The 69,064-nt window shown below is 39.3% G+C and overlaps 1 protein-coding gene across 1 annotated transcript; it reads left to right on the top strand.

The window, feature by feature from the left end:
• The first annotated feature begins 30,158 nt into the window (after window positions 1-30,158).
• NEXMIF (neurite extension and migration factor) lies at window positions 30,159-35,986 on the top strand. The gene is made up of 3 exons (XM_008158872.3): window positions 30,159-30,237; window positions 30,919-35,293; window positions 35,893-35,986. The coding sequence occupies exons 1-3, from the start codon at window positions 30,159-30,161 to the stop codon at window positions 35,984-35,986; spliced, it is 4,548 nt and encodes a 1,515-aa protein (XP_008157094.2).
• The last annotated feature ends 33,078 nt before the right edge of the window (window positions 35,987-69,064 follow it).

Consider the following 69,064-nt stretch of genomic DNA (forward strand, 5'->3'; position numbering starts at 1 on the left):
CACCATGGAAAGTTTCAACAGTAGACTAGGAGAAGCAGAGGAACGAATTAGCGAATTAGAAGACAGGGAAGCAAAACGCACCCAAACTGAACTGCAATTGGAGAAAAAAATTAAAAGACAGGAGGAGAGGCTAAGAGAGCTATGGTACAACATGAAACAAAGCAACATACGAATAATAGGGGGTGCCAGAACAACAGGAAGAGAACAAAGGTTAGAAAACCTATTTGAAGAAATAATGTCAGAAAACTTCCCTGATGTGGGGAAGAAAAAAATCACACAAGCACAGAGAGTCCCAAACAAGATGAACCTGAAAAGACCCAGACCAAGACACATCATAATTAGGATGGCAAATGTTCAGGACAAAGAGAGAATTTTAAAGGCTGCAAGAGAGAAAAAGTTGCATACAAGGGAACTCCCATTAGATTATCAAATGATTTCTCAACAGAAACACATCAGGCCAGAAAAGAATGGAAAGAACTTTACAAAGTGATGCAAACCAAGGGACTGAATCCAAGAATACTCTATCCAGCAAGGCTATCATTCAAAACTGAAGGGGAAATAGGAGCTTCACTGACAAAAAAAAAAAAAAGGCTAAGGGAATTTATCATTATAAGCCAGCAATGCAAGAAATGCTAAAGGGGTTGGTGTAAACAGAAGAAATAAAAAGGTAAGAAAGAACACAGGCACAAAAAATAAAAATGGCTACAAACAAATACCTTTCTATAATAACTTTAAACGTAAATGGAATAAATGCTCCAATCAAAAAACATTGAGTGAGTGAATGGATAAAAAAACATGACCCATATATATGCTGTCTAAAAGAGACCCACCTCAGAACAAGGGACTCACACAGACTGAAAGTGAAGGGATGGAAAAATATCTTTCAGGCAAATGGAAATGAAAAAAAAGCTAGGGTAGCAATACTTATATCTGACAAAATAGACCTCAAAGTGAAGACCATAATAAGAGATAAAGAAGGCCACTTCATATACTAAAGGGATTGATACAACAAGAGGATATAACCCTGATAAACATATATGCACCCAATGTAGGAGCACCCAAATACATAAAAAAATCCTGGAATATATCAAGGGAGAGATTGACAACAATACAATATAGTAGGGGACCTTAATACACCACTGACATCACTGGATAAATCCTCTAGACAAAAAAGCAGCAAAGAAACAGCAATCCTGAATGACTCACTAGATCAGATGGAACTAATTGACATCTTCAGATCATTTCACCCCAAAGCCATGGAATATATGTTCTTCTCAAGTGCACATTGGACAATTTCAAAAATAGATCACATATTGGGTCACAAGCAAAGTCTCCCCAAATTCAAGAATATTGAAATCATATCAAGCATTTTCTCAGACCACAATGGCATAATATTAGAAATAAACTACAATAAAAACAGCCCCCAAAATTCAAATACTTGGAAGCTGAATAGCATGCTATTAAACAGTGATTGGGTTACCAAAGAGATCAAAGAATAAATTAAAAACATCCTGGAAACTTATGACAATAAAAACACAACAATCCAAAATCTATGGGACACAATGAAAGCAGTCCTGAGAAGGAAGTTTATAGCTCTACAGGCCTACCTCAAAAAAACAAGAAAAAATGGTAATAAATTATCTAACTCTACAACTTAAAGAATTACAAAAATAGCAACAAGAAAAGCCCAGAGGAAACCAAGATGGCAGCATAAGTTATACACCTGTACATGCTGCCTCTCACAACCACACCAAAACTACAACTAAAAGACAAAATGTCTATCACCTAGAACCATGGGAAAGTTGGTGGATTGAAGTTCTACAACTAGAAGGAAAGAGAAAAGCGCATTGAGACCAGGTAGGACATGCACAGGTGCGGAAAAGCAGAGGTACGGAGGTGCGCGAATCAGGCTGGTGACTGAGTGTGCTGTTTTATTCAATCTGAAGGGAGATAAAAGCTCCCAACTGCTCTGAACTCCAGTTTCTGGCGAGACTCTGGGGACCCAGACTCCTACAGGGAGAAACTGGACTGTTTGCCATCGGGTTGGAAAGTGAGGGTGGCTTTCTTGCAGAGGTGCACGCAGGAATCATTGTTTACTGTGCTGGGGAGCGGGGCACGGAGACACGGAGACACCGAGATGGCTGACTGGCAGCCATCACTGTTTGCTAAGCCCTGGTGATTCCCTGTGACCCCGCTCCACCCAATTTAAAAACCCACCCAAACTGTGCGCAGCAGCTTTTGCATATGAATGGCCTGCCCTTTCCCAGCTTAAACTAACAAATTGCAGCTGGCTCAGACAGCTCCAAAACATCCAAACCCCAAGCAAAGAGGAGAAATCTGCAGATCTCGCTGTAGCTCCTGCTGGGTGGCCTCATACAATAGCTGACCTGCACCTCCTTGGAGATTCAGGAGCCAGTGTACCTGGTGGTCAGTGTGAGATGACACCAGATTTCAACTCCTCACATCCATAAGTGACACACTCAAGAGGCAGACTCAATGAGCACCAAAGCCCCACTGAAGCAAGTCCTGCCCCATAAGGGTGTCTCCAGCACAGCAGTTCTTCCATTATAGACACAGCGGATCCTCACAGCCAATTGGCCTGGAAGTCAATTCCTCCTAGTGTAACAACAACAATCAAGGCTTAACTACAACAAGACTGTGCACTTATCCCACAAAGGGGTGCACCAAGAGTGTCTACCTCAGGTGATTGGGGAGGCTGAACCACTGGGCCCTATAGGTCACCTACCACACACAGCCACTCCATCCACACAGGAAAGCAGGCAAAATGTGGAGACAAAGAATCATGTCATGAATGAAAGAAATGGAGGAAAGGGAACTACTGGATATAGAGTTCAAAACCACAGTTATAAGGCTACTCAAGAATCTTCTACAAACCTCTGAGGAACTTAGTGAGACCTTTAAGGATCTTAATGAAAATGCCAAAAAATGGAAAATGACCAGTCAGAAATTAAGCATACACTGTCTGAAATAACGAATAATATACAGAAATTCAACAGTAGACCAAAGGACCCCAAGAATCAAACCAAAGATTTGAAATATGAGGAAGCAAAAAACACACAATCAGAAAAACAAAAAGAATCCAAAAATATGAAGATAGTGTAAGGAACCTCTGGGACAACTTCAAGCACACCAACATCTGAGTTATGGGGCTGCCAGAAGAAGAGAGAGAGCAAAATATTGAAAACCTAAAATATTGAAAACCTATTAGAAGAAATAATGACAGAAAACTTTCCCTACCTGGTGAAAGAAATAGACTTACAAGTCCAGAAAGCGCAGAGAACCCCAAACAAGAGGAATCCAAAGAAGACCACACCAAGACACATCATAATTAAAATGCCAAGGGCAAAAGACAAAGAGAGAATCTTGAAAGCAGCAAGAGGAAAACAGTTAGTTTCCAACAAGGGAGTACCCATTCAACTGTCAGCTGATTTCTCAACAGAAACTATGCAGGCCAGAAGGGAGTGGCAAGAAATATTCAAAGGAATGAACAGCAAGAACCTACAACCAAGATTACTCTACCCAGAAAAGCTATCATTTAGAATTGAAGGTCAGATAAAGAGTTTCACAGACAAGAAAAAGCTAAAGGAGTTCATCACCACCAAACCAGGATTATATGAAATGCTGGAAGGTATTCTTTAAGAAGAGGAAGAAGAAGAAAAAGGTAAAGATAAAAATTATGAACAACAAAGTGACAACAAATACATATCTATCAACAAGTGAATCTAAAAATCAAGTGAATAAAAAATCTGATGAACAGAATAAACTTGTGAATATAATAGAATCAGGGGCATTGAAAGGGAGTGGACTGACAATTCTCCAGGGGGAAGGGTGTGTGAGGGGTGCGGGAAGAGATTGGACAAAAATCTTACACCTATGGATGAGGACAAGTGGCGGGGAGTAAGGGTATGGGGTGGGGGTGGGGAATCCGGTGGAGGGGAGCTACGGGGGAAAAAAAGAGGAACATCTGTAATAATCTGAACAATAAAGATTTATTTTTTAAGAAAAGAAAAGCTAGTGCCAGCATTTAGAGGCAGAACCCAGCTAGTTATCTCAGTTGAAGGCTTATTAAACCAAGACACAAAATGTAATTTGGGTAGTTTTGTGGAGGCCCTGTACATTTGGGAGATGAGGGGTCCTGCCTGCAAAATACAGTCATGTATAAAAACTAGAGTAAAGAGGACAAATACTTTTGCCCATATAGTTTGCTTTGGTGATGTTCTTACAGACCAATGATAGGTTTATTTGTGCTTCTCTCTGCAGTAATAACATATAGTATATATTAAAATTCCACAGAAAATTTGATGTTCTCTAATAGGAAAATGAGCTATATGTGAAACCTGCATTAAAAATATGCTATATGACATTTACAGATAATACACCTTTTTTAGGAGGAAATAATTTTTTTCTAGTCTCATTTATAGCCAAAACCAACCAAACAAACAAAACTCAGTGCTCTATTGCACCTACAACTCTATACGAAGAGAGCTCTATAAGGTTCAGTCCCTCTTCTCAAAAGATAGTCTAAACAAAGTGCTTTTCTTCTACCAAAATTGAAAACAGCCACCACCTGAATAATGTTATCATCCAAATTGTTTCAGATCAGATATGATTACTACCAGATTATAGAGTCTGAGTTTCCTAACTGTAGAAAACCTCCTGGCAGTGACATCAGGTATAACTATGGCAACCTTTGAGGAAAAGTGGAATCCAAAAGCCAGGTAGAGGGCTGGAAGCTAGAAAGAGAGTGGTGGACAATATTCCTGCCTATTTACTGAAGTGGTTACAGGGTTCTCTTCTGAAGAACAGCTAAGGAAAACTTGTTTGGATGTTTTTGCCTTTTGAGATTCTATGCAGGGAGTAACAACCCCATACTCCCCTCCCTCCCAAAAGTTCACTTGTTCTTTCCAAAGCGGGGTACACACAAAGACTATTTAAGGTGAAGAATAAAATATTACAACTTCTGTTGAAAAGAAAAGAAAAGAAAAGAAAAGAAAAGAAAAGAAAAGAAAAGAAAAGAAAAGAAAAGAAAAACCCCGAGTGAGTAGAAGGAAGGAGATAATAAAGATCAGAGCAGAAATAAATGACATAGAGACCAAAGAAACAATACAAAAGATCAATGAAACAAGGGTTGGTTCTTTGAAAGGATAAACAAGATTGATGAACCTCTAGCGAGGCTCACCAAGAAGCAAAGAGAGGACCTGAATAAACAAAAACAGAAATAAAAGAGGTGAAATAACAACAAACCCCACAGAAATACAAAGGATTGTCAAAAAATACTATGAACAACTCTACTTCAACAAACTAGACAACCTGGAGGAAATAGACACATTCCTAGAAAAACACAACCTTCCAAAACTCAATCAGGAAGAATCTAAACATCTCAATAGGCCAATAACTATGGAAGAAATTGAAGCAGTCATCAAAAATCTTCCAGCAAACGAAAGTCCAGGGCCAGACGGCTTCACACGGGAGTTTTACCAAACATTCGAGGAAGAAGTAAAACCTATCCTCCTCAGACTATTCCAAAAAATTCAAGAGGAAGGAACACTTCCAAGGTCATTCTATGAAGCCAGCATCACCCTAATAACAAAACCAGATCAAGACAACAGAATGAAAGAGAATTACAGGCCAATATCCCTCCTGAACATAGGTGCCAAAATCCTTAGCTAAATTCTATCAAATCGGATCCAGCAGTATATCAGAAAGATCATACACCATGACCAAGTAGGATTTATCCCAGGAATGCAAGGATGGTACAATATCCACAAATCAATAAACATGATACATCACATAAACAAATTGAGAGATAAAAAACACATAGTCATATCAATTGATGCAGAAAAAGCATTTGACAAAATACAACACCCTTTCTTTTTTTTTAATATATTTTATTGATTTTTTACAGAGAGGAAGAGAGAGGGATAGAGAGCTAGAAACATCAATGAGAGAGAAACATCGATCAGCTGCCTCTTGCACACCCCCTACTGAGGATGTGCCTGCAACCAAGGTACATGCCCTTGAACGGAATCGAACCTGGGACCCTTGAGTACGCAGGCCGGCGCTCTATCCACTGAGCCAAACTGGTTTCGGCAACAACACCCTTTCTTAATAAAAACTCTCAGCAAGGTGGGAATAGAAGGATCATACCTCAACACAATAAAAGTCATATATGACAAACCCACAGCCAACATCATACTCAATGTGCAAAAACGAAAAGCATTTCCACTAAGAACAGGAACAAGACAGGGATGCTCATTCTCCCCACTCCTGTTCAACATAGTGCTGGAAGTATTAGCCACAGCAATCTGACAAGAAGAAATAAAAGACATCCAAATTGGAAAAGAAGAAGTAAAACTGTCCTTATTCGCAGATGACATGATAGTGTACATGGAAAACCCTAAAGACTCCATAAAAAAAATTATTAGACTTAATAAATGAATTCGGCAATGCAGAAGAATACAAAATTAACACCAAGAAATCTATGGCATTTCTATACACCAATAATGAACTTACAGAAAGAGAGACTAAAAAAGCAATCCCATTTACCATCGCACCAAAAATATTAAGATACCTAGGAATAAACTTAACTAAGGAGATAAAAGACCTATATGCAGAAAACTACACAACACTGAAAAAAGAGATAGAGGAAGACATAAACAGATGGAATAACATACCGTGTTCATGGATTGGTAGAATAAACATCATTAAAATGTCCATACTACCCAAAGTAATATATAGATTTAATGCACTCCCCATTAAAATACCAACGGCATATTTTGCAGACCTAGAACGAACTTTGCAAAAATTCATGTGGAATAATAATAATAATAAAAGGCTACGAATAGCTGCAGCAATCCTGAGAAAGAACAAAGTAAGTGGGATCTCAATACCAGATATCAAGCTGTATTACAAAGCCACTGTTCTCAAAACAGCCTGGTACTGACATAAGAACAGACATATAGATCAATGGAATAGAATAGAGAACCCAGAAATCGACCCAAGCCACTTTGCTCAATTAATATTTGACAAAGGAGGCATGAACATACAATGGAGTCAAGACAGTCTCTTCAACAAATGGTGTTGGGAAAATTGGACATATACATGCAAAAAAATGAAACTAGACCACCAACTTACACTATACACAAAAATAAACTCAAAATGGATCAAGAACTTAAACATAAGACAGGAAACCATAAAAATATTAGAGGTATCCATAGGCAGCAAAATCTCAGACATATGCTGAAGCAATTTCTTCACTGATACATATACATGCAAAAAAATGAAACTAGACCACCAACTTACACCATACACAAAAATAAACTCAAAATGGATCAAGGACTTAAACATAAGACAGGAAACCATAAAAATACTAGAGGTATCCATAGGCAGCAAAATCTCAGACATATGCTGAAGCAATTTCTTCACTGATACTGCTCCTAGGGCAATGGAAATTAAAGACAAAATAAACAAATGGGACTACATCAAAATAAAAAGATTTTGTACAGCCAAAGAAACCACCAACAAAACAACAAGAAAGCTCACTGCGTGGGAGAACATATTTGCCTATGTTATCACCAATAAGGGCTTAATCTCCAACATTTACAGGGAACTCATACAACTTAACAAAAGGAAGATAAACAACCCAATCAAAAAATGGGCAAGGGCCTAAATAGATACTTTTGAAAGAAGACAGAAGGAAGGCCAAGAGACATATGAAAACATGCTCAAAGTCACTAATCATCCGAGAGATGCACATCAAAACGACAATGAGGTACCACCTCACACCTGTCAGAATGGCTATCATCACCAAATCAACAAAGGACAAGTGCTGGCAAGAATGCAGAGAAAAAGGAACCCTCGTGCACTGCTGGTGTGAATGCAGACTGGTGCAGCCACTGTGGAGAACAGTATGGAGTTTCCTCAAAAAACTAAAAATGGAACTCCCATTTGACCCAGTGATCCCACTTCTAGAAATATATCCCAAGAAACTAGAAACACCAATTAGAAAGGACATATGAGCCCCTATGTTCATAGCAGCACAATTGACCATAGCTAAGATTTGGAAACAGCCTAAGTGCCCAACAGCAGATGAGTGGATTAAAAAACTGTGGTACAAACCAGTGGTCGGCAAACTCATTAGTCAACAGAGCCAAATATCAACAGTACAACGATTGAAATTTCTTTTTGAGAGCCAAATTTTTTTTAAATAAAATCATATATTTAGAACATAGATAGCAAATACTGCTAAAGTAGGGCTCAAAGATGCCTGAGTAAAGTTGGTGCTAGATAGGAGTAGAAACAGCCCATTATTTGTGACAGAAACATTGTTCAGGAAATGCTACCTAGGGGATAAATGCTTAACTCAAGGAACTCCTTTTTCCAAATAAGACTCTTAGGTCTTAGGTCTCACCACCCACCCTCAAATCTTCCCCTTTAATACACACTCATACATCCCTCTACTCCAGCCATACCCAACAACTTTCTATTTCCTCTCCCAAAATAATATCCAGTGACCTTTTTTTGCCCATGATACTTTCTTTACCTGAAATGGCTATCCCTCAAGCCTTGCTTGGCAAAATTAAATTCATTTTTGTGTTCGTCATCTCCTTCCTGACAATTAGTACAAGGCCTTGCTCACAGTTGATGCTCTGAAAGTGACTGTTAACTTGAATTGTTCCACCTTTCCCTTTGTCTAGTTAATGCTTCCCTTCCTCAAACTGCACTACTACTTTTATTTTTTATTATTATTTTTTAATTTCTTTATTGATTAAGGTATCACATATTTGTCCTCATCCCCCCATTCCCTGCCCACAACCCTCCCCACACATGCCCCCACGCACCTGTTCTCCTGAACCGCTGGTTAGGCTCATATGCTTGCACACAAGTCCTTTGGTTGATCTCTCCCCTTTACCCCCACCTTCCCCTACCCTCCCTCTGAGGCCCGACAGTCTGATCCATGCCTCCTTGTTTCTGGGTCTATTCTTGTTTATCAGTCTATGTTGTTCATTATTTCCCCTAGATGAGTGAGATCATGTGCTATTAGAAATACACTTATAAGAACCGAAAATGAGACAAGCAATAATGGTTATGCTGACAGGCAAATGAATCAGTCTGTAGTGAGTTTCTTTCTGGGCCAACAGTTCATTTGAGACCCAATTTCAATGTCACACAGTTCCTTATGTGTACATGTCAGCCATGACATTTCAGTTCTGGATGGTGGACAAATGGTGGTAATGCTGGTCTGACCCTCTCTGGTTTGGTCCTGGGCAACCTGTAGTGACGCACAGCTGTTAACTGCTAGTATGGCAAGGCGACGTCAGCGTCTTCCATCTCTGCACTGCTTCTCTTCTGTCTTCATGGCTGGAATAGTCCTGTCGATTCCTCTCTGGTGCTGGAATCCACATGGTCTCGAAGTTGTTTTCTGAAAATATACAAACATATTCTCGACCAAAAGTTAATAAAAGAATATTTTCTATAAATTTGACTTGGGATCCTATTTCATTTTTTGCCCAAATGATTTTCCTCTGGCTTGTTTTGACACCTTGTGTGTTTTTCATGGGTGTCTTGCTTTTAGCCTTACAATTAATTTTCTAAAGTATTAATTTTCTAGATGTAATTACTTACAGGATATTTTTCCTTACATGATATTCTTCTACTACCCGCCCCCCACTTTTTGATTTAAATATTAGGAGGCTTTTGAAAATTTTATAATGTAGTCTTAATGGCTTTTAAATTTTCATTTTTAGCACTATAATATTACTGTTTTAGGTTCATTACATGGTACACATTTTTATCATGAGATGAACTACCAATAAAAATGTTAGTTAACACTTTAGAAACACCTTTTTGTCCAGTACAATTAATTTTTCTAGAATATTCGCTTGTTTCAACTAGCCAATTTAAATTTGCCTGAAAACTTGACTACTATTTTACTGTCAAATTTATTACTCTGACAACAATCTTATTTTACCCTGTATATATTAGTGGAAAGGATTATTTGCCTTCTTGAGTAGGTCCTGAGCATTCCTGGTGGTAGGCTGGATTTAGATATCATAAACCCACTTCCCCACACCATGGGTACAAGACAACTCAAACAATTCTTGTTGGAGTGAGAGGGCATCTGCTGTCGACCAAGTCTCTGTCGGTCACCTGAGTCCTCATCTGGGCTGGGCATGGGAAGCACGAAGCAGCCAGGGGGGCAGGAGACCTCCCTCAGAAGGGGCTAGGGTTCAGGCCCCTGTAATGTTGGGGGAGTGAGGGTCTGTGCCACACCTCTGTTGATCCCCAAATTCTCTCCTGATGGCCCCTCTGCGACTGTGCCTGTCTTAGGTTGTTCCTTCCTTGAGGAATCTTACCCGTCTCTGGATAACCAGCCATCCTCCGGGGCCAAGCAGGGTGATGTGAGATTCAATTTTGTCTCCTTGGTAACTTATGCCCCCATGGCCTCCATGCCCATCACCTGCCTTGAGATCCCCTCGCCTGCTGGTGGGGCCCCAGCACTGATCACATATCTTGTGGAACCCAGGTTTCTTCTCCAGGGAGGGCTCAGTTCGCCCCACTGGGTGAGAGACAGATCCATGGCACCAGTCATCACGAGACATAGACAGAGAGCTCATGCAACAGCTGTGAGCAATTGAATTGTGAAAAGAGGGTCTCTCTTGGACTAAAGGGTAAGAGGGACCAATATAGAATGTTCAGGTGCCTTCCCAGGGGGCCCTCTACACAATGAAAAGGATTAAATCCTTACATGTCCTTTTTAAATTGCTGCCATTCAAAGAATTAGTTTGTAATTTTGCTTGGGACAATTGTACATTATGCTGTTGTAATTCTAAAATATCAAGAGATGTGTTAAGTTTGTCTCCAAGCACCAAACAGATGATTTTTTTTTTTATCCCCAAGGGTGCGAGGAACTATTATAAGTACTGGGGGTGATCCAAATCCGGGAAAAATTTTAATGACAGTGTAGAATAATATCATGTAAGGATATTCTTTGTTCTAGTCCATGGCAATTCCCTTACAAACTGGCTGTGTAGTCACATAGCTCCCTTAGGCTCTCCTCTTGCTTTCTAAGTCTTCTTTCCAATTGCTGCTGTGTTTGTGTGTTTTTTCCTACCTTGTCTTCTAATTCACTGATGCAGTCCTCAGCCTCTTCTACTCTACTCTTTAGGCCTTCCATTGTGTTCTTTATTGCACCTATGTCATTCTTCATCTCCTCTTGGTTTCTTTTCATGTTGGTGACATTTTCATTCAGCTCCTTATAGTTCTCATTGAGTTGTTTGTATTTGTCATCCATCCGCTTAAACATCCTTATAACGAATACTCTGAATTCTTTCTCTGTTAGGCTGCTAGCCTCAAGTTCATTTAACTCCCTTTCTGGTGATTCTTCTTTTTCTTTCCTTTGGGGATTTCCTTTTTGTCTCCCCATGTTGTCCTGTAATGTTTTAATTGTAGATCCAGTTGCTTTGCTGCCCAGGTTCTTTTGGGGATGGTGCTACTGGATTAATCTCAGTTTTCCTGGGTTTGTTAATCTAGTGTAGCTCCTACTCGAGCTATTTGGGTTCTCTTGATGTAGGCCTGCGAGCTTGAGAGGCACAACTGCGGCGTCTAGATGTCAGCAGCTGTGGGTGGGAGTGTCTCAATTTTTGCTGTCTTGCACCCTTAATTGTAATCACACATGCCCAGCAGGGACTCACAGTGGCCCCCAGGTACCTTCTGTTGGGGTGTTGGGGCTCAGGGGATCTGGTCTTTGACAGGCATTGCTGTGGTGCCCTGAAATCTGCAGTCATGGGGTGAGCAGACCCAGCTTTTTCTGTTGCACAGCTGTGGAAAGCTGTGTCTTTTGAGGTGGAGGTCCCAGGTTCTGCGAGTCTGCAGCTGGGGTAGCAGAATATTGGTTGGAGTGGGTGCTGGGTCGCGGGGCAGTTCCAAGGCCTGTCTTGTTGGTGGTGTTGATGAGTTTCTACCTAAGGCCATTCTCCGCTCAAGATGGCGTGGGCTCCCTCTGTGCTAGGGTCCCGCCGTCCCGGGAGTGCCTGCAGCAGGGGTAGTCTCTCTTTGTCAAGGAGAGGCCCTCTGCCAGCCCCTGCTGCTCCTGCGAGATTTAACACTCACTCTCACACACCCCACGCACAACCACACACTCTCCTTTTATACCCCCACTCACTCACTTCCTCTCTCTCCACTTCGTCTTGCCAGCCGCCATCTTCTTCGATCTAACTTGTTTTGATGGCACAATCCTATTGTCAGCAGATGAGTAGAATAAGAGAGACCTTTCATAGCTTATCAAAAGTCTGTAAATATTTAACAAGAACTTGGCCTCCTGAGTTCTCTTAGAGATTAAGAAGAACAGAGAGTACATTCCTCTTTGTTGACCTCCTATTCAGTATTTGTGTATAAAAGGCATTGCATACTCAATAAAAGTTGCCGCAGTCTCTCAAAGACTCGCCGCCCTCCTGACCCCATTGTCCTGTCTTTCTTTCTTTTCTCAATTCCCACCTCCCTACCTCAGCCCGGTTCAACCGGTCAGGCTGGTCCATGACAGTCTGTGCCCCACCTCTGTTGACCACCAAGTTCTCTCCTGATGGCCCCTTTGCGACTGTGCCTGTCTTAGATTATTCTTTCCCTGAGGAATATGACCAGTCTCTGGCTAATAAGCCATCCTCCGGGGCCAAGCAGGGTGATGTGAGGTTCAGTTCTGTCTCCTTGGTAGCCTATGCCCCCATGGCCTCCATGCCCAGCATCTACCTTGGGATCCCCTTGCCTGCTAACAGGGCCCCAGCACTGATCACATATCTTGTGGAACCCGAGTTTCTTCTCTATGGATGGCCCAGCTCACCCCACTGGGTGAGAGTCAGATTCATGGTGCCAGTCATCACGAGGCTTCCACTTTGGCATGAAAAGAAAGCTAAGGAAACAGCTGTGGGCAATTGGATTGTGAGAAGAGGGTCCCTCTTGGCCAAAAGGTCAAGAGGGACCAATATAGAATGCTCAGGTGCCTTTCCAGGGGGCCCTCTACACAATGGAAGGGATTAAATCCTTTCATGTCCTTTTAAATTGCTGCCAGACATTCAAAGAATTAGTTTGTAAGTTTGTTTGGGATAATTGTATATTATGCTGTTGAAATTCTAAAATATCTAGAGATGTGTTACCTTTGTCTCCAAGCACCAAAAAGATGATTTTTTATTTACCCCAAGGGTGTGAGGAACTATTATAGGTAATGGGGGTAACACAAATCTGGGAAAAATTATAATGACATTGTAGAATAATATCATGTAAGGATATTCTTTGCTCTAGGCCATGGCAATTCCATTTCAAACAATTGGCTGTTGATTTCTTTTTGTATAGACAAGGTCTTAGTTACATTTTCTGCACCTCTCCCAGGGGCAAGCAGTGATAGTCCCTTTCTTTGGTGTCCATATGAGCCAGAAACCTCTATTTAATTTTACACACACAGCAGCAGTGGTTTGATTTGGTGTAATACAAAAGGGAAGCTTGGTGGAGACGCCTGTATAATTATACTTTATTTCCCCACTCATGGTCCTCCTGGATGACCAAAGTGTTTGGTATTATTGGTGACTACATTAGACAGGGGATCAGCCCACGTAAGGGGTCTTACCCATGAAGGATCAAGAGCATAAGTCCAAAATACATCCCCATTTACCCCAGGTAATATTACCGTACACCTGATGATTGCTAGCATGGCTAAAAAGACATTCTCAGGCATTTTTGGGTTTCTGGTTACCTCACAATTTCTTCCCTGAGGTTTGATGTTCTGATTGATGTTTCTCTTTCTCTGGATCTATTTTTTTTCCCATCAGTTTATGTTGTTAATTATATTCCACAGATGAGTGAGATCATGTGATATTTATCTTTCTCTGCCTGGCTTATTTCACTAAGCATAAGGTGCTCCATCTCCATCCATGTTGTTGCAAATGGTAAGAGCTCCTTCTTTTTTACCGCAATGTAGTATTCCATTGTGCAGATGCACCACAGTTGTTTAATCCACTCATCTGCTGATGGGCACTTAGGCTGTTTCCAAATCTTAGCTATGGTCAATTGTGCTGCTATGAACATAGGGGTGCATATATCCTTTCTGGTTGATGTTTATAGTTTCTTGGGATATATTCCTAGAAGTGGGATCACTGGGTCAAATGGGAGTTCCATTTTTAGGTTTTTGAGAAAACTCCATACTGTTCTCCACAGTGGCTGCACCAGTCTGCATTCACACCAGCAGTGCACGAGGGTTCCTTTTTCTCCGCATCCTCGCCAACGCTTGTCATTTGTTGACTTGTTGATAATACCTATTCTGAAAGGTGTGAGATGTTACTGCATTGTGGTTTTGATTTGCATCTCTCTGATGATTAGTGACTTTGATCAGGTTTTCATATGTCTCTTGGCCTTCCTTCTGTCTTCTTTTGAAAAGTGTCTATTTAGATCAGTTGCCCATTTTTTTATTGGGTTGTTTATCTTCTTTTTGTTAAGCTGCATGAGTTCCCTGTAAATGTTGGAGAATAAACCCTTATCGTTGACATCATTGGCAAATAAGTTCTCCAATGCAGTCGGCTTTCTTGTAGTTTTATTGATGGTTACCTTTGATGTACAAAATCTTTTTATTTTCATGTATTCCCATTTGTTTATATTCTCTTTAGTTTCCATTGCCCTAGGAGCAGTATCAGTGAAGAAATTGCTTTGGCATATGTCAGAGATTTTTTTGTCTATGAATTCCTCTAGTATTTTTATGGTTTCCCGTCTTATGTTTAAGTCCTTGATCCATTTTGAGTTTAATTTTGTGTATGGTGTAAGTTCGTGGTCTAGTTTCATTTTTTGCATGTATCTGTCCAATTTTCCCAACACCATTTACTGAAGAGACTGTCTTGACTCCATTGTATGTTCATGCCTCCTTTGTCAAATATTAATTGAGCAAAGTGGCTTCAGTCAATTTCTGGGTTCTCTATTCTATTCCATTGATCTATATGTCTGTTCTTGTACCAATACCAGGCATTTCTGAGAACAGTGGCTTTGTAATATAGCTTGATATCTGGTATTGAAATCCCTCTTACTTTGCTCTTCTTTCTCAGTATTGCTGTAGCTATTCGGGATCTTTTTTTTTATTCCAGATGAATTTTTTGAAAGTTCATTCTAGGTCTGTGAAATATGCTGTTGGTATTTAATGGGAAGTGCATTGAATCTATAGATTGCTCTGGGTAGTATGGATATTTTGATGATGTTGATACTACCAATCCATGAACATGGTATGTTCTTCCATCTGTTTATGTCTTCCTCTATCTCTTTTTTCAGTGTCGTGTACTTTTCCACATATAGGTCTTTTACCTCCTTAGTTAAGTTTATTCCAAGGTATCTTAATTTTTTTGGTGTGATGGTAAATGGAATTGCTTTTTTAATCTCTCTTTCTGTAAGTTCATTATTGGTGTATAGAAATGCCATGGATTTATTGGCATTAATTTTGTATCCTGCTACATTGCTGAATTCATTTATTAAGTCTAATAATTTTTTGATGGAGTCTTTAGGGTTTTCTATGTACAGTATCATGTCATCTGCAAATAAAGACAGCTTTACTTCTTCTTTTCCAATTTGGATGCCTTTTATTTCTTCTTCTTGTCTGATTGCAATAGCTAGTACTTCCAGCACTATGTTGAACAGGAGTGGTGAGAGTGGGCATCCCTGTCTTGTTCCTGTTCTTAGGGGAAATACTTTTAGTTTTGCCCATTGAGTATGATGTTTGCTGTGGGTTTGTCATATATGGCTTTTATTATGTTGAGGTATGATCCTTCTCTTCCCACCTTGCTGAGAGTTTTTATCAAGAAAGGGTGTTGGGGTGGGGAAAAAATGGCGACGGAATAGAGTCGGGTTTGGAGTCTGTTCCTGGGGCGGAGAGTCGGAGCAGCAGAGGCTCGCAGAGGGAGTGTATGTGGGCAAGCCAAGGGACAGCTAAACTCCAGGAGAAGGCGGGGGAGTGCTGGGCAGTGTTCCTCTGACCGCGCAGCACCCACAGGGGCTGGGTCCCCTCCTGGAGCTGCGGGCTCGCCGGGCACCTCGCCATCTTGCAAGGAAAGGAGGATTTTAGTGGAAACCTGACTTTCCGCGACAACTGCAAACACTGAACTGCTGGGAGCACCAGACCACCGGTCCCCTATCAGCGCAAACATTTGGATTCAAAGAAACTCTTCACTGCACCACGGAAAGGTCAGATTTTGTCTGAAATAAGCTGCGGTTTCTAATCCCCGCGGTGGGTGAGGGAAGCGCTGGGTGAGGGAAGTGCGGCAGCCGCAGGACCGGCAGGAGCCCGGAGGTCTGTGCCTAGAAAAATCAGCGGCAGTTGGAACTGCCGTGATCCTTGAATGAGGAGGGGGGTCTTCTGAGCTGCTAACAGAAGTGACCTCTTGAAAGCAACTCATTTTAATCTGACGAGGAGGGTCAGACTAAGAATTTTCAAAGGAGTGCAGGCTCCTTAGTCTGGGGCACAGACCCACGGTCCGCACACCTGGGCTCTTTCCGACTCTGATTGCTAAGCCCAATACATAGAAAAACCCAGGTGGAAACCCTGAAAGACTGCAGGGGGAAGGTGTTTTTTCGGAACCTGGGGACCAGAGCTGCGTGTGACCATCAGAGAGGCAGCTCTGAGGCGCACACCTCCACAAACCGGTAGTGAGTGCCATAGAAGGGGAAAAAAAAAAAGAAAAAAGAGCTAGAGAGGCCCGGAAGTCAATTCAGAAACACTGCCACCCAGGGGCTGAAACGCTAATTGTCTCTGGTGTAATCAAAAATAAATACGAGAAATTAAGACAGGGCTGGCTTAAAAAGCAGGACTGGCTTCCAACACTGAGGAGCCCTGGAATGAAGCTGAACTGAAATACCGCCCAGACTGGGAAAAAGGCGTACCAAACAGAATAATAGAGGAAGTGAATGACAGCCGCTATTGCACATTTTAGTCTTCCTATTTTTTAATTTTCAATTCTTTTTTCAATTTTTAATTCTCATATTTTTTTATTTTCATTTTTTGCATCTTTTACTTAAGAAACTAATATTTTTTTCTTTTTCCTCACTTGATTTTCACCTTTTTAATTATTATATTTTTATTTTCAATCAGCACTATTATTACCATTATTTAACTTTTTTTTTTTAATGTCATTTGATTTTCTCTTTCTTTTATCTTTGGATTAGTGTCCTACATTCGATTTGCATCTTTCCCTTACAATCGCTTTACCCTATCTCAAAGCTAACATTATGCCATCACTCTCCTCCTAACCTTTCCCCTTTTGGTCCCCAGTTTATCTTAACCCTTTCTGGCTTTAGATTTTCCCTACTTTTTCAGTTTACTTCCTGCTAAAACTTCACCCTACTTATATATCTAATTCCCAACCCCCTGCTCCAAATCCACACAAACCTCTCTCTACGCTACCTTTAAAAAATTATTTTTCTCTCGGGCCTTTTGTTGTTGTTTGCTTGAATGTTGATTAGATTGAATTTTTATGCTTTTTTATGAGATTGTTTTGATTATTCTTTTTGTTGGTTTGGTTGGTTCTTTTGTTTGCTTTGTTTTTGTTTGTTTTTTACTTTTGTTTTCCCTTGCCTCACTTGATATTAGCTGCTGTTGCAGTTTGTATTAATCTCCAGGCTCGTGTTGCTGGAATTTGCTGGGAATAGTGGTTGTTCTAGTGGAGTTTACTCCCCATATATATAGTTTGTTCCCCTTTTCTCTCTTAGTATCATTCTTGTCTCTCTTACTTTTTTTTCTTTTCTTTTTCTTTTCTGTTATTTCTTTTCTTTCCTTCTGCTCTTTTCCCAAGTTCAGATTCACACTCTTTGTTGTTGTTTTTTTCTTCGTTGTTGTTCTTTCTTTTTACTCTCCCTCTTCCACTCCTATTCCCTAATTTGTCTTTCTCTGGTGGTTACCTTTATTGGAGGTTATTAATATCGTGAATACAATTCTGTTCAGTGCCTTGTCTGTTGTGCCTGGTTGTGTTGTATTTTATACCTTTAAATCAACGCCAGAGAGAGAAATCTATATAACCAGACATCCGGAGAAGAGAGACCATGAGGAGACAAAGAAACAGCCCCCACAGGAAAGAGAAGCAGGAATCACCAGAAAAAGAAGTAAAGACTTAGAGGCAAACAACCTATCAGAGAAAGAATTCAGAGAAATGGTCATAAAGTGGCTGAAAAGGATGGAAGACAAATTCGACAATATGAGTAAGAACCAAGAAGAAATGAAGAAGAACCAAGAAGAAATGAAAAATGACATCGCTGCTGTAAAGAACTCAATAGAAAGCATCAAGAGTAGACTAGATGAAGCAGAGGACCGCATAAGTGAGCTAGAAGACAAGACGGAAAAAAATACCCAATTACAACAGCTTCTAGAAACAAAAATTAGAAAGATTGAGGAGAGCGTAAGGGAACTTCGGGACAATACAAAACAAAACAACATCAGGATAATAGGGGTGCCAGAAGGAAAGGAAACTGAGCAAGGAATAGAAAACCTGTTTGAAGAAATAATAACAGAAAACTTCCCTGATATAGGGAAGAAAAAACCCACACAAATCCAAGAAGCTCACAGAGTTCCAAGCAAAATGAACCCCAAAAGACCGATGCCAAGGCACATTATAGTTAAGTTGGCAAACACCAATGACAAAGTAAGAATCTTACAAGCGGCCAGAGAGAGACAGACAGTTACATACAAAGGAACCCCCATCAGACTAGCAACTGATTTCTCAACAGAAACTCATCAGGCCAGAAGGGAATGGAATGAAATATACCAAGTCATGCAAAGGAAGGGTCTAAATCCAAGAATACTGTACCCAGCAAAGCTATCAATCAAAATTGAAGGTGAAATCAGGAGCTTCACAGACAAAAAAGGACTAAGGGAGTTTATCACCACCAAACCAGCAATGAAAGAAATGCTAAAGGGTCTGCTGTAAAAAAAAAAAAAGAAAGAAAGAAATAGGAAGCAAAGAAGGTACACAGGGGTATAGAATAAAAATGGCGTCAAATAAGTACCTATCAATAATAACTTTAAATGTAAATGGATTGAATGCCCCAATCAAAAGACACAGGGTAACAGACTGGATAAGAAAACAAAACCCAGATATCTGCTGTCTACAGGAAACCCACCTCAAAAAAAAGGATGCATACAGACTGAGAGTAAAGGGATGGAAAAAGGTTTTCCAGGCAAATGGAAATGAAAAAAAAGCTGGGGTTGCAATACTTATATCTGACAAATTAGATCTCAAAGTGAAGGACATAACAAGAGATAAGGAAGGCCACTTCATAATACTAAAGGGAGAAATCCAACAAGAAGAAATAACTCTGGTAAACATATATGCACCCAATACAGGAGCACCAAGATACATTAAAAAACTCCTGGAAGATATCAAAGGAGAGATTGACAGTAATACAATCATAGTAGGAGACTTCAATACCCCACTATCACCATTGGACAAATCCTCTAAACAAAAAATCAGCAAAGAAACATCAATCCTAAATGACTCACTAGAACAGATGGAATTAATCGACATCTTCAGAACATTTCACCCCAAAGCCACAGAATATACATTCTTCTCAAGTGCACATGGGTCATTTTCAAAGATAGACCATATGTTAGGACATAGGCAAAGTCTCTCCAAATTCAAGAAGATAGAAATCATATCAAGTATCTTCTCAGATCACAGTGGCATAAAACTGGAAATCAACTACAATAAAAACAACCCAAAGAAATCAAACACTTGGAGACTAAACAGCATGTTATTAAACCATGACTGGGTTACCAAAGACATCAAGGAAGAAATAAAAAACATCATGGCATCAAACGACAATGAAAACACAACAATCCAAAATCTATGGGACACAATGAAAGCAGTCCTGAGAGGGAAGTTCATAGCTCTACAAGCCTACTTCAAAAAACAAGAAACAATGGTAATAAATTACCTAACCCAACAACTCAAAGAGTTAGAGAGAGAGCAACAAGATAAGCCCAGTGTAAGCAGAAGGAAAGAAATAATAAAGATCAGAGCGGAGATAAACGACATAGAGACCAAAGAAACAATACAAAAGATCAACAAAACCAAGAGCTGGTTCTTTGAAAGGATAAACAAGATTGATGGACCTCTAGCCAAGCTCACCAAGAAGCAAAGAGAGAGGACCCAAATAAACAAAATCAGAAATGAAAGAGGTGAAATGACAACAGACCCCGACGAAATACAAAGGATTGTTACAAAATACTACGAACAACTCTATTCCAACAAACTGGACAACCTAGAGGAAATCGACATATTCCTAGAAAAATACAACCTTCCAAAACTCAATCAGGAAGATTCTAAACAGCTCAACATGCCAGTAACTATGGAAGAAATTGAAGCAGTCATCAAAAAGCTTCCGGCAAACAAAAGCCCGGGGCCAGATGGCTTCACAGGAGAGTTTTATCAAACTTTCAAGGAAGAACTAAAACCTATCCTCCTCAGACTATTCCAAAAAAATTCAAGAGGAAGGAACACTTCCAGGCTCCTTCTATGAAGCCAGCATCACCCTAACACCAAAACCAGATAAAGACAACTCAATGAAAGTGAATTACAGGCCAATATCCCTCATGAACATTGATGCCAAAATCCTCAACAAAATTCTAGCAAATCGGCTCCAGCAGTACATCAGAAAGATCATACACCATGAACAAGTAGGATTTATCCCAGGAATGCAAGGATGGTACAATATCCGCAAATCAATAAACGTGATACATCACATAAACAAATTGAGAGATAAAAATCACATAGTCATATCAATAGATGCAGAAAAAGCATTTGACAAAATCCAACACCCTTTCTTGATAAAAACTCTCAACAAGGTGGGAATAGAAGGCTCATACCTCAACATAATAAAAGCTATTTATGATAAACCCACAGCAAACATCATACTCAATGGGCAAAAACTAAAACCATTTCCCCTAAGAACAGGAACAAGACAGGGATGCCCACTCTCACCACTCCTGTTTGACATAGTACTGGAAGTATTAGCTATCGCAATTAGGCAAGAAGAAGAAATAAGAGGCATCCAAATTGGAAAAGAAGAAGTGAAGCTGTCCTTATTTGCAGATGACATGATATTGTACATAAAAAACCCAAAAGATTCCATCAAAAAACTAATAGACTTAATAAATGAATTCGGCAATGTAGCGGGATACAAAACTAACGCCAAGAAATCTATGGCTTTTCTATACACCAATAATGAACTTACAGAAAGAGAGACTAAAAATGCAATCCCATTTACCATCGCACCAAAAAAATTAAGATACCTAGGAATAAACTTAACTAAGGAGGTAAAAGACCTATACGCAGAAAACTACAGGACACTGAAAAAAGAGATAGAGGAAGACGTAAACAGATGGAAGAACATACCATGTTCCTGGATTGGTAGAATCAACATCATTAAAATGTCCATACTACCCAAAGCAATCTATAGATTCAATGCACTCCCCATCAAAATACCAACAGCATATTTCACAGACCTAGAAAGAACTCTCCAAAAATTCATCTGGAATAAAAAAAGACCCCGACTAGCCTCAGCAATCCTCAGAAAGAAGAATAAAGTAGGTGGGATCTCAATACCAGATTTCAAGCTGTATTACAAAGCCACTGTTCTCAAAACAGCCTGGTACTGGCACAAGAACAGACATATTGATCAATGGAACAGAATAGAGAACCCAGATATCGACCCAAACCACTATGCTCAATTAATATTTGACAAAGGAGGCATGAACATACAATGGAGTCAAGACAGTCTCTTCAATAAATGGTGTTGGGAAAACTGGACAGATACATGCAAAAAAATGAAACTAGATCACCAACTTACACCATACACGAAAATAAACTCAAAATGAATACCGGACTTAAACATAAGACGGGAAACCATAAAAATACTAGAGGAATCCACAGGCAACAAAATCTCAGACATATGCCACAAGAACTTCTTCACTGACACTGCCCCTAGGGCAATGGAAGCTAAAGAGAAAATTAACAAATGGGACTACATCAAAATAAAAAGCTTTTTTACAGCAAAGAAACCATCAACAAAACAACAAGAAAGCCCACTGCATGGGAAAACATATTTGCAAATGCTATCACTGATAAAGGTTTAATCTCCAACATCTACAGGCAGCTTATGCAACTCAATAAGAGGAAGATAAATGATCCAATAAAAAAATGGGCAACAGACCTAAATAGAATCTTTTCAAAAGAAGACAGAAGGAAGGCCAAGAGACACATGAAAACATGTTCAAAGTCACTTATTATCCGAGAGATGCAAATCAAAACAACAATGAGGTACCATCTCACACCTGTCAGAATGGCTATCATCAACAAATCAACAAACAACAAGTGTTGGCGAGGATGCGGAGAAAAAGGAACCCTCGTGCACTGCTGGTGGGAATGCAGACTGGTGCAGCCACTGTGGAGAACAGTATGGAGTTTCCTCAAAAAACTGAAAATGGAACTCCCATTTGACCCAGTAATCCCACTCCTGGGAATATACCCAAAGAAACTAGAAACACCAATCAGAAAGGATATATGCACCACTATGTTCATAGCAGCACAATTTACAATAGCTAAGATTTGGAAACAGCCTAGGTGCCCATCAGCAGATGACTGGATCGGAAAACAGTGGTACATCTACACAATGGAATACTATGCTGCCATAAAAAAGAAGGAATACTCTTCATTTGCAGCAACCTGGATGGAATTGGAGAACATTATGCTAAGTGAAATAAGCCAGTCAATGAAAGAAAAATACCACGTGATCTCACTCATTTAGGGATAGTAAAGAACATTATAAAGTGGTGAACAAAAAGATAGATACAGAGACAGTAAAGCATCAAACAGACTTTCAAAGTACAGGGGGAAAGTTTGGGAAAGGTGGGGGAGTTATGAAATCAAACGAAGGACTTGTATGCATGCATATAAGCATAAACAATGGACACAAAACTCTGGGGGGGGAGGGCATGTGTGGGTGTGGGGTGGGGGCGGTAATAGTAAGATATGTACACATATGATACCTCAATAAAAATATTAAAAAAAAAAGAAAGGGTGTTGGATTTTGTCAAATGCTTTTTCTGCATCAATTGATATGACTATGTGATTTTTATCTCTCAATTTGTTTATGTGATGTATCACGTTTATTGAGTTGCGAATATTGTACCATCCTTGCATCCCTGGGATCAATCCTACTTGGTCAAGGTGTATGGTCTTTCTGATGTACTTCTGGATCCGATTTGATAGAATTTTGTTAATGATTTTGGCATCTATGTTCATGAGGGATATTGGCCTGTAATTCTCTTTTATTGTGTTATCTTTATCTGGTTTTGGTATTAGGGTGATGCTGGCTTCATAGAAGGAGTTTGGAAGTGTTCTTTCCTCGTGAATTTTCTGGAATAGTCTGAGGAGGATAGGTTTTACTTCTTCCTTGAATGTTTTGTAAAACTCCCCTGTGAAGCCATCTGGCCCCGGACTTTTGTTTGCTAGAAGCTATTTGATGACTCCTTCAATTTCCTCCATAGTTATCAGCCGAATGAGATTTTTAGCATCTTCCTGAGTAAGTTTTGGAAGGTGGTATTTTTCTTAGAATGTGTCCATTTCCTCCAGGTTGTCCAGTTTATTAGAATAGAGTTGTTCATAGTATTTTTTAATAATCTTTTGTATTTCTGTGAGGTCTGTTGTTATTTCTCCTCTTTCACTTCTGATTTTGTTTATTTGGGTCCTCTCTCTTTGCTTTTTAGTGAGCCTGGCTAGAGGTTCATCAATCTTGTTTATCTTTTCAAAGAACCAGCTCTTGGTTTTATTGATCTTTAGTATTGTTTTTTTGTTCTCTATGTCATTCATTTCTGCTCTGATCTTTATTATTTCCTTCCTTCTGACCACTGTGGGCTTTTCTTGTTGCTCCCTTTCTAATTATTTGAGTTGTTGGGTTAGGTGATTTATTACCATTTTTTCTTGTTTTATTGAGGTAGGCTTGTAGAGCTATACATTTGCCTCTCAGGACTGCTTTCATTGTGTCCCATAGGATTTGCATTGTTGTTTTTTTTTATTGTCATTAGTCTCCAGGATGTTTTTAATTTCTTCTTTGATCTCATTGTTAACCCAATCAATGTTTAATAGCATGGTATTCAGCTTCCAAGTGTTTGAATTTTTTGGAATGTTTTTATTGCATTTAATTTCTAATATTATGCCATTGTGGTCTGAGAAAATGCTTAATATGATTTCAATCTTTTTGAATTTGGGGAGACTTTGTTTGTGACCCAATATATGGTCTATTTTTTAAAATGTCTCGTGTGCACTTGACAAGAATGTATATTCCGTGGCTTTGGGGTGAAATGCTCTGAAGATGTCTATTAGGTCCATCTGATCTAGTGAATCATTTAGGATTGATGTTTCTTTGCTGATTTTTTGTCTAGATGATTTATCCAGTGATGTCATTGGTGTATTAAAGTCCCCTACTATTATTGTATTGATGTCGATCTCTCCCTTGATATCTTCCAGGAGTTTTTTTTTTTATGTATTTGGGTGCTCCTGCATTTGGTGCATATATGTTTATCAGGGTTATATTCTCTTGTTGTATCAGTCCCTTTATTATTATGAAGTGGCCTTCCTTATGTCTTGTTATAGCCTTTACTTTGAGGTCTATTTTGTCAGAAATAAGTACTGCTACCCCAGCTTTTTTTTTCATTTCCATTTTCCTGAAAGATGTTTTTCCATCCCTTCACTTTCAGTCTGTATGAGTCCTTTTTTCTGAGGTGGGTCTCTTGTAGACAGCATATATATGTGTCGTGTTTTTTTACCCATTCAGCCACTCAATTTCTTTTGATTGGAGTATTTAGTTCATTTACTTTTAAAGTTATTATTGAAAGGTACTTATTTGTAGCCATTTTTATTTTTTGTGTCTGTGTTCCTTCTTACCTTTTTATTTCTTCTTTTTACACCAGTCCCTTTATCATTTCTTGCATTGCTGGCTTGGTAGTGATAAACTCCCTTAGTTTTTTTTTTGTTGTTTTTTTTTTTTTGTTTGTTTTTTTTTTTTTTTGTCTGTGAAGCTCCTTATTTCCCCTTCAATTTTGAATGATAACCTTGCTGGATAGAGTATTCTTGGATTCAGTCCCTTGGTTTGCATCACTTTGTAGATTTCCTCCCATTCTTTTCTGGCCTGATGTGTTTCTGTTGAGAAATCATTTGATAATCTAATGGGTGTTCCTTGTATGTAACTTTCTGTCTCTCTCTTGCAGCCTTTAAGATTCTCTCTTTGTCCTGAGTATTTGCCATCGTAATTATGATGTGTCTTGGTGTGGGTCTTTTCAGTTTCATCTTGTTTGGGACTCTCTGTGCTTGTGTGACTTTTTTCTTCCCCACATCAGGGAACTTTTCTGACATTATTTCTTCAAATAGTTCTTCTAACCCTTGTTCCTCTTCCTGTTGTTCTGGCACCCTTATTATTCGTATGTTGCTTTGTTTCATGTTGTCCCATAGCTCCCTTAGGCTCTCCTCCTGTCTTTTAATTCTTTTCTCTAATTGCAATTCATTTTGGCTGTGTTTTGCTTCCCTGTCTTCTAGTTCACTAATTCGGTCCTCCACTTCTAGTCTACTGTTGAAACTTTCCATGGTGTTTTTTATTGCAGCTTTATCACTCCTCATTTCTTCTTGATTCTTACATAAGTTGTTGATTTTTTCATCCATTTCTTCTTGATTCTTACATAAGGTATTAATTTTTTCTTCCATCCAATTTATGGACTCTATGACCCTTATTCTGATTCTTTTTCTGACATATTGCACGCCTCTGTTTCACTTAGCTGCTTTTCTGGCGCTTCCTCCTTTTCTTTCCTTTGGGGGTATCTTTGTCTACCCATTTTTGGTCTCACCAACTGATCTAGATGTCGAGCTTTGCAGGGGCTACTCCTTGGGTGGCAGTGGCTTCTCTGGCTGCAGTTGCTCCTTGGGCGGTTACAGTAGCAGCTGCTTCTCAGTTGGCAGCGGTTCTTCTGGTGGGTGCTGTTCGTAGCAATGGTGCCTCCTCTAGCTGGTGGGGGAGGCTGCTCATATAGCTGCTGTTCCTTGGACGGGGGTGGGATGATTATGAGGTTGCTGCGGAACTGGCTGCTCACACAGCTGCTGCTCCTTGGACAGGGGCAGGCCACATAAAGCTGCTGCTCTTAGGCCTGTGGCGGGTTTCTCACAGGACTGCTGCTCCTTGGACAGGAGCGGGCTGCTCACATGTCTGCTGTTCATGTGGTTGCAGTGCCCAGGGCTAAAGCATCGGGCCAGTCAGAGGGGAACCTGCTTCTGAACTCACAGGCGCCTGTGGCCACGGCAGCTGGTGCCTTGTTGACCATGGGATTACAGCCTAGGTAGCGTGTCCCTGGCAGGGGTGGCTGTAGAGTCCCAGGTGTTATCTGAGGGCACTCTGGGTGGAGTTGAGGCTGGGAACCCAGTTACAGCAGCTCTCCCCTTCAATAAGGCTAGGCCCCTAAGGACAAGCTGGCCTCCCGGTACTGTTTGCAATGGTAGCAGAAGCTGCCTAGTTAGCCGAGCCTGATTAGCCTTCCCCTGAAGGTCCTGTGGGATCTAACTTTGCCACACACACACACACACACACACACACACACACACACACCACCTGACCACACGCTCCTCTTTTACTCCCTCACTCAATCATGCTCTTTCCCTCACTGCCGCATTCTTCCTGCCTCTGTAGTTGGGTCTGGGGTGTTATTGACCCTTTTGTGGATGGAGTTTCCTCTCCAGGTGTCTGGTTACGTGGCTTTCTCTCAAGCCCCTTGGCCTTACCAGATAAAATTCACCTCAACAAGACACAACACTGAGGGAACTAAGCACAAATGTACTCACGACACCAATAACCCCAATATAAGTGACCACCTGAGAAAAGAGAGATAGGGCAGAGAAAAGAGAGCACAAATGCTATGGAAGAGAGAGAAAAAGATATGGGATAAAAGACAAAGGAATAAGAGGATTGGGGCAGAATCTGTAGAGGCTGAGCTTATATAATGAAAATAAGATTAAGAATTGGATGAATATAGGGAGGACCTCAATTTAGTATTGAGGAAGTAGAAAGGAAATAAGTGGATGAGACGAAAGAGAATGAGAAGAAAAAATAATAAATTTACCAAAAAATTGATTTCAAAAATGATATAAAAATTAAAAATAGCAAATAAAAAATAGTGATGAAAAATAATGCGAACAGAAATTAAAAAAGCAACAAACAAAAACAGGAAAACAAAGAAGAAAAAAAAAGAAAGAAAAAGGGATAAAAAAAAGTGAAAAAACGTGGAGTGTCATTTCTTTGGCTGGCTTATGATTCCATTCATCTGTACAGTACTGTTTCTCAGTTTCCAGTTGCTGGGGCTAAAGATTACTCTTTAAGCCTGTTCCTATGTCCTCGGGGAGTATTCAGATTCATTGTATTATTCAGGGTGTGATCTGGGTGTGGCTATATTGGTTGCCTGGAGACTGGAGGGAGGGGCTATCTCTCAGGAGAAAATTGCGACCGGGGCTTAGATATGACTCAGCACTAGACTCGCCACCACCTCTCCTGGACCGACGCCTACTCTCCCCAGATTCCACAAGCCCACACCTTCTCCCACACCTAAGCCATGGGTAAGTGTCTATATCTGAAAGGTCCTACGAACTAGGTTCAGTAGAGAAAGGCACAGGCCCAAGGACAAGGAGGGACTGCATCTCTGCGAGCTCCTCTCTTGCCAGCACTGAGCGGTCTGGCCAGCCTTTCAGGGCTGCCTCTCAGCTCATATCCAAAATCCAGACTCCAAGGTCCAAAATCCCCTACCTCCTGCAGTCCCATGGTCCCTTTATTTTTCCACAGACAGATGCTTTGCCTGTCCTCAGGGACGTGGCTTGGCACCCTGTAGTTTCTCCCTGACCCTCTGGGCACAGAGGCCTGGCAGACTCTCCTGCCTAGATCCTTGATTTTACCTTTATCCAGGGGACCTCTGCCCTTCCCATGTGCAAACTATCCCACCAGCTGCGTCTCCTCGCCAAATTCGGGCTGAATTCCACTCATTTCAGCTGCTCACTCTACTTGCTCTGGGACAAGGCTCAGGACACGTCCGTCTATTCTGCCGCCATTTTCCCTCTCTCCTGGATAATTCTTGATACTTAAATGCTATTAAATTTCTACTAAAAATCAATATTTTCTGAGGCAGCTCTTGTTTATTTCATTCTCTGAAAGGAGCTGGAAATATAGATCAGTAATGTGGAAATTTATATTTCTGCAGGCTTTTTGGGGCCAGGGGTCATACAGTAAATGCTAAAAATTATAGAGAAAGCACATTGTGTTTTAAGAAAAAATACCTAGTCTTTTGGTCAGGAGACTTGGGTTCCTTTCATAGATTGTTGTTTTGTCACATTATTTTTGTTTGTTTGTTTCTCTGTGCCTTGGTCTTCCTGGTGATAACTAATGGGCTTTCTTGCAGTTAACTTGACACAGAAGGGATGAGAAGACACTAAATTATTGAACTCTACAAATAATTTCCCCTTATCAACTCCCTGCCAAGATGGAATTAGTGGAGGGGTTAAAGAGGAGTAAAATGATACCTGAAGTTCTATTGAGTTTCTTAAGAAAGATGCACAGAGCAATCCATGATGTCAGTATGATTCCATCTGATCCATAGGGTCCTCTCAGAAGCAGAGGCTCAGCTATCTGATCTGCTCATTTAGTTCTATCACAGATGAACCCTTCTTGCCAAGGGCTGGGGACTTTAACATTGCTAGAATTTCTTTCTACCTTTAGAAGTCTCCAGTTCTTCTTTCTGTGTAAATACAAGTAAGCATCTCTTTCTCTCTTTCCCTGGCACCTGTGCTTTATTGACTACTCTCAAGTCATATCTTGTATAAAATGAGAAAAAAAATTGGCAAGTCTGATATGTGAATGTTAGGGGAAATTCTGGATCATCTAACTTTTTTTAAAAACTAGATGATTGCCTAATATAGACTTCTTATTTTACAGATAAGGAAATAGGCCTAGATGGGTAAAATATCTCATAGATTGAACCATGTAAAACTAAATATGCTTACTGCTTTTTATTCCCTTAATGCTGGACAACCTTTTATGGTGTATGTATGCATTAGGATAAGTGAGTATACAATTGGGATTCTTGTAATAGCTGCTTGACCATCAGTGGTCTGTGCTTCTCAATGCAGAAATTAATACTTAACTGAGGAAAAGGTCTAGGGAAAGGGGGATTGAAAGAAATGGGATTTATAGATGTTGTAAGGGAACACAGTAGACACCTCATCTAGGATAACCTTGACTCTTATCATTTTGCATATACCTACCACCCAGGTAGATGAACAGGAGGTAAGGGGCTATAGATACATGTTGTATGCTCTAAAATATTAGATGATGCTGAGACTTTTTCATAAATTTCAGATATTCTTTGTAGTCACATCTTAAAATCTTGATGTGGGCCGAGGTGATACTTGTTAACACCAGAGATAAGATTATGAAAGTCAAGAAACCAAAGAATTAATTATCTATCTCTTTCATCCTTAGCTGTCAAATCTTAATGCAGAGAGAAAAAAATATCTGAGTGTGATGTATATATGTGTGTATATGTGCAGATTGGCTTGTATTTGAAGAGCTTCAGATCATCTTAAGTAGAAATGAGGCAAATAGAAATAAAGCCAATCTCCACAAGAGCACACACCTTGACTCCAGGTTACTCTGGAGTCCACTTTGCATCCTTCCTAATTGGATGACCATGAGTAAGTGAAATGTCTTACTATATGTCTTAAATTTTAGAAGAAGGTGTAAGTTTGCCACTTCCTCAGATTTCACTTTTGAAAAGTCTGGTGGCTTAGAAGAGATAGAAAGGTCTAGGATGTATGAATGCAGTATGAGTTTCCAAATTGACTTATATGGTAGATATATACTGTAAAACAATAACAATAGCAGCAATGAAGCCACTCTGGAAATGGGTAAAATCCAGTGAGATTTTAAAGACCTCTTTAGCTGAAATAACCTTAAAACAGATAAAGACAAGTTTAATGACTAATATATATTTGAAATGTGCAGGTTGAACAACATTTGGACTTGGAATGAAACACTAAGAGGTTACATTCATGGATAACCAACAAGATAAGGCTGTTGTTGCCTCAGCCAATGGAGAAGACACTCTGAATAATGGGGTCAAAGAAAATGGTAAGGGAATTTAATTATAATACATAATATCTCTCCCAGTATTCCTTTGTTATTATTTTTCTATCCATAATGCTTGGGCAGGTTAAGTCTAGAATGCCTCTGATATTAATGTTAATCCTAAATTTTATTCCACCAAATCTCTAACTGGGCTAGAAGGGTCTCAAAGACATATCTAATCCAAACCCTTTGCTCTTCCAAATCATTTCTCTCAAATGAATACTTAAGTTCCTCAAAATCCCTAGTGAATTAGAAATATGCTCTGATGTGAGGCTTGGAACATCTAGATTCAGTATGAGCTTCCGAAGAATAGGTCTGAAGAATAGGACTGGGCCTCATAGCTTAAAACAATGAATATCCTACCTTAGCATTTTGTTACCCTGAAAGCCTTGACTTTCCAATTAATTGAGCAGTCAGCCTACTTCTTTTCTACTTCTGAGGAAAGTCTCTGAAGGAAAAGCTGAATCTAAAGAAATAATGTATTTTACTCACATGAATATTCAATATGAAAATCAGGGTTGGTCTTTAACTTTGTAAATTCTTATTCTAAAGCTAAAGAAACTGAAGCTGAGTTTATATAATAAGATCAAGTACCAGAAACTGACCAAGGGAAAGAGAATTAATGAGTTTGGTCTAAAACCTTTAATTTTATTCCTGTTGTGTTTTTTTTTTCCTTGTCTCTAGACTCAGAGAACCAGGATATGGCAATGAAGTCATTTGCAGCTCTAGAGGCTGCTGCACCTGTCCAGCCTATACCAATGGTTCAAAAAGAGACCCTGATGTATCCCAAGGGTCTCTTGCCTCTGCCCTCCAAGAAACCCTGTATGCAGAGCCCTCCCTCTCCTTTGGACCTGATTGATGCACCTGAGCATGCTGCTAATAGTGCTTCTGTGAATGCCATCTCCCTTACATCTGGTGTTGGAAAAGGCCTAAACACATGGTCGCTGCCTAATGAGTGTGAGAAAGCTTCATTTGCCATAATGGAGCCTGCAGGCTTGTCAGCTCTGAATGGGGACTGCCTCATGCAGCCAAGCCGGACTTGCTTGGGCTGCTTCATGGAATCTAAGGATGCAGTAGATCCTGAGCCAGGGATCAGTCTAAAAGTTGGTGATCTAAATAGGGATTATGAAACTTGTGCAGTCTCTGATATAGGGATTCAGTGTATTAATGCTGGAGAAAATATGAAATACGGAGAGCAGCTGCTCTCAGACCAGCTTCTCGGCTTCCCCCTACACAAATCAAGGGCAGGAGATAGACGAGAAGCTGAGAAACCTGACATCGACTTGGAGGATCCAGCTCAGAAAAGTTATTATGAGGCATTACTGTTAGATAAGTGCAACACGGAAGAAGCTTTGCTGGCAAATTCCAATCAGGATTGGGGTTACTTTGAGACTTTTATTAGTGAGAGTAAGATTGAACTTCTTGACCTATGTTCCAAGAATGAGCTGTCTGTCAACCTATTCTCTGAAGAAGATGTGGATAACTACATGTTTGATGATGACGAGTCAACACTGGGCAGTGATGTCTGCTCTCTGAAAATTAGATATGAGTCCTTCCAGGACAATGTTCGAGACAAGACCACCCTTCTGATGCAGGAGGATGCACAATTCAACTTTTTCCCCAGTGTATTTACTACCTGCTCCAAGCGGGAGTGTAAAAGTGGGGCCCTGAAGCAGAACAGCGATCTTTCCCAATTCAAGGTCCCTGATGTGAGCATCATCTGGGGAGAGGAAGATAAAAATCTAGACAAAAAGAAAGGCAAAGAAGAAGGGCAGGAAGACAAAGATGTAGAGAAAAAAGATGGAAAGGAAAATGGAGAAAAATCTGCCTTAAATAAACCATGCAGTGGGACTGAGGAAGGGCAATTTAAGAATATAAAACAAGACCATCTTGCCAATTCCTTGGAGTCATCAGGGAATTTCAGTGATGACAGTTCTTTCATTGAAGTCTCTTATGATGCCATAGGAGAGATCAAAGACTATAACCGCTATATGGCTCGGGACAATAATTCTGGTGGCTCCTCCACCCAGCAGAACTATGGGCTGCGAGTAAAGAGAAAAGTCAGGTACAGTGAAGATTATCTGTATGATGTTGACTCACTAGAAGGTGAAAAAGTAAATGAGAGGAAGGAATGGATTCCAGGTGGTTCCAAAGAGGAAGATGATGATGAATGGTGTCCCAAAAAGAGAAGAAAAGTAACCCGGAAAGAGCCCCCTGTTATTATCAAATACATTATCATCAATCGTTTTAAAGGTGAGAAGAACATGCTAGTGAAGTTGAGTAGGGTGGATGCTAGTGAGACAACAGTGAATTTGAGTGAACATCAGCTAAACAAATATGCCAAGCTGGCGCCCTTGAAGGGCTTCTGGCAGAAGAAGAAGAAGCAGAGAAACAGTAGCACAGACTCCAACAAGACACACTTATGCCCAAAGCAAATCTTTGAATCAGGTAGCTTTGAGGTGTCATTCCTGCCACCTGCTCGTAAACGAAAATGTAAACTTGGAAACAGGCACAGGATTCAAAGAATCCCATCCATGGAAACTTCAGCAAGTGCAAAGCAAGTTTCATTCTACAATGATCAGAGGCAAGCTAGTAGTCTTAAAGAAGAGGGAAGCCTGAACCATGCAGGGAAATCACCCTCTCTGGCTGCTCCCAGCTGTGCAAATGGATCACATTTAAATAACATCACAAGCCCTGACTCAATGAAGTTCAAAGCCCAAGATGCAGAATTTAAGGGGCCAGAGAGGAAAGTGCTCAACAAAATCAAATTTAAAAGTGAAGCCAGATTAAAATCTAAGAAAATCAAAGCTGGGCAAGAAGGCAAGCCAGTTGTTCAAATGAGTCCACTTTTGGAAGACAGATCCTCGAAGACTATTTTAAATAATGAAGCTATTGCTGGGACTTCAAACAGTTCTCATCTATCTGAATTTCATGAGGCAAAGGTTGCTAAGAATTCTACTTTCCTACCAACAACCTGCTCTTCTGAAATGCCTCTATCATCTGCTAATGTTACCACCAATATACCTGTTATCCCTGGAGGGTATCTACAGACATTGTTAGATGCTTCTGACTTGTCAAATAATAGTGCTATCTCATACTTCACTCACCATTCTCCAGAACAAAATGAAGGCAGCCTCACTGATACAGACAAATCATTTGTACCTCTCCAACCTGCCCAGGACTGTGTGCTTTCCTCACCTTCTGAGTCTGAGCTACAGCAGTCATCCCAAAACTTCAAAATGGAATCAAGTGACTATGGAAATGTGTGGCCCAACAAGCCTACTTCTGGTCCCCAGGAATTCATGGCTGAAGTCTCAAGGGAGAGAGCCCCAACCCAATCCAGTGAATTTGGAGTCTCCCAGGTAGTGTCCATGGAAAATAACCTCACAGCTGTGACATACAATCCAACCTGCCTCAATAGCAGTGATGGTGGTTGCAACAAGGTCCTATATGCCTCTGTGCAAGACACCCATCTTCCATCTGATAAGTCTTATCAATTATGTCACTTTAATAATGGAGAGATATGCTTTCCTTTCCAGCAAGACCCAGTCAATATAGATGATAGTCGATTATTTAGCTTTGATTCCATGGCCCCACTCTCTGTCAATTCAAGCAATTATTGCTCTTTACGCTTGAAGTCCTATGAAAAAGATGCTGATGAGGATATCACCGATGACTTCCTAGCCCATTGTAGCCCCAAGCTGGTGATCCAGCAAACCATTGATGAAATATCACCACTAAAGGAATCCACTGACCTCCTGGATATCTCCAACTTCACTCCTGACAAATTCCGCCACTCTTCCCTCTCAGAGATGTCCCCACCTGACACCCCCAGTATTTCTCCTCAAATTACCAGATGTGAGAGTAGAAAGAAACTAGGAACACTGAAGGGATTTCAAGAGGATGTCCCAGGATCACTGGGCAATATGGACAAGATCAAGTGGGACTGCACTACCCTTCCACAGCAAGTCCAAGTGGAGGATGGATTTTCTTTAAATAGTCATCAGTTTCAGTTCCATATGTTCAATGATGATGATTCTGTCAGCCTGCTCCAAAAAAATCCTTGCTTATCAATATTTGATGATCCATCTGATAAAATGAATGCCAACAACAAAGTGTTGAAATCAAGAAAGAAAAGTTTTCCCAACAAGAGTGGGTCTATGAACCAAAGCTCTTCTCAGAAAAATACCAGGAAAAAATCCCCCAAAACCACCAACAAAGGGATTGAAAAGCCATCTGGAAAAATCTTCCGCCAGGTCCCTAAGTCAATAAAGAAAGGGAAATACATAGCTGCAATCAATGGAGAGAAAATGCAAATTGGCATTGGCCATGAGAGAGGTCAAATCAATAGCCTATCCTCCACAGGGAAGACACTGACCGAATGTATCCAACATGGTGGTCTTGGTGCCTCTATGAAGATGCCAAATCAGAAGGGACTTTCTAGAGACTGGGCTTCGGGTAAAGACAGCAGCCCTGGCTGGAGCAACATAAGCATGGGCACCAACACCAACAGCCTCCTAGATGATGACCAGCGGGAGTTTCAGGAGCCTTCTTATATCTTGTCTAACATTGCCTCTGGTATGGCAGATGTGCAGAGGTTCATGATGGCCTCCATAGAGCCCCTTTGGGAGCCCATGCAGCACCATGGGGACCCCAAAATATTCTATTCCCCTGAGTCCAATAGTCTAAAATTAAAAACCCTCAAAATATTGGCTGGGACACCACAGGAATCTAAGAAAAAAGTCAACAGTGGGTCACCAGGAGCCACTAAGAACCACAGGTCTATCAAGGGTGTGAGTAAAAGCAATGGGAAAGCAGCAATAGGTGATCCTGGTGATGCACACACGCCTGGTTATAACGAGGACTCTCAGTCTGCCCTCTTTGATAAAAAGTGTAATAACCTGAGTACTTTCGGTAATAATGGACCAACACACAAAAAGTTATATCGTCACAAATCCAGCACCAAGGCCCTGAGAGATGAGAAGTGTAAAGGAAAGCATGTGGAGCGAGAACAGGTCCAAAAGGATGAGGCTGGGACAGCTTCTTTTGAAAAACTGAGGTAATACTGCACCAAAATGGCTGAGATGATGCACCCTTAGCTTTCCTACTACCTGATAAACCTACACTCCATCATTTTCCCCCTCTTGAAAGCAGAAGTTTGCATGAAAGAAACTGCCCATTTCCCTTCTTTTTCAAATTAAAAAGGAAAGATAAAAATGCATGAAAATCCCTATACTTTTAAACCACCCAAAAGATTGGGCTATTTGGTTGTGGCTTGGCTAGGTATAAGTTCTGACAGGCTACTTTTTCTGCTATCCAATATTAGCTTTTACTTATTGACAAAATCAAACTAAAAATATGCTCTTGAATGATTTGGGGAAGGGAAGGGCTTTGCAGAAAGAAAAATGTTCAACAACAGAATTAAAAAGTTATAGTCAAAAAGCCAAGATTATTTAAGCAAAAGAAAATGTAATTTGGAAAGCAAAATTTAATTCATGCAGCAATTAGGAGTGCTTTCTAGTGGCCCCTGCTATTTCTATCTTTTTCTGGATCATGCGGTATTTAGTATGATGTAAACAAATTTAGATTTTGTGATTCCTTTGTGGGACATACTCTAAAACTAACTAAGATGGCATAAATTGTTTGGTTTTTCTGCAGGGATTCCGACTACAATCTCCTAAAAGCAGAAACAGCATTTTGGGTTTTACCTGTATTTGAAGAAGAGGCTCACATTTTCCAGAAAGACATTTGATGTTTGTATTTTATTTCTTTAAAAATATGCCTTGTGGTATGTATGTTGACATGTAAGTGCTTAAAGAAAAGAATTTTAAAGTGTGAGAATAAGTCTTTGAAAGCAAACTTTAATCTGATATTCTTTGTAAAAGACTTTAAAAGTCACACAGTTGCACAAGTAGTTTATGCACTATTAACCCAAGGGAAAAAAATGAAAACATTGTGCCAAACTACAAACAAGTGACTCTATTGTATATATTTTTACTTCTGTCAACATTTGGTTGTGAGTATTTGGGGAGCTTATCCCTGTTGATTTATTAGAAATATTCCAGTGATTCTTGCTATTAACCACCCCACTTATGTGGATAGCACCTATAGATCACAGTGGAAACACATGTTGTGCTACACAATTTACCAAAACTTAAAAATGCTGTTTGAGATGTGCCAAATTTTCTTACCTCATCTCATAGATTCACCCCACAGTTTAAATATCATTAATGGATTTTAAGTATATTATATATGTGCATACGTAGATTATTTAAAATTTTCAAACTCTACTGTACTATGTGGAAACATGAAGAATTAAGCATGGCACAATAAATGTTTGTTTGTTCCATTTTTGGAGGGTTAAAATGTCGTAAAAGTCTGGAAGTGATAACAGCTAAGTCCATCAGGGACCCAAGTATATACATTTACAGAATGTTTTATAAGGAAACAAAACAGCTGCTTTAAAGTTTGTTTTCTAAAAGCAAAATCTGTAGCTGAAAATTATTTAAAGTGCAAAGTTATATTGCTCATACTTTATATCTCAGTTTTATATATTTTATAATAGTCTGGGGTAAATTATAAAATAGCTATAAATCAACACTAATGATAAATTAAGTACATAGATTGTTTTTATTTAAATAGTTTCCTACATGTTTTATTCCAGTTTTGTCAAAAGTGCACTCATATCATGGCTTTAGTTGTTCTTTAAGTGCTTAATCTTGCAATGCCAATGCCATTTAAAGAAAACATTAAGGCATCTCAGTACAACTCTTATGGGTTAAGTGTGTGTGTGTGTGTGTGTGTGTGTGTGTGTGTGCGCGCGCGCGCGCGCACGCGTGTGTGTGTGTCAGATAAAATGAACAATCTGTGGTAATGATTAATTTTGAGGCCGTATGTACTTAGTCTGAAGATGACTAGTATTTGAAACCACACACTATACTTAAATTTCATTTTATATATATTTTTGAAATCACATTTTTATTCAATCCTACCCCCCCTTTTTTAAATTTCACAGCTCCAATATCTCTCACTGCTAGCTTTTTTCTTCCCCTTTATTTACCACATTACTTTTAACATTTGATCTATTTTCTTTGCACAGTTGAAGGTATGTGTGTCTGATGACTGATGCATTATGGCACAGATGAGATAATGGATGTGAAAGCGCTTTGTAGATCATAAAGTGCTATACAGATATAGGGGATTAATATTATTAATGTTGTTGGTTGTTGTTGTTGTTAACCTTACTATTCTTACTAATATTGTTACTAACCTATTAACTTTTGAATATATAGGCTGTGGGTGGGAGGGTGGAGAATAGTGGGTGGGAGAAAGGGGAACTTAAAAAAGGGTGGAGATGTTCAAAAGGGTATTTTAAGCAAAATATGAATCTACCTAGTTGTTGCCACCTAACAGAGAAGAAACATTTGAAAGTAGTCAGAAATGGAAGGAAGCCTGTCATATGTATTGATATACACACTTCCCAGTCCATGATTCTTTTCACCAGCCTGCTCTACTTCTTATAGCTAGGTTGCAAAATGAACAAGCCTGTATTCTTGATTGTGTGATTGTGTGTGTCTGTAGGGATGAGTGGGTGAGGAGCATTTTTTGAAGCTGCTTCAGGCCTGGAAAATTACTTACTCAAAAGGCATCAGATGAAACATGTCTCCTGCTCTACAGCTGCCATCCAAAAGGGAAAATAATCAAACTGGAACACTTTCTTCTGTTTCTCCACTCTGATAGCTAGCTGTTTGCACTCAATTCTATGGCTGGTTCCTAGGGGCTGGTGTGTGTGTGGTGGGGGGTATATTTTGCAGCTGAATTTTGGTTTGGAATCACCAACTCTGCCTATATTGTGAACCCCAAGACTCCAGACTTCAAAATCACCTGCTGGCAATTAAAAGAAGAAATGAATAAAATGTTCCATGAATACAATGTGTTTCATAAAAATAATTATGGGAGAAGTTATCTAGTTTTTCTCAGTAGCAGTCCAGCTTTGCAGAAGGGGTTGGGCTGGGGTAGAAGGAAAACCTGAAACCATTGGAAACAATTTTCCTTTCAGACCTTGCTATTAGTCCTTTGGAATAGATTATCTTTCAGTTTCTCCTGTGGAGCTCATTAGGGGCCAATTCTATGGCATGGTTCGTCCCTTTCTCTAAAAAGAATTTTCATTTAAAGTATCTTTTTATCTTTATTGTTGAGAGTATTACAGATGTCCTCCCATATTACCCCTTTGTCTCCCAACCCCTACCCCAGTTCCCATCCACCCCATGCCTTCACCACCTTATTGTCTGTGTCCATGGGCAATGCATATGTGCATATAAATTGTCCAGTTAATCTCTTCCCAGCCCCTCCACCCCCTTCCCTCTAATATTTCAATATCTGTTCCATGTTTCCATGACGCTGTTCCTATTTTATTCATTATTTTATTGTGTTCACATATAAGTGAGATCATGTGATATTTGTCTTTCTCTGACTGGCTTATTTTGCTTAGCTTTTTCTTTTTTTATATGTTCTTATTGATTTTAGAAAGAGAAGAAGGGAGAGGGGTAGGAAGAGAGAAAAAAATAAACATCGATGTGAGAGAAAGAAACATCAACTGGCTGCCTCTTGCAGGCCCCCTACTGGGGATTGAGCTGCAACCTGGGCTTATGCCCTGAACTGAAATCTAACTGGCAATCTTTTGGTGCATGAAACATCACTCAACCAACTGAGCCACACCAGCCAGGACTCCAGTGCAATCTTTTAATCCCTGAAGCCTGCATTTCCCATTTTATGAATCAATCATCTGAGATCAAGAACACATGCCTGGGTAGGGTGGCCAGATTTATGCTTAGCCTTTTTTATTGGCCTACAGTGCATTATATGTTTTTAACATATAAATTAGTGACCTGTAACCACTCTGTATTAAAATATAACAAGAAACTGAGTTGAGAAATGAGCAATAGGGCAAGTCAGAAGATGCTTATTCTCTTAATTATACTTAATAACCCATTCAGTACATGATGTTCTGCGTTCTTTAGTTTTTAAAGTTTTGTTGATCCTGTCTCTTCTCTCACAATTATTTTTTCTTTTAATTTTAACTCACACTTCTTTTTTTTCTGTCACAACATAGTAAGCCTGACTTTTTGGAGATTTCTTATTCAACCAGCTGCCGTAGTGAAGTGAGGACCAATAATATAAAAATAGTGTTTTGTCCTAACACTGGTATCTCAAGTCAGATATATGAAATTTTCCTTGGTCTGAAATTCCTGATTGCCATTACCTATAAATCTCTCCTCTCTGAGAAGCTGCTTCCTATTAATTCCTTCCCAAATTAATCCCATTTAATTTTTAATTTCCTGAACATGGTATTCACCCTCATTCTTCTCACTTAATCTCAGTCCTTGGCTTTAGGATTTTTTCTTTTATAATTTCATATTCCACTTCCCCAAAGTGTCAGAATATAAGAACCTTAACCAGGCTACTTCTTGTGGAAGTTCAGAGAAGAACCTTCTCACTCTTAATTTCCTTTAATTGCTTTGGACACTTCCAAATCTAATTTTAAAGACATGTTCACACACACACACACACACACACACACACACACACACAGAGAGAGAGAGAGAGAGAGAGAGAGAGAGAGAGAGAGAATTATGTCACATGACTGAGGAAAGTTGGAAACTGTTTTTCTTTGAAAATCTGTACAAATAGATCTGATCCCTTTTCTAACTTGGTTAGGTGCTGGACTGTGTGGAGCAAGGTGTTAAAACAGTGGCCTTGTCCAAGGTTCTTCAAGACTTCAGGATTATGTTTGGGCTTGAACCAATGGCCTCTCCAGTGTCTCATACTCCACCTTCCTATGCTTCTTCCTCCCAGCTTTCTCTTCTGACTTCTTGTTACTGTGCAATTATGTGTGAAGGCCTTACTGTTTCCTAAATGTTTTCAAACCTCCTGCACTATCTTGAGCATCACTTCTTTAGCCATCTCCCTGAAGTCCTTGGTGCTAGGTGGGCTTTTGTGACAACTATCATCTTCTCTGAACTTTTTCTTTGCTGGGATACATCTGTATGTATGCTTGGGAGAGGGATGTAAGTTTGTGTATAACAGAGGAGCATACAAGATGCTTCACAAGCTGTAAACAGCTCTGGCTAGCATCCTATGTTCTGTTATGTGAGATTCTGCCATTTTAGTGAGTTTCCATTTTAGTAGGTTGTTATCAACATTTACTTCTTAAAGGAGAAAAACCATATCCAAGGACCTCTTAATCAAGCTTGCTCTTACCAAGTTGAATCAGTGTGATGCAGATTTACCACATCTTTAATTTATAGATGCTCTCAGAACAGTTCCAAAAATTGAAGAAAGCTGAGTTTCTGCATTGAAGACGAGAATGGAGCACTAGCTTGTCTAACTAGTGCTAGAACTAGAAATGTTTCTTTTCTCCTGTATTATTGAGAAGTTGTCTAATTTAAGGATTTTTTTCATTTAGGGTTTTTAATGACTGCCCACTTCTATAGAAATATGACGTTTTTATGAAAAAAATATGAGATTTCTTTTATAATCATAAAATTCACTAAGCAAATCATTATATTTAGAAGGTTTAGTACCAAAATCAAACATTTTAGTAACAAATAGGCATCTTGTCAATATAATGTAGGCCAGGAATTTTGTAAAGGTGTCTCAAGTACCTGAATAAAAGAGAAGAAAAAAATTAGCTGGCTGTTTAAACTTGGGAAAAACTATAATCTGCTTGTGGGTCTTCAGCCAGCAAAGCATTATTTTGATGATAGTACTCAAGCTATCCTTTAAGACACATTTTTTCTTTACTCAGAGCATTAAATAAGTAGCTACAGTCATGAAGCAGAATCCCCATTACAGCTACATGATACTTGAGATGTACTCTTGGTTTCAGAATTATAACTAAGAGGTAAAACATTAGAGAAGGACAATGTAAAAGAGAGAGTCTTAGTACAAAGTTGAAGGTGAATGAGGCTTTTAAAATCAGTATCTGGGTAAACAGATACTAACATTAACACTTATCAACAGGAGATAAAAAGGATGTATGTCTTCTAACAGGTTCACTGGTTTCTGAATCTTAAAAAGACATGCCCCTCAAAAATAAAGGAGATATTTAAATTATTTTGCCTCTTTGAGAGATACCTAGTTTCACAGCACAAAAAGAAAAGGCTTAGAATAAAAACTAGAAGAGGCCTTTTGTTTTTTACTCCCAGTGAGGAGTGAGAAAGCTTAAGATGCTCTACTGGGATACCTGTAGCACTGACTAGGGTCTGCTACTTACAGAGTTTTGAATGTACTAGTCCTTAATGTAATTTCCATAAAACTGAATGCACCTCTTTAGTAAGTTACTGATTTATGGTGCTAAAAAAAAACTATCAACCCCAGTTTTCTCTTCTCTCAAGCCCCTTACATATTTAAGAAAATTTAAAATCAAAGTATTAGAAGCCTTTTTATGAATATAACCTGAGTTTTTGTTTGATATATGACACTCCAACTTTAAAAAGTTAAGAAATTATTTGCCTTTTTTCTTTTAGAGTTAAGTTTTATAATCTGTAGAGTCAATTGAAGTATAAAGGTTAAGAATCAGTCTTAAGACGCCTACAAAATCTTGTATATTTTTAAGTGTGCTAATTTGTAACATATTTTGTAAGTGTATATTTTTCTTAGAAAAGTGCTGTGAAGTGTCTGTATGTGAGAGTTTTCCTTTTGTGCACCATTAGGTGCTAATAAAAGGATATTTACTTCAAAGTTTCTGGTTTTAGAAACCACAATACAAAGAAAAATACACTTTGTTGGAAATTTTGTAACACAAAACATGTTGTGAAAGAGTATAGTGATCTTGTGCAAAAGAAAATGAACATTTGTGAGCTTCTTGCTGTTTTATAGATTTTCTTGTAAATTATTCTTGTAACACCTCTGGTTTTGTTGTTATTGTTGAAAAGGTTTTAAATATTTGTGACTGAGTGTATGGTGAAACTGTCATAATGTTACCTAGCTGAGTTTTGTTGTTTATGGAACAAATAAAAGAAAAGTTTAAAATACTGCTTTAGAATTATATGTATCAGAAATCAAACCATTTCTAATTAAATTCTATGTCCCAAATAAAAAGTTCTCCATTGTCTAGAGCAGTGTTTCTCAAACTATCTATGGTGAAGTACCAATGTTTTTTTCTCAAATCCATCACAAACTGATATTATCACGTAAAAAAATAAGAATGCATTATTAAAGTGAAAAGGAAAACATATTCAAAATAAAAGCCCTAATGTATTCAATTCAACATGTAAAATTACTTAAAATAAATGTAGGGGGAAAGAAAAGAATTGCAAAACTTTGGTATTCTGTTTGAGACCAGTCCACTGATTAATGTCAAATTGCCAAAGAAGGCTCTAACCCAGTGGTTCCCAACGTGGGGCAGATGCCCCATAGGGGGGCAATTTGATTTTTAAAGGGGGCAATTCGAGAATGAGTTATTAACAGTAATGTTTTCCATTTCTTATGGTTCTAGGGGCCTCATATACAGCACATAAATATATATTGTGACATATTTATGCATTTCAGTTCTCTATTATATGAGTTGAAATTTCATTTGCTATTTTTTCATATCACTTCATATTATTATTATTTTTTAACAATTCAATTTCTTCATGATTTCTTCCTCAGTACTTCAACTTTTCCTTTCATTCTTTTATTTTTCTCTTTCATGGATGCCATGTTCTTTGGAAGCTTATTTAGATCAAGTTAATGGCCTTTTAGGCTTCCTCCACATAAATAGTTGTTCACTTTTTGAATAATAAGAATTATATGTCACAGGGGGGTGGTGGGCATCAGGATTTTAGAGGTGCTTAGGTGGGGTATGGCCAAAAAAGGTTGGGAACCACTGCTCTAACTATTCTTTAAGAAACACTTTGAGTAGGATTAACAGCATTACCATCATCTGGGAACTTGTTAAGAATGCTGAATTTTAGGCCTTACACTAATTCTACTGCATCAGAATCTGAATTTTAACAATGTTCCTAGTTGATTTGTGTGGATGTTAAAGTTTGAGAAGCACTGGACTAGAGTTTTATGCAGAGAATTTTTCTGTCTCTCAAACTGAGGAATCATTTTCTAGTGTGTCCAGTCTTCAAAGACCTTGGAACAAATGGTGTCCTTTTTTGTGGTCTAGATGGATTCTGCAGAGATGCAGTCCTCTCAAAGTGTCAAAGATGTTTATTCAAAGTAATAAATGCTAATTTGCCTGGTACCCAAAAGATGTCAAATTTTCCATAATTCCCTACAGTTCCTCCATCATTTTACTTACCATTCACCCATAGACCCTGTTTTCTTTAATCAGTACTTTCACAAATTCTATTTTTGCTGTACTCAGTATTATAATATTTGATATGTCTAGAAATATTAGTCACCCATTAGTGCCTGGAACCCTGGCTAACCACAGGAATGTCAATGTGGTACACATGAGCCAATAGCCACTTCATTAGTCTTAAATATCATTACTCAAATAAATTGAAAAATGCTTATGATCTTATTTCCATTCACTATTTAATAGCACTATATTACTCAGTTCCCATCCTGTATTTTCAATGATAAGCTGCCTATCTCCACTTGGACATTCTGCAAGTTCCTTAGACTTATTTATTCAAGTTCATTTTATAATCTCTTTACCCTTTGAGTGTGCTCTAGCTTAGTGAATGATGCTACCATTCATCCAAGTCAGAGAGAAAGGTTCACCAGCAATTCCTTTCTCTTCCATCTTCAAACTCAATTGGCCACTGTCACTGTTCCTACCTATCTATCTCCATTGGAACTGCCTTAATTCAAGCTTTCATGGCACTTTACCTGGATTCTTACAAACATCGCCATAATTCAGTGATATCATATCTGGAAATTTTCAAATAAAGAAAAATAAATGACTGTAGAGTTGCCAACTTTTTAATTTGCTAAGTAAAGACATTTTAAAAATAAAACTGTTATCAACAAACAACAAGTATTGACAAAGATGTGAAGAAAAGGGAACCCTCATGCAGATTGTTGTAACCACTATGGAAAACAGTATGGAGCTTCCTCAATAAATGAAAAATAGATCTACCATATAAACTAGTAATTCCACTTCTGGGTATTTATCCAAAGAAATTCAACACTAATCTGAAAAGATATGTGCACCTCTGTGTTTATTACAGCATTATTTGCAATAGCCAAGATACAGCAGCAATTTAAGTGCACATCAATAGAAGATTGGATAAAGAAGATGTGGTACATGAATACAATGGAATATTATTCAGCCATAAAAAAAGAATGAAATCTTACCATTTGCAACAGCATGGCTGGACCTAGAGGGTCTTATGCTAGGTGAAAAATGTTGGACAGAGAAAGAGAAATACCATATGATTTCACTTATGTGTGGAATCTAAAGAACAAAATAAACTAAAAACAGATTTAGATGCAGAGAATAGACTATAAGATTGCCAGAGGGGATGGGGGTTGGGGAGCTAGGCGAAAAGGGTGAAGAAATTAAGAAGTACAAATTGGTAGTTGCCCAATAGTCAAGGGGATGAAGTACAGCATAGGGAATATAGTAAATGATATTATAATAACTACATATAATGGCAGGTGGGTACTAGACTTATTAGAGGGATCACTTCATAAATTATATAAATATCTCACCACTATGTTGTATACCTGAAACTAATATAAAATTATATTGAATTTAAATTGTAATTGAAAAATAAAAGATAGCCAGTGGATGTTTATATATATATATGTGTGTGTGTGTGTGTGTGTGTGTGTGTATACACACACACACACACACACACACACACACATACACTGAGTGGCCCGATTATTATGCATTCAGAGATCATAATAATCTGGCCACTCAGTGTAAATCTGAAAGTTTCAAGAAAATAGTCTGAAAAATGTTACAATTAATTGAAAGTTTAGTAAATGATCTGGTCACAAATGTGAAATATAGCTTTAGTTTTTTCAGCAATATTCATTTAGAAAGGATAATAAAAACAGTTTGTATACATATATACAAATAAATATATATTTCACAGGACTTACTTGGTGAAAAATAACCAAACATTAATGGAGTCCTAAAAGAGACCTAAATAAATGAAGAGCAGTGGCACATTTCTGGATGAGCTAGCACAATATTGTACAGATAATACTTCTCAAATTAATCAACAAATAAAACACAATTCCAATTAAATCCCACCACATGTTTTCTGGAACTTAACATATTGATTTTAAATTCATTAGAAGAATAAAGGCATAAGAATGAACAAAAACAATGGGAAGAAAAAGAGAAAAAAGTTGATGTGACAGCTATTAAAATATACCGTGAAGCTACAATAATTGAAAGTGTAGTCCATATTTTAATATTTTCAGTATAGACAAGAGGCTTCTGTGTGGGATGGAGGGACGACTTGGGAGGACGATTGAGCAGCACATCTAGCGGCTGGAATCCAGGGATTTGGCGGCCACCTATGTGATGTCAGTGCTGCTATGGCGACTGAGCGGACCTGGCGGCAGCGTGTCCTGAGCCCGCTGCTACTGCTGTGCCCGAGATCCAAAAGGTAACTCCAGCTCTTGAAGACTGGGAACAACTTGTCATACCTGCTTTGTGGAATTGGTGTTCAAAAATGAAATGCAAAAATGCAGACTGGTTATTGGTACTCCAGGGAGAACAGGAGACTTTAAATAGAGGATATCTTTGTTGTGCTGCTTTCTGCATGATGCCAGTCAATCTGTTGCAAGTCATCAGTTCATGAGATCCATTTCAAATTCTGGTGAAGAAGGAAGAATTGACCTTTGAAAGGTTCAACATTTTATAATAATTTTGAAATAGGGTAATGTTATTCTAATTGATATATTTAAAAATTATAGCCAGGGAGAAACCAAGATGGTGGCATAGGTAAATACCTAAACTGCTGCCTCATACAACAATTTCAAAACTGCAACTAAAAGACAAAACAGACATCATCCAGAACCACAGGAAGGCTGGCTGAGTGGAAATTCTACAACTAGAAGGAAAGAGAAAAGCACACTGAGACTCAGAGGAGCTGCAGGAGGCAGAGGTACTGAGACGCACACGCGGAGAGGACTGGCAACTGAGTGCACGGCTGGCTTTCTCAAATGGGAGAGAGACAAAAGCTCTCAACTGCGCTGAACTCCAGTTCCGGGCAAGACTCTGGAGAGCCAGACTCATATGGGTTGAAACTGGACTGTCAGGAAAGAGAAAAGCACACTGAGACTCAGAGGAACTGTGGAAGGCAGAGGTACTGAGGCATGTGCAGAGAAGGTGGGCAACTGAGTATGCGGCTGGCTTTCTCAAGCAGGAGGGAGACAAAAGATCCCGACTGCTCTGAACTCCAGTTCCGGGTGAGAATCTGGGGACCCAGAATCATTCGGGGAGAAACTGGACTGTCTGGCAGTGGGTGGAACTCGAGGGTGGCTTTCTCTCAGAGGTGCTTGCAGCTATTACCATGAGACACTGAGACACAGGGGCCTATTAGGGCAGGGCTGACAGGAAACCAATGCTGTCTGCTCCATCCTGAGACTCTGCCCCATCCAAGCTGAGCACAGAGGCTTTTGCAAGGGTGTCTCCAGCACAGAAGTTCTCCCAGCATAGACACAGCTGATCCTCACAGCCAATTGGCCTGGATGTCAATTCCTCCCAGTGATACCAACAACAGTCAAGGCTTAACTACAACAAGACTGTTCACACAGCCCACAAAGGGGTACACCAAGAGTGTCCACCTCAGGTAACTGGGGAGGCTGAGCCACTGAGCTCTATAGGACACCTAGCTCACAAAGCCACTCTATCAACTCAGGGAAGCAGCCAAAATGCGGAGACAAAGAAATAGATCACAAATGAAAGAAATAGAGGAAAGCAAACTACTGAATATAGCGTTCAAAACCATGGTTATAAGGTTTTTCAAGAATTTTCTAGAAAAGGTCAATAAATTTAGCGAGACCATCGAGGATATGAAAAAGGATCAACTAGAAATTAAGCATACACTGACTGAAATAAAAAATATTATACAGAGATCTAACAGCAGACTAGAGGATCGCAAGAATCAAGTCAAAGATTTGAAATACAAAGAAGCAAAAAACACTCAACCGAAAAAGAAAAATGAATTCAAAAATATGAAGATAGTGTAAGGAACCTCTGGGACAACTTCAAGCGTACCAACATCAGAATTATGGGGGTGCCAGAAGAAGAGAGAGAGCAAGATACTAAAAACCTGTTTGAAGAAATAATGACCGAAAACTTGCCCCACCTAGTGAAAGAAATAGACTTATAAGTCCAGGAAGCACACAGAACCCCAAACAAAAGGAATCCAAAGAGGACCACACTAAGACACATCATAATTAAAATGCCAAGAGCAAAAGACAAAGAGAGAATATTAAAAGCAGCAAGAGAAAAACAGTTAGTTACCTACAAGGGAGCACCCATACGACTGTCAGCTAATTTCTCAACAGAAACTATGCAGGCCAGACGGGAGTGGCAAGAAATATTCAAAGTGATGAATAGCAAGAACCTACAACTAAGATTACTCTACCCAGAAAAGCTATCATTCAGAATTGAAGGGCAGATAAAGAGCTTCACAGATAAGAAAAAGCTAAAGGAGTTCATCAACACCAAACCAGTATTATATGAAATGCTGAAATGTATTCTTTAAGAAGAGGAAGAAGAAGAAAAAGGTAAAGATAAAAATTATGAACAACAAATACATATCTATCAACAAGTGAATCTAAAAATCAAGTGAATAAAAAAAATCTGATGAACAGAATAAACTGATTAATATAATAGAATCAGGGGCATAGAAAGGGAGTGGACTGACAATTCTCGGGGGGAAAGGGGTGTGGGGGTGCGGGAAGAGACTGGACAAAAATCGTACACCTATGGATGAGGACAGTGGGGGGGGGGTAAGGGCAGAGGGTGGGGTGGGAACTGGGTGGAGGGGAGCTATGGAGGAAAAAAGAACAACTGTAATAATATGAACAATAAAGATTTATTAAATTAAAAAATATTTTCAGTATATACTGCTACAAATAATATATAGAATAGCAGTTTTGTTTTGTTCAAAAATTTGAAATAAATGCTGTCATACTATAAAACATAAAATAAATGAACTATTTATTATCAATTCACAGAAAATTATTTTAACACCATTGTCTTTTCTCTTCACCATGGACCATGAGAGACTGAAAACAACCATTACTTGCAAAAATAAAAAGAGATTTTGATTTTCAGGGATAAAGATAATGAGAGTCAGAGCATTTAAAACCTCCAGGATTGGACCCCTCTAATGTTCTGAAGCTTTATTTCTCCCAATTTCTATGAGTTCCTTGTGTTATGGAAATTACAAATGTATATTTTTCACTCTATGCAGGATTTAGAGGTGTATTCTGGTGGCCTTAAAGAAAGATTCTTGAACTAACTAATGGCAGAGTTGGAGTGGATAAGTAGTCTCATTTTTTCCCCAGTGGTTTCACATCTTCCCCCTTGGCCAAAGTTGACCCAAAGTTGACAGTGATTTGGGTCAAATTATTATTGCTGTATCCCAGAGTCTCTGTAAAAAAAAAAATCACAACAACCACCACCACAGTTTAACAAGCTATCACTTCCATTCACTTATCATGAATTAAAAATTACAGTTGTGACGTCTTGGCACCAAGTGAGCAGTCAGGTAATACTTACCACTTGCTATTGTTTAACGGATGTATGCAAGTGTTGTCCTAATAGTTCTTATTTGAATTCCTGATAAATCACTCCAGCTACTGATCCTCAAGTATTTGTATTTTTATTAAGCTATGAACTAAGAAAATAAGTAAACTCGTGGCTCAAAAAGCTCTTGATCTTTCTTTGGAGAAAGATGTCATTTTAAAGATAAAATTTAAAGAGTTAATTGTGTACAATAATATGCATAGTGGTTCTATTAATAAAGTTAATGTATTCTCAGTGGCAGAGTTAAATAGTTAAAAGTTACAAATTATTATATATCTGGGTTCTATGTTATATCTCTGGCTTTACCACTAAATTGGTGTAAGAACTTGGACAAGTCACTTTTCTTCTGGACCTCAGTTTTCCCATCTGGAAAATCTAGCTTAGCATTTAAGAGCATGGAGTGTGAAGGTGACTGCCTGGGATTGAATCCAAGCTTCTCTTGCTAACAATAAGATCTACTTCAATTTCTCCATTAGTAAAAGGGGAATAATTACAGTACCTATTTCACAGGATTTGGGGAAGAATTAAATGAGACTGAATACAAAGCATTTAAAATAGTGGCTGTTTCATATATGTTTGATAAATATTAGGTATTATTATATTATAAGGCCCTTTCTTTTCATTTAAAACTTATGATTCAATGTATTATCTGGGCTGTTGTGGCCAAATTAGAAAATACTGAAGCAACTATGGACATTTGCTCATTAATTAATTAATTCAACAAGTTATTGTTGAGCCTCTACTATATGCCAGGAACTGTTCTAGGTACCAACTATGCCACTGAACAAAATGGGACTTTGACTATCTTCTCATAAAACTTATATTAGTCAAAAATTATTTTTATTATGAACATATTGCTTAAAATGAACTAATAGCCCTGAAGGAAAGGTACATACTTTTATGAGAAGCACTGACAAAATACTTGACATGATACTGGAGTTAGACCCCTAAGGGTGAGTATGATTTACTTAGGTGAAGAGAAAGATGGAGGTGAGATTGGGGGTCATCCCAAGAACACTACATGCAATGGTTCTTTGTCAGGAGGAAGCACACAGTACTCAAGTAACCTAAAGACATCCAGTTGTGGTTGGAAATGAGTAGAGAAATAAGGTCAGAGAGCAATGCTTCATGTGTTCTAATTTGGCCACATTTTATAGAAATTTTAATTATGCAAATTGAGATAGTACAATACAAACATTGAGTTTTGATGATGTGCAACTTTTTAAATAGTTCAAATAAAAAATTCATCAGGAAAGCATAAGTAATTTTAAATTGAGTAGTTATGTGAAGGATAAATTGTGTTATGCTATTTTGGCCATTAAATAGAAATATCATCTGTCTTTTGTCACAATTATACCAACTTTATTATGTAAACTCTTCATGGACACACATAAAATGCAGACAGACACATTTATCTTTGGTTTTGAATTAATCTCACTGGACCTAATTTTCTTCCTCTTGAAGTTGGCCTTCTAAGTATCCTCCCAGCTCAGGCTTAGTTTCTAACCTTAAAATGCATAAACATTCATGTACAATAACTATATCAGTCTAAGTTAATTAACCAAACTATCCTGAACTGTAAGATATTTAAAATATGCATCTGTTTTTGTATATATTTTCAGAGAATGCTAGAAAGAAAGAAAACGTCCCTTTGCATTTTATAAGAGTTATTTAACTCAGTCACTGGATGCCTCAGGAAATTGAGTATTGGAAATTGAATATGCCTCAGGTTTTAAAGAAACAAACACATTATCCCTCCTTCCTATGTTAAAATTAAAAAGAGAAAGCCTATATTTTCACTACATAAGCATAAGTTCATGCTAAGTAGGTACAAGTTGCAGATATACAAAGTTATTTCAACAAAGTGAAATGTAAACTGCTTACAAATATTTTTTAAGTATTGAAATTACCAAAATGAAAAAGAACATTTACAATGAATCAAATAAATCATGGGGCAGCATATGCTCTTGTACAAATAGTAACTTTGCCTTTACTTACCAAGTTTTCCCAGATATGTCTTGCTGACCAGGATAAGACCATTTTAGTCTTTCCTATTTTATGGTGTTAAAAAAAAACACCTTTCAAATCATTTACCCTTCTTAAAATGAAATATTTTCCCATTGATTATTTCAAAAGAATTATATGAGAGGTAAATTATTTTCTCTTCATTCTATAATCTATAATAATAAAAGCATAATATGCTAATTAGACTGGACATCCTTCCGGACGAAGCTGGGGCTGCGAGGGAAGCCTGGGTCTCGGGTGCCCGTGGGAAGCTGGTGCCGGCAGCTGGGGGAAGGAAGACCTACTCTTTGCACAAATTTCGTGCATTGGGCCTCTAGTGGATAAAATAAAAACTTATGGGAGTTAGTTGTTCTTAACCTCATAGACATGGCTTACTCCATTTGTCTTGTTGACTAGCTGGTTAAAAAAATGGAGGTCTGAAGGATACATTCTTTTTTATTTGAATTTTTTACAATTAGTTTACATTCAATAATATTTTGTATTAGTTATGGGTGCACAGCATAATGGTGAGACAATAATATAATTTAAAAACTGTTTTCCTCAATATTTCAAGTACTCAGCTGGCAGCATACATAGTTAAATACAATATTATTAACTATATTCCCTATGCTGTACTTTACATTCCCGTGACTATTTTGTAACTACCACTCTATACTTCTTAATCCCTTCATCTTTTTCACCCAGCTTCCCAACTCACCTCCCATCTGATAATTGTCAGTCCATTCTCTATGTCTATGACTCTGTTTCAATATTAATTTTTCATTTTCTTCTTTAGATTGCACATATAAGTGAAATGATTTGGTATTTGTCTTTTTCTGCCTGACATATGTCACTTAGTATTCTATCCTCTAGCTCCATCCATGTTGTCACAAATGGTTAAGATTTCCTTCTTTTTTATTCCTTAAGATTTCCTGTAAATGTAAATGTACAACACCATTTTATCTACTTGTCTACTGACGGACACTTGGGCTGCTTCCATATCTTGGCTATTATAATTAACGCTGCAAGTAACATAATGCTGCATATATAGTTAGGTAGCCAAAGGAGGAACGCACAAGGCCAGAATGATGAGGGATTAAAAATTTATTCGATCATCCATACATCAGGTGGCTGAGCCTGGATAGCTCCAGCACCCCAATGATGGGAGTCAGCAGTTTTTAAAGTACTTTTGGCCAGCTTTTTCTGGGCTGAGAATTCTCTGTGCAGGTCTAGATTCTGGGAAAGTCCAGAGGGGAGAGATAATGGACTTAGCAAGTGGAATGTGATCTAAGCAAGTGGAATGTCCATTGTGAAGTGGCCTAAAGGTCAGTTCCCAGGGGAGGAGGTATTGATTCAATTATTTGATCAGACCTAACATTCCAGCCTTTTTGGTTTATGGAATAAGAATGAAGGTCATATCTCCTGTAATTACTTCCTGCTGAGGTGGGACATTGAGATCACAGGGGGATGGACTTTGATAGTAGTCAACTGGATGAGGGGTTGCAGCAGCATGATTTCCCCAAGAGACTGGTTGGTGAAGACTCAAAAGCAGTCCTGTTGAGTGACTTGGGAGATAAAAACTGGTCCTGAGACTGCCACAGTGTCACTTGTCTGGTTTTGCTGCTTTTCTGGACCTAGAGCTGAAATATAACTGAGGCCTAGATGTTAATCTTTAGGGAGGAAAAGATCAGTGGTCTAAGTTGCCTGACTAGTGATATGAAACGGGAGAATAGATTACCCTGGGGGCGAGGTTCTTGTTTTCCCAGTTTTGCCCCTTGCTAGGCATCCAGAGCCTTCTGGTAGGTCCTGAAACAGGATTTCAAAATATGGTAGAGCAGTGGTTAAGCCCCCCATGCCAGGCCCAGCACCTGCTGAGATACCGAGAGTTATGAGGAGAGGGATTATCTGGACTGTCCTTTTATGTCGGATATAATGGGTTACAGGAACAGGTAAAGACTGATTACTGGGGGCTACATCTACATTGGGTGAGAGACGAGAGTACAGATTCCTGTCCAGTTGGTCGGGAAGCAGATGCATGTGTTTTCCCACAGAAGAAGAAGTATCCCTAATCATGGAGACAAACTGAAAGATATAGGGAGAAGAGGTGGACTAAAGGGTATGAGGTTTCTTTTTCCGGTTCCATGGTCCACACTGAGAGGGAAGTCTCCATGGCACTACCAATAAGGGTGACAGATGAGTGGTTGAGATTCCATTGCAGTGAAAGTGAGCAGAAATACTAGAATGAGCTGTTATCCAAGAGAAAAGTAAAGGGAAGGAAAAGAGTAGTTGAAGCCTGGGGCCTGGATGGTTGGATAAGAAATAAAACAGACTGGCTGTAGGAAATAACCATTGGCTTCCAGGGAGACCTGGTAGTCAACCCATTGGGACCAATGGCCGTTTGGTAGTTCTAGGTTAACTGTGGTGCTGCAAGCTGATTATGGGAGATGGCCTTTTGTTGTATTGCTCTGTGACCTTATAGCATAAAGGGGCTTGGACAATTAGTGAGGTGTGTAGAGTGATAGGACATGTGACCAGGAGGGAGGAAGGAGCTAACTTAGTAAGAAATAGAATATAAGTATGGAAAAGAAGGGAGGCCCGCCGAGACCGGTTTGGCTCAGTGGATAGAGCGTCGGCCTGCGGACTGAAGGGTCCCGGGTTCGATTCCGGTCAAGGGCATGTACATTAGTTGCGGGCACATCCCCGGTGGGGGGTGTGCAGGAGGCAGCTGGTCGATGTTTCTCTCTAATCGATGTTTCTAGCTCTCTGTCCCTCTCCTTTCCTCTCTGTAAAAAATCAATAAAATATATTAAAAAAAAAAAAAGAAGGGAGGCTTGATTTGCCTGGTCTGTAGGATAATTACCTAAACAGGTGTCTGCCTTTTTGAGAAATATAGTTCCTCTTTTCTTTTATAAGCTAGCGTGATTTTGGCCTGATTCCATATCTTTATTGGTATAGGTATGGTGGTATATGCTGAAGAGGAGAGGGAAAGGCAGAGCCAGCAATCCTTGGCTAAGGCTGGATTGGTCTGATTTAAGAGGGAATTGGTGAGGTGAACTGTTCGTTCTAGATGAATGTAAGTGAGAAAGTTCCTTATGGGTGTAGGAGAGGAGGTTTGGAATAGGGTGAGAAGGAGAGCTAATTCACACTTCCAGGGTCGGGATTGTCTCAAGGATCTAGAAAGAAATCTTGTCCCATGGGTAATCGAAGTCCCTTTATAGAAGGGAGTCCCATGGAAAGGTGAGAATTCTGATGCAAAGGGAGAGGTGGCAGTGGTTAAGATCTGAAGGATTTGTATTGGGAGAGGAGGTGGCCTTTCAGGGAAGTCAGAGTTATTAGGGTACATAGAGAGCACCTGCAGGGGTGCTCACTCACTTGTTCTCTTCTTCCGTGATACGAGTAAAGTGGAGTCTGGTTGGCCCAATCAGGTGGCTGTAATACTTAAGGGACTGCAGCTCATGTGATGGAGTTGTTCCGGGGATGAGTTTTAACCTGGGAAGGTGGAACCATGGGGTATGTCCCGATAGTTTAGCTGCAATTGGGGCTGTTAATAGTACATGATAAGGCCTGTAAATTATTGATGGATTTCCTTTAGGAGGAGTAGGAGGAATGTCTTCTGTAAAGGTTGAGGGAGAATCTGGTCAGCATGTAACTGTCAGATGAGATTTAAAATGGGGACATAGTCTCTGAGAGGGGTCTCTATGGAGGGGAAGTTCCTAATAAGAAGGGTCTTCCATACATGAATTCAAAGGGACCAAGGAAGGAGGGTGCATGGGGGGATTGCCCTGATGTGCATAAAGGCTAGAGGAAGGAGAATAGTTTAAGGTTCTTTAGTTTTGAGTGTTAATTTAGTTAGGTGAGACTTAATTAAGGAATTTGCCTTTTCTACTTTGCCTGAAGATTGGGGCTGGTAGGAAGATGTAAGTTCCACTGGATGTTCAGAGTGGAAGAGACCTGTTGAGTTATTTGAGATCTGAAAGCAGGTCCATTTTCTGATTGTAATGAGGTGGGTCAGCTGTAGTGGAGAATGGCTTCTACCCACCCTTAGACAGTATCTATAAGGGTTAAAAGATATTTGTGTTTTTTTAATAGGGGGCATGTGAGTGAAGTCAATCTGCCAGTCTTGTCCAGGGATTTGGCCCCTTGACTGATGAGTGGGGGGGGGGGGACGGGGGAGAAAGGAGGTCTAACCTGTCCTTGGGGAGATACAGAGTAATAGGTAGAACAGGTTTTGGTGATGTCTTGCAGTAGGAAGGCTAGGATACAACATGTGATGAGGAGTTTTAGGAGTTGTAAATGTATCCTATATATAGGGAATTATGTTTAGCCCATAAGATATCTCCGGCCTGTTCCTGGGGAAGGATATATTTTCCCTGAAATTTTAACCATGGATCTTCCTGAGTGGCCCCAAAAGCTAATAGGGACTGAAGTTCCTCTGGAGTTTATTAGGGTATTATATGGGGTATAGCTAAGAGCTGGGGAGATGGAGGCTTCCTCGGAGCCACTGCTTTGGGCTCCTGGTCTGCTTTGTTATTTCCCTGTATTATGGGATCATTCCTGACTCGGTGTCTTTTGCAGTGTATGACTTTTAAGAAGGCTAAAAAAAGGGGGGGAGGGAAGTTCCTAAATACCAAGTAGGAAGACCTGTGAGGCTTTCAGTGATAGTGTCAAGGACTAGGAATGAACCATAGAAATAAAGAAAGTCTAGATTTCAACTTAAGGACATAAGCAACAAGAGAGAGCCTAGGAAGGGTTGTTTTAGCTTACTAGGAGAGAAGGGGTCCCTTTGGACGTCAGGGGTGATCAGGCCCTGACTCAGTGACAACACAAACCTTCTACCCATTCACAAATAACCAGCTTTAGCAAAAAAGTAAACAACCAGCATTTACATTTATGAACACACTTTAAACACACTCTTACTTTCAAGAAAATACACATTCAACAAAGTACAAGAGACCTTTTGTAATAACTAAGAGCAGGCAAATTAAAACGTGTCTAGCAATCAATGTTTCAGTATTTTACGTTATTTTAAAATACTTAGATGTTTATCATTTAACCCAGCAATGCTCCAAAACCTTTAAGTTACCAAAGACTTTGGAAAATTATGTATAGGCATATGAGGCTGGAAAAAAGGCTGGGAGAGGAGGAAGCAGGCCCAGCAGCCTATTCCCAGGCCTCTAACTGCTTGGATTCAAAACTGCCACATTTTTCCTTAGAGATAACATGCTAAGGTTTGGGTGATAATGAGCTCAGTTTCTGATAATAGCTGGACTGTTAAGTAAGCATTCATAGTTTTAGTAAAGAAACTATTCTTTGGGAGGGGGGATGGTAAGAAGGCGCTGAGGTGAGAGCAGTTTTTAGAGCATTAGAGGGTGAGAATGTTGGCCTTGGTATCTAAAGTCTCAGTGAGGGGGTCTCTTCACCATGCCATGTCATAGAGGAACTTTGCAAGAAGACTCAAGTTGTGAACCTGGAGGTGAGAGTACCCAGTGAGCCTGAGAAAGGAGAAAATTTCTTGTTCAGAGGAGGTGTCTTTTGCAGTGTATGACTTTTAAGAAGGCTAAAAAAAGGGGGGGAGGGAAGTTCCTAAATACCAAGTTCCTAAATACCAAGTCATGGAGGAGATAAGGAGATAAGGCATTTACAGTCCAAGGAATGGCTCGGTCTTGTGGGGTTAGAGAGTGAAACTGAAGTCGGTAACTGTGGTGGTTTGGGACAACTGGGCTTTATGAGGGAATGTATGGTAGCCTTGACCGGGCACTGAAGTAGAATGAGAAAAGAGTGAATGGGGGTATTTAGTAAGATGCAGTGTAGAGGTGAGGTGGCTAATGGCTGTAAGATTAATCTGTCAACTCCATAATAGAGACTGAGGAGTGGACAAGGGTCCCAGTGAATTCAGAGAGGGCAGAATAAGTGGCCCCAGTGTCAATTAAAAAGGATATTGGTTTACCTGCCACCACAGTCATTACCCGAGGCTCTGTCCTGGTGATGTCAGTCTGTGGGGCACTGTCAGGGCCTGGGTAGCTTCTTCAGTGGCCAGTCCCAGGAGGTCTGGGAGCTCCAAATCAGATGCAGAGGATGGTCTTGCTGGACTGGCTGAGGTCCGATCTGAAGGGGCCAGACTACAATCTGATTTCCAGTGGCCTTCCCTTCCACACCTTGGGCAGGGCCCAGGCGAGGGTCTCTTCAGTCCCAAGCTGGTGTGGGATGGAGGGTCAGCAATGGAGAAGGAGATATTCCCAATCTGGCACCTTACTTGGCTGGCTGGGGAGGGAGGGGACCCCTGTAAGAGAGGGAGGACACTGAGCAGGACTTGGATCAATATTTTCCTTGTTTCATTTGAAACATGGGCCTGGAGGAGGCTTAGCCCCTGACTTACCCTCTGTTGGAGGACCGGAACTTCATTTGGGGTTCATGAGAGGGGTGGCTAGGAGCTGGAAGGCCTCCTTCTGGGCCTCAGCCTTGGCCTGATCTCGCCTTTGCTTTTGGATTGAGTTCTCCTCGTCTCTATTATTAAAGACTTTAAAGGTCGGGTTAATGAGGTATTTTTGAGGAGTTTGTGGACCTCTGTATATTTTTCAAAGTTTATGGTGTGTGTCAGGGGCTAGTTGGGATATAAAATGGGTGTTCAGAAGAAAGGTTCCCACTGAGGAGGTGGGGTCTAAGGTGGTCAATTTCCGTAAGGCCTCTGATAAGGTGGGAGAGGAGGAGAGCTGGGCTTTTGTCAGGGCCTTGAGTGATTTTATTAAGTTTGTCATAATTGACCACAATACCCTCAGTTCCTGCTGCCTTCCTCAGGGGTAGAATGGGTGAGGGAATAGAAGAGGCTGTTGAGGAGGGTGGTCTTTGGGTGGCCCGAGAGCAAGTGTTAGGTGAGGAAAGGCTTATAATTGGAGCTTGTATTCTTGGGATTTGGGCTCTCAGGGGCTGGGGAGAAGGTGGTTCTGTTTAGAAAGGTCTGGGTTTTGAGGATCTACTGCAGGTGAGGGAGGGGATATGTAAAGGGGTAGAGTTTGGTGGTCTGCTGGGTCAAAAGTAGATTCAGAATTAGAAGTGTTATGGGTATGATGTTTTGTGTGAAGGAGAAAGATCTGATGGGTAGAGCAGGACTGAGAGAGGGGATTGGGACTGAAGGGTGAAAAAGGCTTGGATATAGGGAATCTCTGACCATTTTCCATTTCAGTGACAGCAATTTTCTAAATTGCTCAGTATGTTAAAATTTAAAGTGCTGTTTTCAAGCCATTGAGACTTATTATCTAGTTTATGTTGTGGCCAAACAGTGTTACAAAATAAAGTGAGGTGATTGGGCATGATCTACCCCGCGAGTGTGCAGAGGGAGTGTGGCCTGGTCCATGAGAGAGGAAGGGTGAGTGACAGACCACAAACCCAAAAGTGACTGTTTAGGACAGGCGTCCCTGCTGCTAAACAAATCACCATGAGAAATGAGAGGTGACCCTGTGGACTGGGTGTCCCCAATCCAGATGGACCTAAAGGCAAATAGCTGAGGAGTCTTCTGGCCTAGCGCTAGGAATTTTGAGACAAGAGACTTTCAAGAAGTCAGTGAGAGAGAAGGGGCAGAAGACTCGAGATGAGGGAAATTGTGGAACATAGCTCACCTAGAGAAGATTGGCCAGTGTGAGATGGAGGGTCAGCAATGGAGAAGGAGAGATTCCTGATTGGGAGTCCTCCTTGGCTGACTGGGGAGGGGGTGACCCTTGTAAGGGAAGGAGGCCTGATCAAGGCAGGCAATTGAGTCACCCAAGTAGGATTCTGAGGTAAGCCCAGGTCAAGCTGCCGCTGCCTGCTGCTCTCCGAGTAGCAAACTCGGGGTGACTGAAGCCAGGAAGATGGCTCTCCATCCCCATGGAATCCTCCCAGGTTTCCCACACCAAATGTTAGGTCCCCAAAGGAGGAGCACATGAGGCCAGAATGATGAGGGATTACAAATTTATTCGATCATCCGCACATCAGGTGGCTGAGCCTGGATGGCTCCAGCATCCCAGTGATGGGAGTCAGTGGTTTTTAGGGTTTTAAAGGACTTTTGGCAGGCTTTTTCTGGGCTGAGAATTCTCTGTGCAGGTCCAGATTCTGGGAAGTCTGGAGGGGAGAGATAATGGTCTTAGCAAGTGGAAAGTGATCTAAGCAAGTGGAATGTCCATTGTGAAGTGGCCTAAAGGTCAGTTCCCAGGGGATGGGGTATTGATTCAATTATTTGATCAGACCTAACATATTATTTCAAATTAGTATTCTGGGTTTCTTAGTATAAATACCCAGAAGTGGAATTGCTGGGTTTAAGGCAATTCCATTTTTTTTTTTTGAGAAAACTTGATATGGTTTTCAATACTGGCTGCACCAATCTGCATTCTCACCTCCAGTGCACAAAGGTTCCCTTTTCTTCACATCTCTGCCAAAACTTGCTTGTTGATTTATTAATGATAGCCATTGTCCGAGTTATAAGGTCATATCTCATTGTGGTTTTTGGATTTCTCTGACGATTAGTGACATTAAACATTTTTTCAAATGTCTATTGGCCATTAGTATGTCCTCTATGGAGAAGTGTCTATTCAGTTCCTCTGCTCACTATTTAATTGGATTGTTGTTGTTTTTTGGTACTGAGTTGCATGAGTTCTTTATGCCTGTTATCAGTTGTATCATTGGCAAATATTATTTCCCATTCAGTAGGTTGTCTTTTTTTTTAAATATATTTTATTGATTTTTTACAGAGAGGAAGAGAGAGGGGTAGAGAGCTAGAAACATCGATGAGAGAGAAACATTGACCAGCTGCCTCCTGCACACCCCCCACCGGGGATGTGCCCGCAACCAATGTACATGCCCTTGACCGGAATCGAACCTGGGACCTTTCAGTCCCCAGACCAATGCTCTATCCACTGAGCCAAACCGGTTTCGGCTCAGTAGGTTGTCTTATTGATGGTTTCCTTTGCTGTGCAAACACTTTTAAGATCAAAGTAATCCCATTTCTTTATTTTTCTTTTGTTTCCCTTGCCTAAGAAGCTATATCAGAAAATATATTGCTAAGAGAAATGTGAGATATTTTACTGCTTATGTTTCTTTCTAGGGGTTTCTAGGTTTAAGACTTACATTTAAGTGTTTAATCTACTTTGAGTTTATTCCTTTATATGGTATAAGAAGGTGGTCTAGGGATTAGTGGTTGTTCTATTGGAGTTTACTCCCCATATATATATAGTTTGTTCTCCTTTTCTCTCTTAGTATCGTTCTTGTCTCTCTTACTTCTTTTTCTTTTCTTTTTTTTCTTCTCTTTTTCCAAGTTCAGATTCACACTCTTTTTTGTTTGTTTGTTTGTTTGTTTTTGTTCTTTCTTTTTACTCTTTCTCTTCGTCTCCTATTCCCAAATTTGTCTTTCTCTGGTGGTCACCTTTATTTGAGGTTATTAATATCGTGAATACAATTCTGTTAAGTGCCTTGGGTGTTGTGCCTGGTTGTGTTGTATTTTGTACCTTTAAATCAACGCCAGAGAGAGAGAACTACATAACCAGACATCCGGAGAAGAGAGACCATGGGGAGACAAAGAAACAGCCCCCATAGGAAAGAAAAGCAGGCATCACCAGAAAAGGAAGTAAACGAATTAGAGGCAATCAACCTATCAGAGAAAGAATTCAGAGAAATGGTCATAAGGTGGCTGAAAAGGATGGAAGACAAATTCGACAGTATGAGTAAGAACCAAGAGGAAACGAAGAAGAACCAAGAAGAAATGAAAAATGACATCGCTGCTGTAAAGAACTCAATAGAAAGCATCAAGAGTAGACTAGAAGAAGCAGAGGACTGCATAAGTGAGCTAGAAGACAAGATGGAAAAAAATACACAAGTACAACAGCTTCTAGAAACAAAAATTAGAAAGCATGAGGAGAGCCTAAGGGAACTTCGGGACAACACAAAACAAAACAACCTCAGGATAATAAGGGTACCAGAAGTAAAGGAAACTGAGCAAGGAATAGAAAACCTGTTTGAAGAAATAATAACAGAAAACTTCCCTGATATAGGGAAGAAAAAACCCACACAAATCCAAGAAGCTCACAGAGTTCCAAGCAAACTGAACCCCAAAAGACCAACACCAAGGCACATTATAATTAAGTTGGCAAACACCAACGACAAAGTAAGAATCTTAAAAGTAGCCAGAGAGAGACAGACAGTTACATACAAAGGAACCCCCATCAGACTAGCAACTGACTTCTCAACAGAAACTCATCAGGCCAGAAGGGAATGGAATGAAATATACAAAGTCATGCAAAGGAAGGGTCTCATTCCAAGAATACTGTACCCAACAAGGCTATCAATCCAAATTGAAGGTGAAATCAGGAGCTTCACAGACAAAAATGGACTAAGGGAGTTTATCACTACCAAACCAGCAATGCAAGAAATGCTAAAGGGTCTGCTGTAAAAAAAGAAAGAAAGAAAGAAAGAAAGAAAGAAAGAAAGAAAGAAAGAAAGAAATAGGAAGCAAAGAAGGAACACAGGGGTATAGAATAAAAATGGTGACAAATAAGTACCTATCAATAATAACTTTAAATGTAAATGGATTAAATGCCCCAATCAAAAGACACAGGGTAACAGATTGGATAAGAAAACTAAACCCATATATCTGCTGTCTACAGGAAACCCACCTCAAAAAAAAGGATGCATACAGACTGAGAGTAAAGGGATGGAAAAAGGTTTTCCAGGCGAAAGGAAATGAAAAAAAAGCTGGGGTAGCAATACTTATATTTGACAAATTAGATCTCAAAGTGAAGGTCATAACAAGAGATAAAGAAGGCCACTTCATAATACTAAAGGGAGCCATCCAACAAGAAGAAATAACTCTGGTAAACATATATGCACCCAATACAGGAGCACCAAGATACATTAAAAAACTCCTGGAAGATATCAAAGGAGAGATTGACAGCAATACAATCATAGTAGGAGACTTAAATACCCCACTATCACCATTGGACAAATCCTCTAAACAAAAAGTCAACAAAGAAACATCAATCCTAAATGACTCACTAGAACAGATGGAATTAATCGACATCTTCAGAACATTTCACCCCAAAGCCACAGAATATACATTCTTCTCAAGTGCACATGGGTCATTTTCAAAGATAGACCATATGTTAGGACATAGGCAAAGTCTCTCCAAATTCAAGAAGATAGAAATCATATCAAGTATCTTCTCAGATCACAGTGGCATAAAACTGGAAATCAACTACAATAAAAACAACCCAAAGAAATCAAACACATGGGGACTAAACAGCATGCTATTAAACAATGACTGGGTTACCAAAGACATCAAGGAAGAAATAAAAAACATCATGGCAACAAATGACAATGAAAACACAACAATCCAAAATCTATGAGACACAGCGAAAGCAGTCCTGAGAGGAAAGTTCATAGATCTACAAGCCTACAGCAAAAAAACAAGAAACAATGGTAATAAATTACCTAACCCAACAACTCAAAGAGTTAGAGAGAGAGCAACAAGAAAAGCCCAGTGTAAGCAGAAGGAAAGAAATAATAAAGATTAGAGCGGAGATAAACGACATAGAAACCAAAGAAACAATACAAAAGATCAACAAAACCAAGAGCTGGTTCTTTGAAAGGATAAACAAGATTGATGAACCTCTAGCCAAGCTCACCAAGAAGCAAAAAGAGAGGACCCAAATAAACAAAATCAGAAATGAAAGGGGTGAAATAACAACAGAACCCAGCTAAATACAAAGGATTGTTACAAAATACTACGAACAACTCTATTCCAACAAATTGGACAACCTGGAGGTAATGGACATATTCCTAGAAAAATACAACCTTCCAAAACTCAATCAGGAAGAATGTAAACAGCTCAACAGGCCAGTAACTATGGAAGAAATTGAAGCAGTCATCAAAAAGCTTCCAGCAAACAAAAGCCCGGGGCCAGAGGGCTTCACAGGAGAGTTTTACCAAACTTTCAAGGAAGAACTAAAACCTATCCTCCTCAGACTATTCCAAAAAATTCAAGAGGAAGGAACACTTCCAAACTCCTTCTATGAAGCTAGCATCACCCTAATACCAAAACCAGATAAAGACAACACAATGAAAGAGAATTACAGACCAATATCCCTCATGAACATAGATGCCAAAATCCTCAACAAAATTCTAGCAAATCGGCTCCAGCAATACATCAGAAAGATCATACACCATGACCAAGTAGGATTTATCCCAGGAATGCAAGGATCGTACAATATCCGCAAATCAATAAACCTGATACATCACATAAACAAATTGAAAGGTAAAAATCACATAGTCATATCAATAGATGCAGAAAAAGCATTTGATAAAATCCAACACCCTTTCTTGATAAAAACTCTCAACAAGGTGGGAATAGAAGGCTCATACCTCAACATAATAAAAGCTATATATGATAAACCCACAGCAAACATCATACTCAATGGGCAAAAACTAAAACCATTTCCCCTAAGAACAGGAACAAGACAGGGATGCCCACTCTCACCACTCCTGTTTGACATAGTACTGCAAGTATTAGCTATCGCAATTAGGCAAGAAGAAGAAATAAGAGGCATCCAAATTGGAAAAGAAGAAGTGAAGCTGTCCTTATTTGCAGATGACATTATATTGTACATAGAAAACCCAAAAGAATCCATCAAAAAACTAATAGACTTAATAAATGAATTCGGCAATGTAGCTGGATACAAAATTAACACCAATAAATCTATGGCATTTCTAAACACCAATAGTGAACTTACAGAAAGAGAGACTAAAAAAGCAATCCCATTTACCATCGCACCAAAAATATTAATATACCTAGGAATAAACTTAACTAAGGAGGTAAAAGACCTATTCGCGGAAAACTACAGGACACTGAAAAAACAGATAGAGGAAGACGTAAACAGATGGAAGAACATACCATGTTCATGGATTGGTAGAATCAACATCATTAAAATGTCCATACTACCCTAAGCAATCTACAGATTCAATGCACTCCCCATCAAAATACCAACAGCATATTTCACTGACCTAGAAAGAACTCTCCAAAAATTCATCTGGAATAAAAAAAGACCCCGAATAGCTACAGCAATCCTGAGAAAGAAGAATAAAGTAGGAGGGATCTCAATACCAGATTTCAAGCTGTATTACAAAGCCACTGTTCTCAAAACAGCCTAGTACTGGCACAAGACCAGACATATAGATCAATGGAACAGAATAGATAATCCAGATATCGACCCAAACCACTATGCTCAATTAATATTTGACAAAGGAGGCATGAACATACAATGGAGTCAAGACAGTCATTTCAACAAATGATGTTGGGAAAATTGGACAGATACATGCAAAAAAATGAAACTAGATCACCAACTTACATCATACACAAAAATAAACTCAAAATGGATACAGGACTTAAACATAAGACGGGAAACCATAAAAATACTAGAGGAATCCACAGGCAACAAAATCTCAGACATATTCCAAAAGAACTTCTTCACTGACACTGCCCCTAGGGCAATGAAAGCTAAAGAGAAAATTAACAAATGGGACTACATCAAAATAAAAAGCTTTTTTACAGCAAAAGAAACCATCAACAAAACAACAAGAAATCCCACTCTATGGGAGAACATATTTGCAAATGCTATCACTGATAAAGGCTTAATCTCCAACATCTACAGGCAGCTTATGCAACTTAATAAAAGGAAGATAAATGATCCAATAAAAAAATGGGCAACGGACCTAAACAGAATATTTTCAAAAGAAGACAGAAGGAAAGCCAAGAGACACATGAAAACATGCTCAAAGTCACTTATTATCCAAGAGATGCAAATCAAAACAACAATGCGGTACCACCTCACACCTGTCAAAATGGCTATCATCAACAAATCAACAAACAACAAGTGTTGGCGAGGATGCAGAGAAAAAGGAACCCTCATGCACTGCTGGTGGGAATGCAGACTGGTGCAGCCACTGTGGAGAACAGTATGGAGTTTCCTCAAAAAACTGAAAATGGAACTCCCATTTGACCCAATAATCCCACTCCTGGGAATATATCCAAAGAAACTAGAAACACCAATCAGAAAGGATATATGCACCCCTATGTTCATAGCAGCACAATTTACAATAGCTAAGATTTGGAAACAGCCTAGGTGCCCGTCAGCAGATGACTGGATCAGAAAACTGTGGTACATTTACCGAATGGAATACTATGCTGCCATAAAAAAGAAGGAATTCTCATCATTTGAAGCAACCTGGATGGAATTGGAGAACATTATGCTAAGTGAAATCAGCCAGTCAATGAAAGAAAAATACCACATGATCTCACTCATTTATGGATAATAAAGATCATTATAAACTGATGAACAAAAAGATAGATACAGAGCCAGTAAAGCATCAAACAGACTGTCAAATTACAGGGGGAAGGTTAGGGAGAGGTGGGGGAGATAAGAAATCAAATGAAGGACTTGTATGCATGCATATAAGCATAACCAATGGATGCAAACTTTGGGGGGTGAGGGCATGTATGGGTGTGGGGTGGGGGGGCAATGGTAAGATATGTACACATATAATACCTCAATAAAAAAAAGAAATTAAAAAAAAAGAAGAAGGTGGTCTAGTATCATTTTTTTTTTTTGCTGGGTTTAAATCTGTCCAAATTTCCCAGTGCCATTTATTGAACAGACTGTCTTTACTCCATTATACATTCTCACATCCTTTGTCAAATATTAATTGAGTATACAGACAAGAGTTTATTTCTGGGATCACTATTCTGTTCCATTGATCAACATGTCTGTTTTTATGCAAGTACTATTCCATTTTGATTACTATAGAAGCCTAGTACTAAAGTTTGATATTGGGTATCATGTTACCCCCAACCTTGTCCTTTTTTCTCAAAATTTTTGTGGCTATTCAGGGTATTTTGTCGTTCTATATAAATTTTAGAATTACTTGTCCTATTTCTGTGAAAATGTAATTTGTATTTAATAGGAATTACATTGAATCGATAGATTGCTTAGGGTAGTATGAACATTTTAATGATCCTAAGTATTCTTATCTATGAGCACCATATACTATGCTTATATTTATTTGTATCTACTTCTTTTTTTTTAATCTTCACCAGAGAATATTTCCCATTGATTTTTAGTGAGAGTAGAAGAGAGAGAGAAAGACAGAGAGAAATATTGATATGACAGAAACACATCAATTGGTTGCTCCCTGCACACGCTCTGACCAGGGCCTAGGCCAGGGAGGAGCCTGCAACCTAGGTACATGCCCTTGATCAGAATCCAACACCCATTTGTGATAAAAATTCTCAGCAAAGTAGGAAGAGAGGGATCATACCTCAACATAATAAAGACCATATATGACAAACATCCAGGCAATATCATAACATACTCAATAAGCAAAATTAAAACCATTTTCCTTAAGAAAAGGAACAAGACAAGATTGTCGCTTTCACCAATTTTATTCAACATAGTAGTGGAAGTCCTAGCCACAGTGATCAGACAGTAAGAAAAAGTAAAAAGCATCTAAATTGGAAAGGAGGAAATAAAACTGTCATTATTCACAGATGACATAATATTGTAAATAGAAAACCCTAAAGACTTCACCAAAAAACTACTAGATTTCATAAATGAATTCAGCAAGGTATCAGGATACAAAATTAACACCCAGAAATCATTAGCATTTTTATACACCAATAATGAGCTCTCAAAAAGAGAAACTTTAAAAAAAATCCCTTTAACCATTCCAACCAAAGAAATTAAAGATACTTAAAATAAACTTAACCAAAGAGGTACAAGACCTGCACTCAGAAAACTATAGGATGTTGAAAAAAGAGATAGAGTAAGATGTAAACAAGTGGAGGAATACTGTATGCTGTGTTCATGGATTGGTAGAATCAACATCATTAAAATGTCCATACTACCCAAAGAAATCTACAGATTCAATACAATCCCCATGAAAATACCAATGGCCTATTTTACAGATTTAGAGCAAACACTCCAAAAAGTTATATGGAACCAAAAAAGATCCAAAATAGCTGCAACAATCTTGAGAAAGAAAAACAACGTTGGAAGGGTCACAATACTGGATATTGAGTTATACTACAAAGCCATTGTAGTTAAAACAACCTGGTACTGGCACAAGAAGTGGCATATAGATCAATAGAACAGAACAGAGAACCCAGAAATCCACCCAAGCCATTATGCTCAATTAATATTTGGCAAAGGAGGCAAGAGCATACAATGAAGTAAAGACAGTCTCTTCAATAAATGTTGTTAGGATAATTAGAAAGGTACATGCAAAAAAATGAAACTAGACCACCAATATACACCATACACTAGAATGAACTCAAAATGGATAAAAGACTAAATTTAAGTCATGAAACCATATAAATCCTAGAAGAAAACCTAGGTGAAAAAGTAACAGAAATCTGATGGAGCATAATTTTCACTGTTATATTGTCTAGGACAAGAGAGACAAAGGGGAAAAATAAACAAATGGAACTACATCAAAATAAAAAGCTATTGCACAGCAAAAGAAACCAGCATCAAAATGTAAGTAGAATCCACTGTATAGGAGAACATATTTGCCAATGATACAAGTGGGGTTAATTTCCAAAATATATAAAGTACTCATACAATTCAACAAAGGGAAGACAAACAATCAAATTAAAAATGTTGCTCAGTGGTTGAACATCAACCCATGAACCAGGAGGTCATGGTTCCATTGCTGGTCAGGGCACATGCCCGGGTTTTGGGCTCTATACCTAGTAGAGGATGTGTAGGAGACAGCTGATCAATTATTCTCTCTCAGCATTGATGTTTCTCTCTCTTCTTCTCTGAAGTTAATAATAAAATATATATTTTTAAATTTGCCGAGGATCTACATAAACACTTCTCCAAAGAGGACATACAAATGGCCAAGAGACATATGAAAAAATGCTCAGTGCCACTAATCATCAGAGAAATGCAATTAAAACAACAATTAGATATCACCTCACACCTGCCAGAATGGCTACAATGAATAAATCAGCAAACAAGTGCTGGTGAGGATGAGGAGAAAAGGGAACCCTAGTACCCTTCTGGTAGGAATGCAGACTAGTACAACCAGTATGGAAAACAGTGTGAAGTTTCCTCAAAAAATAAAAAATGGAACTGCCATTTGACCCACTTCTAGGGATGGAATTGCCAACTGATCCCACTTGTAGGGATATATCCTAAGATGCCTCAAACACCAATTAGCAAGAATATATGCACCCTTATGTTCATAACAGCATTATTTAGAATAGCAAAAATCTGGAAACTGCCCAAGTGCCCATCAGTTGATAAGTGGATAAAAAAACAATGGTACATTTATACCGTGGAATATTATGCAGCTGTTAAAAAGAAGGATCTCTTACCTTGAGACAGTACCTGGAGAGTATTTTGCTAAGCAAAATAAGCCAGTCAGAGAAAGATAACTCTCCAATGATCTCACTTATATGTGGGATCTAATGAACAAAATAAAATAACAAAATAGATCCAGAGGAATGGAAGCATGCAATAGACTGAGCATTCTCAGAGGGAAGTGGGGGTGGGGGAAGAGATTAACCAAAAAACTTATATGTATATATGAATAACCCATAGACACAAACAATAGCCTGGTGAAGGCCTGGGGTGGGCAACAATGCAAGTTGGAGAGGTTTAATGGGGGGAAAAGTGGGCCAACTGTAATAATCCTATATAAAAAGGGCTAATACGTAAATCGACCGAAAGGCAGAATGACCGGTCACTATGACACGCACTGACCACCCGGGAGCAGACGCTCAACGTAGGTGCTGCCCCCTGGTGGTCAGTACACTCCCACAGAAGGTGTGCCACTCAGCCAGAAGCCAGGCTCACAGCTGGCACGTGCAGTGGCGGTGGCGGGAGCCTCTCCTGCCTCTGCTGCAGGCAAGCAGTAAGGAGCAAGGGGTCCAGGACTGTAAGAGCCCTGGACTGTGAGAGGAATGTCTGGCTGCTGGATTAGGGCACAGGCTGGGCTGAGGGACCACCGCCCCTGCGAGTGCACAAATTTCATGCATCAGGCCTCTAGTTTCAACAATAAAGATAAATTTTTAAAAAAGAA

Source organism: Eptesicus fuscus, chromosome 1 (genome assembly GCF_027574615.1).
Source record: "Eptesicus fuscus isolate TK198812 chromosome 1, DD_ASM_mEF_20220401, whole genome shotgun sequence".
NCBI lineage: Eukaryota > Metazoa > Chordata > Mammalia > Chiroptera > Vespertilionidae > Eptesicus > Eptesicus fuscus.

Excerpts from the sequence above, each read along its gene's own strand:
- NEXMIF (XM_008158872.3), top strand. The coding sequence starts at position 30,159 with ATGGATAACCAACAAGATAAGGCTGTTGTTGCCTCAGCCAATGGAGAA. Across the intron at positions 30,238-30,918 it reads TAATGGGGTCAAAGAAAATG|ACTCAGAGAACCAGGATATG; the intron begins GTAAGGGAATTT and ends CCTTGTCTCTAG. Across the intron at positions 35,294-35,892 it reads GCTTCTTTTGAAAAACTGAG|GGATTCCGACTACAATCTCC; the intron begins GTAATACTGCAC and ends GTTTTTCTGCAG.